We start from the raw sequence: 66,408 nt of genomic DNA on the forward strand, positions 1-66,408 counted from the left end.
GTCAGTGTCACCTTCCAGCATCTTTTTCCTCGTTCTGTACACCGCCATCAGAGAAAGAGAGGGAGTGGTGATGGGAGCAGAGAGTTGTGGTAGAAGTGGTGGTTATAGATTTGTTGGGAGTTGGTGGTATTAGCGGCGATGATGGTTGTGATAGTAGCGGCGGTGATGGTGTTAGCGGTGTTAAACGGTGGCGATTGTAATGGTGGTGGCGCGAGTAGTGGTTGTGTTGGTGGTGATGGCATCGATGGTGGTCGTGGTGATGTTGGCAGTGATGGTGTGAGTGGTGGTGTGAGTGGTGGTAGTGATGGTGGTGGTGTCGGTATTGGTGTGAGTGGTGGTGTGAGTGGTGGTGGTGGTGGCAGTGTCGGTATTGGTGTGAGTGGTGGTGTGAGTGGTGGTGGTGGTGGCAGTGTCGGTATTGGTGTGAGTGGTGGTGTGAGTGGTGGTGGTGGTGGCAGTGTCGGTATTGGTGTGAGTGGTGGTGTGAGTGGTGGTGGTGGTGGCAGTGTCGGTATTGGTGTGAGTGGTGGTGTGAGTGGTGGTGGTGGTGGCAGTGTCGGTATTGGTGTGAGTGGTGGTGTGAGTGGTGGTGGTGGTGGCAGTGTCGGTATTGGTGTGAGTGGTGGTGTGAGTGGTGGTGGTGGTGGCAGTGTCGGTATTGGTGTGAGTGGTGGTGTGAGTGGTGGTGGTGGTGGCAGTGTCGGTATTGGTGTGAGTGGTGGTGGTGTGAGTGGTGGTGGTGGTGGTGGTGGCAGTGTCGGTATTGGTGTGAGTGGTGGTGTGAGTGGTGGCGGTGATGGTGGTGGTGTCGGTATTGGTGTGAGTGGTGGTGTGAGTGGTGGTGGTGGTGGCAGTGTCGGTATTGGTGTGAGTGGTGGTGTGAGTGGTGGTGGTGGTGGCAGTGTCGGTATTGGTGTGAGTGGTGGTGGTGTGAGTGGTGGTGGTGGTGGTGGTGGCAGTGTCGGTATTGGTGTGAGTGGTGGTGTGAGTGGTGGTAGTGATGGTGGTGGTGTCGGTATTGGTGTGAGTGGTGGTGTGAGTGGTGGTGGTGGTGGCAGTGTCGGTATTGGTGTGAGTGGTGGTGTGAGTGGTGATGGTGGTAGCAGTGTCGGTATTGGTGTGAGTGGTGGTGTGAGTGGTGGTAGTGATGGTGGTGGTGTCGGTATTGGTGTGAGTGGTGGTGTGAGTGGTGGTGGTGGTGGCAGTGTCGGTATTGGTGTGAGTGGTGGTGTGAGTGGTGGTGTGAGTGGTGGTAGTGATGGTGGTGGTGTCGGTATTGGTGTGAGTGGTGGTGTGAGTGGTGGTAGTGATGGTGGTGGTGTCGGTATTGGTGTGAGTGGTGGTGTGAGTGGTGGTGGTGGTGGCAGTGTCGGTATTGGTGTGAGTGGTGGTGTGAGTGGTGGTGTGAGTGGTGGTAGTGATGGTGGTGGTGTCGGTATTGGTGTGAGTGGTGGTGTGAGTGGTGGTGGTGGTGGCAGTGTCGGTATTGGTGTGAGTGGTGGTGTGAGTGGTGGTAGTGATGGTGGTGGTGTCGGTATTGGTGTGAGTGGTGGTGTGAGTGGTGGTGGTGGTGGCAGTGTCGGTATTGGTGTGAGTGGTGGTGTGAGTGGTGGTGTGAGTGGTGGTAGTGATGGTGGTGGTGTCGGTATTGGTGTGAGTGGTGGTGTGAGTGGTGATGGTGGTGGCAGTGTCGGTATTGGTGTGAGTGGTGGTGTGAGTGGTGGTGGTGGTGGCAGTGTCGGTATTGGTGTGAGTGGTGGTGTGAGTGGTGGTGGTGGTGGCAGTGTCGGTATTGGTGTGAGTGGTGGTGTGAGTGGTGGTGGTGGTGGCAGTGTCGGTATTGGTGTGAGTGGTGGTGTGAGTGGTAGTGATGGTGGTGGTGTCGGTATTGGTGTGAGTGGTGGTGTGAGTGGTGGTGGTGGCAGTGTCGGTATTGGTGTGAGTGGTGGTGTGAGTGGTGGTGGTGGTGGCAGTGTCGGTATTGGTGTGAGTGGTGGTGTGAGTGGTGGTGGTGGTGGCAGTGTCGGTATTGGTGTGAGTGGTGGTGTGAGTGGTGGTGGTGGTGGCAGTGTCGGTGTTGGTGTGTGTGGTGGTGTGAGTGGTGGTGGTGGTGGCAGTGTCGGTATTGGTGTGAGTGGTGGTGGTGTGAGTGGTGGTGGTGGTGGTGGTGGTGGCAGTGTCGGTATTGGTGTGAGTGGTGGTGTGAGTGGTGGTAGTGATGGTGGTGGTGTCGGTATTGGTGTGAGTGGTGGTGTGAGTGGTGGTGGTGGTGGCAGTGTCGGTATTGGTGTGAGTGGTGGTGTGAGTGGTGGTGGTGGTGGCAGTGTCGGTATTGGTGTGAGTGGTGGTGGTGTGAGTGGTGGTGGTGGTGGTGGTGGCAGTGTCGGTATTGGTGTGAGTGGTGGTGTGAGTGGTGGTAGTGATGGTGGTGGTGTCGGTATTGGTGTGAGTGGTGGTGTGAGTGGTGGTGGTGGTGGCAGTGTCGGTATTGGTGTGAGTGGTGGTGTGAGTGGTGATGGTGGTAGCAGTGTCGGTATTGGTGTGAGTGGTGGTGTGAGTGGTGGTAGTGATGGTGGTGGTGTCGGTATTGGTGTGAGTGGTGGTGTGAGTGGTGGTGGTGGTGGCAGTGTCGGTATTGGTGTGAGTGGTGGTGTGAGTGGTGGTGTGAGTGGTGGTAGTGATGGTGGTGGTGTCGGTATTGGTGTGAGTGGTGGTGTGAGTGGTGGTGGTGGTGGCAGTGTCGGTATTGGTGTGAGTGGTGGTGTGAGTGGTGGTAGTGATGGTGGTGGTGTCGGTATTGGTGTGAGTGGTGGTGTGAGTGGTGGTAGTGATGGTGGTGGTGTCGGTATTGGTGTGAGTGGTGGTGTGAGTGGTGGTGGTGGTGGCAGTGTCGGTATTGGTGTGAGTGGTGGTGTGAGTGGTGGTGTGAGTGGTGGTAGTGATGGTGGTGGTGTCGGTATTGGTGTGAGTGGTGGTGTGAGTGGTGGTGGTGGTGGCAGTGTCGGTATTGGTGTGAGTGGTGGTGTGAGTGGTGGTAGTGATGGTGGTGGTGTCGGTATTGGTGTGAGTGGTGGTGTGAGTGGTGGTGGTGGTGGCAGTGTCGGTGTTGGTGTGAGTGGTGGTGTGAGTGGTGGTGTGGGTGGTGGTAGTGATGGTGGTGGTGTCGGTATTGGTGTGAGTGGTGGTGTGAGTGGTGATGGTGGTGGCAGTGTCGGTATTGGTGTGAGTGGTGGTGTGAGTGGTGGTGGTGGTGGCAGTGTCGGTATTGGTGTGAGTGGTGGTGTGAGTGGTGGTGTGAGTGGTGGTAGTGATGGTGGTGGTGTCGGTATTGGTGTGAGTGGTGGTGTGAGTGGTGGTGGTGGTGGCAGTGTCGGTATTGGTGTGAGTGGTGGTGTGAGTGGTGGTGGTGGTGGTGGTGGTGGTGTGAGTGGTGGTGTGAGTGGTGGTGGTGGTGGTGGTGTGAGTGGTGGTGTGAGTGGTGGTGGTGGTGGCAGTGTCGGTATTGGTGTGAGTGGTGGTGTGAGTGGTGGTGGTGGTGGCAGTGTCGGTATTGGTGTGAGTGGTGGTGTGAGTGGTGGTGGTGGTGGCAGTGTCGGTATTGGTGTGAGTGGTGGTGTGAGTGGTGGTGGTGGTGGTGGTGGTGTCGGTATTGGTGTGAGTGGTGGTGTGAGTGGTGGTGGTGGTGGCAGTGTCGGTATTGGTGTGAGTGGTGGTGTGAGTGGTGGTGGTGGTGGTGGTGTCGGTATTGGTGTGAGTGGTGGTGTGAGTGGTGGTGGTGGTGGCAGTGTCGGTATTGGTGTGAGTGGTGGTGTGAGTGGTGGTGGTGGTGGTGGTGGTGTCGGTATTGGTGTGAGTGGTGGTGTGAGTGGTGGTGGTGGTGGTGGTGGTGTCGGTATTGGTGTGAGTGGTGGTGTGAGTGGTGGTGGTGGTGGCAGTGTCGGTATTGGTGTGAGTGGTGGTGGTGTGAGTGGTGGTGGTGGTGGTGCTGGGGGTTGCACTCAGGGGAGCGGTGGCGCAGTGATTATCGCACTGCGCTAAGAAACCTTGCGGCCCGAGTTCGATTCCGACCATGTGATCGGCTCAACGGGTCTCCCCCCACCTAGGTGAACTCATCCTTAAATGGTCACCTCCCTGCCTGCGTATACATCTGCAGTGGGGACACAAAGGCGGCCGGGCGAGATGCTCTCAACTCCACCCCCATTGCACAGTGCAGGCCTTAATAGGCGCTCGCTAACATCCCTTGCCCCGACAGTCTATGTCCACGTGTGTTGATGGTGGTGGTGTCCGAGCGATCGTGACCACGTTGTGGTGGTGGTTGTTATGGGGGCGATCATGTTGGTGGTGGTGGTAATCGAGGTTGTGGTGAGGGTGCTGATGGTGGGGAGCGGTGGTGTAGCGGTTAGGGCTACAGCTGCGCGAGAAACCCGGTGACCCGAGTTGGATTACCACTCACGGCCGCCAACACCGGTGACGAATATCTGAACCGGTCCTGGGCCTCCCCTAGGTTGACTTAGCCTCAAATGAGTGCCCCGGTGCGGTGTGTAGAAAACATCGCCACTGGGGAGACAAAGGTGGCCGGGCGTGGTGTTGGCCACCCACCCCCTCGTGTGCCGTGCCGGCCTTCGTAGGTGCTCGCTAACAGCACTTACCCCAACAGTCCGTTGAGGCTACACGGGGGATCTTTGTCTTTGTTATTTTCTGCTGAGCGCGGCGATGGTGGGGTCGGTGCCGTCACCTCCTGGTCAGCGAGCCTCCGTCACTTCACGTGGCCTCAACGTGCACCTGGCCTGGCACAGGCGCCGTGGTGCCGTCACCGTCACTTCGTGGAAAGCGGCTGCTGTTGGTATTGGATGGTGGTTGGTGGTGGTGTTCAGGGTGTCGAAGGCGGTCCACTCAATGTGTGTGCGTGTGATTCTTATGATCGCGGTCCGGCTGTTGTTTATTGTGGGATGTGACCGTTGTCCGGATTGTTGGTCTCGGGTGTTTGTTCCACTGTGGGTCCGCTCGTCATCCCGCGTGCCGCTCGGGCTGTCAGCCGGACCATGGCCCCGGCAGTCCTGGGGCTGCACGCGTGCGTGCGTTGGACTTCTCTCGCACCGTACGTAGTCAACAGCGCCTCCATCCATGGCAGCTTGCGCGGCTGCCCTCAGCCAAGGAGGGTTTGCGACTCGGGATGCTGCGGTGGGTGTCGAGCTGCTTGCAGCCGGGGCTGTTGGAGGCTCGCGGCAGCATGGAGGGGGGTGAGAGGGGAGGGGCTGTAGGGGGATTGGGGGGGAGGGGGCGGTGGGAGGACCCCACGTCCTCGCCGCTGCTCACGGCAGCGGCAGCAGGAGGGTCCAGTCGCTGCAGAGGCGAGCGAGGAGTCTCGGGGAAGAGGCGAGTCGGAGACCACCTCGTCTGGCTCCTCTCTTCCTCCCCCCCCCAACAGCCCCTCCCACCTCCGCCCCCCCCCCACCTTTTCCACTCTCATCATCCACCACCCCCCCTATAGCCCCCCCCCCCACAAAGCATTTCATGGAGGGGGGGCAGGACGCGCCCGGGGGGGGCGCTCAGCCACTCGACCGCGTCACCACCTACTTCTTCATCGACAACATCCTCAGGCCAGACTTTGGTCGCAGGAAGGAGGGCGGTGGTGGTGGTGGTGGCGGTGGTGGTGGCGGTGGTGGCCGTGGTTATCCAGAGCTCACAGGTGGTGGTGGTGGTGGTGGTAAGGAGCGAACCGGCGGATCAACGGGGGGCTCCTCCCTGCAGCGGTCATACGAAGTCCACCACAACCACCACAACCACCTGCACCACCTGCACCACCAGCACCTCCAGCACCATCCGCGGCAGCGCAGAGTGACACGGGGGGGTGCAGCAGCAGCAGGAGGAGGAGGTGGAGGAGTTTCGGCAGAGTCCTCGGGTCGCAAGGACGACGGAGATGAAGAGGAACGGGGGGAGGAGGAGGAGGAGGTGGTGGTTGTGGTCGAGGAGGAAGGGGAAGAAGAGGAGAGGTCTGCGCTGAGCCGTTGTCCAGAGCGGGTCACGGCGGGACCCGAGGAGCAGCGAGCCGAGGAGGGGGAGGGAGGGGTGGCCGCGGAGGGCGCGGCCGCCGAGGCCCGCCGGCAGCAGCAGCTGATGTGGCCCGCGTGGGTTTACTGCACGCGGTACTCGGACAGACCGTCTTCGGGTAGGCACGCAGACACACACACACACATATACACACACGGATACACACAGACACATACAGATATACACATACAGATACACACATACACAGAGATACACACAGACACACACACAGACACACAGATACACACATACACACACAGACGCATACACACGCAGACACGCAGACACACACACACAGACACACACAGACACACACATACACACACATATACACAAAGATACAAAGATTCCCCCATATAGCCTTAACAGACTGTAGGGGCAAGTGCTGTTAGCGAGCACCTATGAAGGCCGGAACGGTACACGAGGGGGTGAGTGGTCAGCACCACGCCCGACCGCCTTTGTCTCCCCAGTGGCGATGTTTACACTCCGCACCAGGTCCTCATTTGATTCTGAGTCGACCTAGGGGAGGCCCGGGACCGGTTCACATAATCGTCGCTGGTGTTGGCCGTGAGCTATACACAAAGATATACACAGATACACACAGATATATATACAAAACAAAGAACAAAGATCTCCCGTCTAGCCTGTAACAGACTGCTGGGGCAAGTGCTGTTAGCGAGCACCTATGAAGGCCGGCACGGCACGCGAGGGGGTGGGTGGCAGCACCACGCCCGGCCGCCTTTGTCTCTCCAGATTTTAATACTGCACCAGGTGCTCATTTTGAGGCTGAGTCGACCTAGCGGAGGCACAGGATCGGTTCAGATAATCGTTACTGGTGTTGGCCGTGAACGGGAATCTAACTCGGGTTGTCGGGTTCGTCGCGCAGCACGCTAACCGCTACACTACCGCTCCCCAGATATACACTCACAGATATACACTAAGATACACACAGATACACACACATATACAAAGACATAAACACGCACATACATACACGCAGATATATGTGTGTATCTGTGTATATACACAGATATACACACAGATGCATACACAGATACACACACATATATACCAAGACATAAACACGCACAGACATACACACAGATACACACATATGTATACACAGATGCACTTACAGATACACACAGATGCACTCACAGATACACTCACAGATACACTGATAGATACACACAGATACATTCAGATGGACAGATGTAATACAAGATACCTACAAATATACAACAACACAGACAAATATCCCCTGCATAGCCGTAACCGACTGTTGGGGCAAGGGCTGTTCGCGGGCACCTTTGAAGATATACACAGAAGACGAAGATACACACACGCACAGCCTTACAGCCATGCACGCACACACAGACACACGCAGGGCTTACACACACGACAAAGACAAAGATCCACCGTATAGCCTGACCCGACTGTTGGGGCAAGTGCTGTTAGCGAGCACCTATGAAGGCGGCACGGCACACGAGGCGGTGGGTGGCCCGCACCACGCCCGGCCGCCTCTGTCTCCCCAGTGGCGATGTTTACACACCGCACCAGGTACTCATTTGAGGCTGAGTCGACCTAGGGGAGGCCCAGAACCGGTTCAGATAATCGTTACTGGTGTTGGCCATGAGCGGGAATCGAACTCGGGTCACCGGGTTCGTAGCGTAGCGTAGCGCGAACCACTACACAACCACTTCAACACACACACATATATATACACATATACACACACACATGTATATACACACTGAGCACGTTCGTCAGTGACACTGTGTGTGTGACCTTCAGCGTTTATAATAGGCGACGTTTCGGGCAAAAGGCCCTTCTTCAGACTACAGAGAGAGAGATAGAGAGCTAGAGACACCGTGCACCAATCAGCATCGCAGTCGGAGCGAGCCATCAGCGCTCAACCACCGCGCTCACAGCCCTGCACAGCAACCGCAGTGGAAATTCCACATTCCTAGGACGGGGCGGCGTGTTGATGGACCGTATGGAGCACCACCACCTCGCTCACGCCCGACCACGAATTGACCTCGAGATGCGCGCGCTGGACCCACGCAGCCTCTCCCCTTGAACAAAGGGGGCCCGCTAGCCCAGCCAGCGGAGGCTCCGGTAGCCCCGGGTCGATCCACTGCTGGATGAAGTCAGTGTTTGCCAGCGCCCGGCGCGTCGACCAAGCCGCGCCGCGTGGCGACGCTCGCAACGACGGCGAACTGATTCGCGCGCTGCGTTTTAGAACAAATGTATGCACTGTGAAAATTGCACATATATACACACCACATATATACTGCACATATACATATAACACGTAGTAGGTTATATTATTAGGTCTTTAGGTAAAGTTACGTAGATAGGTTCAAAAATAATAACAAAAAACTACGACGTTTCGATCCCAACACAAGCGTCGTAGTATTTTCGTTATTTTTTGTTGTTTTCTTTGAACCTATCTACGTGATTATACCGAATGACCCAAGAATATTAATTCGTGAAGTCACGAAAGCTTTAAGTCTCAAGACGTAATCGGCTTTCGCGATAAATATTTTCCACAATGAATGTTTTTTGGGTTAGATCGCGTTCTGTTTACGTGACAAACCTTTCTGATTGGCCGTGTCGGGTGGTGGTGGCGGGTTGAACGACGCATTCATTGTGGATATTTATCGCGAAAGCCGACTACGTCTTGAGACTTAAGGCTTTCGTGACTGCACGAATTTATATTCTTGGGTCTCTCTGTAAAGTCACGTAGATTGGTTCAAATAAAATAACAAAAAAATCACGACGGTCGTCTTCCTGAAGACGACCGCTTGTGTTGCGATCGAAACGTCGTCGTTTTCTGTTATTCTCTTTGAACCTATCGACGTGACTTTACCGACAGACCCAAAGAATACGACGCATTTATATTTACGCGATCTAACCCAACAACCGCCTTCTATGATGGATACTCTATATAGTTATGCGTGTGTTTACACGTAAATATGTGTGTGTAAAACACATTTTATACCCATAAATGTGTTTTACACACAAAAAAATTACACATCCCCATCAGCCAGCCACGCGACCTTTGGGAGTGTGGTATTCCAGCAGCATGGCTTTTACCACATTCAACGTCTCGTCAGCAGCACGGCCAGGCTGCTTGAACCCAATGCTGGTGAACCGCCGGATGTCCATTGGCGAGGATTCTTCTCTGTTAGATGCGGAGGCCCAGGTTTGACACTCCACGTGTGTCTCTGTGCAGAATTCCCTTCGCAGCGTGCGGAGCCGGGCGTGCTCATCATACACACCCAATATACACACCCAATATACACACCCAATATACACACCCAATATAAACACCCAATACACACACCCAATATACACACGCAATACATACTATTATCATCGTATTCGCATTGTCAATGGCAATGTTAATGATTTTATATGCGTAAAAAACCAAGACAAAGATCCCCCGTGTAGTCTTAACAGAATGTCGGGGCAAGTGCTGTTAGCGAGTAGCACCTATGAAGGCCGGCACGGCAGATGAGGGGGTGTAGATGGACAGAAACCACGCCCGGCCGCCTTTGTCTCCCCAGTGCTGATGGTCGCATTCCGCACCAGGTACTCATTTAAGGCTGCAAACCTTTTGCAAGGAATCATGCATTGCGTTAACCACGTATACTCGTGGCGAAGATGCGAACAAAAAAATTGTATTTGAAACTGATGGGTCCACACCAGAGACAGCTTTCTTTAGAGCCTCGTCTCAAACAGCGTTAGACCAGAGGACAACGGCAAAAGGCGAACAGCGAAACAGAGAATTTAGAACTTGGGACACTTTGGTTCGTGACGTAGCGTGATAACCATTGCGCCACCGCTCCCCATCATGCAAACAAAGATACCCCGGATAGCCCTAATAGACTGTTGGGGCAAGTGCTGTTAGCGAGCAGCTATGAAGGCCGGCACAGTACACGAGGGGGTGGGTGGCCAACACCACGCCCGACAGCCTTTGTCTCCCCAGTGGGGATGTTTACACACTGCACCATGTATTCATTTGAGGCTGAGTCGACCCCATAATGCACGCACGCACACACACATATGCAGTGCACGTACGGAATCAAACGCCCACGAGACGGAGCTGGCACTTGCACAGCAACTCAGATCACGCCTCATACAACAGATACCCGCGGCACAATCGTGACTGTCAGTCGAATTGCTGCTGGGTTACATCCACTGCTGGATGAAGTCTTTGCCACGCAGAATTTGGTCGGTCGTGCGGGCTGATCCCCCCCCGCCCCTGCCGCCCCCCTCCCACGCGTGATACCCACACACGGGCAGAGGGGACGGGGGGAGGGGAACTTCATCCAGCAGTGGATTGACCGAGGACCACTGGAGCCGCTGCTGAGCGGCCTTTGCGAAGAGGTCGAGAGAGTTCGAGGGAAATCACGAACGGACTCTGGCAACGACGTTTCCCCAGAGACCCACGTCTCACTCGACGTATCCCGGCGGGTTTCGGAATTATGGGCATAAGGCACTGCCACGAGAATGCACGGTGGCCAGACGTTAACTACCTCGCCTGGTATTTTATAGAGGCGGTCGTGGGTTCGATGCGGACCCCGACGCCCGCTGCTGGATGTTTGGGAGCTTTCGGTGTCTTTCTCTCTCCCCGTTAGAGCGTGGATTTGTCTCCGGGTCCTCTGGTTCAATCCCCCCGCCCCCCACATTTAGAATCAACATCACGCGTTCGTCGGTCACACTACGTGTGTGTGACACCTTTAGCGTTGCACATTTCCACGTGAAAAGCCACTTTGTTGAGTTGTCACATGTGATAGCCAGATCGCTTCCAGAAAAAGAGCTTTCGTAGCTCAGTGGGCCTTACCTAGCAACATACAAAATGTTCAGAGTTGTTTTAGTTTATATAATCATGATAATAAGAATAATCCTGCATTGTTCACCTATGTTTGTCATCCTACGGACAGATTTAAACTCGGAGATGGAGAGATAATTCCAGGTACAGCTACTCGGGACTATTCCGAATGAGATTAATCTAATTAAATTACTCTTTGGTTCTTTCGGTAAGGTCACCTAGAAAATCAAATAAAACAATACTAGAATACGACGTTTCGGTTGCAACACAAGCAGCCACCATCAGGTAAGAATGGATGATAAAAACATAGACAAGGAAACAACATAGGCAGACGCACATACAGAGAGACACACACACAAAGACACACCGAGCGAGACACACACCAAGAGAGGACTGGGGAGGCGGGCACACGAGGGGACCAGCGGACAGACGAGGGGACAAGGAAGAGGAGAGAGCAGGGTGGAATTCCGGACCACAGTGGCCGGAGAAGAGACGGGTTCGTAGCGCAGCGCGCTAACCGCTACACAACCACACACACGCGCGCGCGCGCGTTAATATCAATACTCTGTAACAAGCACAAAGATCCCCCCAATAGCCTTAACAAGCTATTAGGGGCAAGTTATGTGAGCACAAGAGGGGGTGGGTGGCCAACATACAGAGACATACACAAATACATACACAATATAAAACACACACACACACGTACATACACACAGCATACACAACACGCAGACATGATGAGTGTGCAGACAGACGGACACAAATACATACATGACGCACCACAATCAGACACACACAGATACATTGAGATAATAGACATACATTACATGCAATTTGTTTTCACATTACTGTGATTATTTGTGAAACATATTTGTGATGTGCTCGTTTATTTTAGTTTTGTATGCATGTGTTTGGGGGGAGCGGTGGCGCAGTGGTTAGCGCGCTATGCTACGAAATCGGCGACACGAGTACCACAGCCTTGGTAGGTGCTCGCTAACAGCACTTGCCCCAACAGTGTGTTAAGGCTATACGGGGGATTTTTGTATTTGGTTGTATATATATAAAATAGAGACGTTACTTGGTGACGTGGTGTATAAGCCCAGACAACAACTCAACACGCTCCGTATCAATAACTACGTGTGACCTTAATTAAATACATGTATACAATAGGCGGCGTGCCCGAAACGTCGCCTGTTTACATATACATTATTTGAAAGCCCCACCGTACCTTCTATATGTATATACATAGCCACAAACTACGCTTTGTTGAACGGAAACCGAAAAAATAAACAGGTAACCGTTTTGCAGAACCGGTTAGCGGCTCGGAAATTCACGACCCGGTAAGCGTTTCCTGGTGGGATTCGCACGTGCGCGCTCTTGAACACACGTGTCACACACGTACAGACACGTGTTACAAAGGGACAGGATGCAAACGGATCTGAAATATGGGCATCATGGTACATCGCAGAGGCGACATTGCGCGGATGTTCTACATTGTAACACCGTGTGTATTTTGTGTGTGTTATACATTGTGACACCGTGTGTACTGTGTGTGTTATACATTGTAACATCGTGTGTATTGTGTGTGTTATACACTGTAACACCGTGTATATTGTGTGTGTGTTATACATTGGAACACCGTGTGTATTGTGTGTGTTATACATTGTAACACCGTGTGTATTGTGTGTGTGTGTTATACATTGGAACACCGTGTGTATTGTGTGTGTGTTATACATTGTAACATCGTGTGTATTGTGTGTGTTATACATTGTGACACCGTGTGTATTGTGTGTGTGTTATACACTGTAACACCGTGTATATTGTGTGTGTGTTATACATTGGAACACCGTGTGTATTGTGTGTGTTATACATTGTAACACCGTGTGTATTGTGTGTGTGTGTTATACATTGGAACACCGTGTGTATTGTGTGTGTGTTATACATTGTAACATCGTGTGTATTGTGTGTGTTATACATTGTGACACCGTGTGTATTGTGTGTGTGTGATACACTGTGACACCGTGTGTATTGTGTGTGTGTGTGATACACTGTGACACCGTGTGTATTGTGTGTGTATGTGTTATACATAGTGACACCGTGTGTATTGTGTGTGTGTGTTATACATTGTGACACCGTGTGTATTGTGTGTGTGTTATACATTGTGACACCGTGTGTATTGTGTGTGTGTTATACATTGTAACACCGTGTGTATTGTGTGTGTGTTATACATTGTGACACCGTGTGTATTGTGTGTGTGTGTTATACATTGTAACACCGTGTGTATTGTGTGTGTGTTATACATTGTGACACCGTGTGTATTGTGTGTGTGTTATACATTGTGACACCGTGTGTATTGTGTGTGTGTTATACATTGTGACACCGTGTGTATTGTGTGTGTGTTATACATTGTGACACCGTGTGTATTGTGTGTGTGTTATACATTGTGACACCGTGTGTATTGTGTGTGTGTTATACATTGTAACACCGTGTGTATTGTGTGTGTTATACATTGTGACACCGTGTGTATTGTGTGTGTGTTATACACTGTGACACCGTGTGTATTGTGTGTGTGTGTGATACACTGTGACACCGTGTGCATTGTGTGTGTGTGTTATACATTGTAACACCGTGTGCATTGTGTGTGTGTGTTATACATTGTGACACCGTGTGTATTGTGTGTGTGTTATACACTGTGACACCGTGTGTATTGTGTGTGTGTGTGATACACTGTGACACCGTGTGTATTGTGTGTGTGTGTTATACATTGTAACACCGTGTGCATTGTGTGTGTGTGTGATACATTGTGACACCGTGTGTATTGTGTGTGTGTTATACATTGTAACACCGTGTGCATTGTGTGTGTGTTATACATTGTGACACCGTGTGTATTGTGTGTGTGTGTTATACATTGTAACACCGTGTGCATTGTGTGTGTGTTATACACTGTGACACCGTGTGTATTGTGTGTGTGTTATACACTGTGACACCGTGTGTATTGTGTGTGTGTGTTATACATTGTAACACCGTGTGCATTGTGTGTGTGTGTTATACATTGTGACACCGTGTGTATTGTGTGTATGTTATACACTGTGACACCGTGTGTATTGTGTGTGTGTGTTATACATTGTAACACCGTGTGCATTGTGTGTGTGTGTTATACATTGTGACTCCGTGTGTATTGTGTGTGTGTTATACACTGTGACACCGTGTGTATTGTGTGTGTGTGATACACTGTGACACCGTGTGTATTGTGTGTGTGTGTTATACATTGTAACACCGTGTGCATTGTGTGTGTGTGTGTTATACATTGTGACACCGTGTGTATTGTGTGTATGTTATACACTGTGACACCGTGTGTATTGTGTGTGTGTGTGATACACTGTGACACCGTGTGTATTGTGTGTGTGTTATACATTGTGACACCGTGTGTACTGTGTGTGTGTGTTATACACTAACGCCGTGTGTATTGTGTGTGTGTTATACACTGTGACATCGTGTGTATTGTGTGTGTGTGTTATACATTGTGGCACTGTGTGTACTGTGTGTGTTATACACTGTAACATCGTGTGTATTGTGTGTGTGTGATACACTGTGACACCGTGTGTACTGTGTGTGTGTTATACATTGTGACACCGTGTGTATTGTGTGTGTGTTATACATTGTGACACCGTGTGCATTGTGTGTATGTTATACATTGTAACACCGTGTGTATTGTGTGTGTGTGATACACTGTGACACCGTGTGCACTGTGTGTGTTATACACTGTGACATCGTGTGTATTGTGTGTGTGTGTTATACATTGTGACAGTGTGTACTGTGTGTGTTATACATCGTGACATCGTGTGCATTGTGTGTGTGTTATACATCGTGACATCGTGTGCATTGTGTGTGTGTTATATATTGTGACATCGTGTGCATTGTGTGTGCGTGTTATAACCCCGTCATACCATTTACCATACCGTATACAGGGTGCTTCAATTTATTTTTACACATATGGTACTATCGTTTTAAAAAGAACAGATACTCTACACTGTAACACGATAACAAATGTACGTGAATAACTTGCACAAGTCAGTCTTCACTTGGTCGCCATCACTGTCAACATATTCCTGAAATCTTATCGAGGTGGTCTCCGGAGCCCGGAGGCACATTTCTCGTGAAATTGTTGCAAATTCTCAGAAATGTAAACATTTTCTTGAAGCACCCTGTACACACATATACATCATTGGTATTTTTGTTATCGCCCTTCATCAATCCACTGCTGGATAATGACAACTGCACGCCGTGTCGGTCATCATGGTGATCAAATGACCATACGTCACCACGCTGGGCGGGGCCGGTTCGTGAAGGGCTCTTTAAAAAAATATTTTTGTTAACAAGCCTTTTATTTAGTTCTTTTACTAATCGGTAATTGGTTAATGTTATATATTATTTCATTTAAATAAACACAAATAATTTACGCACCTCGCGCTCATTTACGGATGAGTCACGTGGGTCACCTTCACCCAGTACACGGACGACGCGACAGAAAACGAATGACGTTGGTTGGCAACGTCAAGCAACGTTTCCCCAACGTTCGGACGTTCACCGGGCAGTGGCCCAAACATTGCCTCGCGTTGCATGAACCGAGCAGAAGACGCGAGGGCTAGCCTCGTTCGAGGTCAAATCGAGGCCCCGGCCCCACGACGTGGAGCCATGTGGCACAGAGACCCGCCCACGTGGTGCGCGGTGATTCACGCATTGCGTCGACGTCGCACGCCTCCTGCTTGCTGCATGGCAGAAGGGCTATTGCCCCCGAAACATCGTCTAATTGATATAGATATATATACAGTAAAACCTTGGATTGCGAGCATAATTCGTTCCGGAAACGTGCTTGTAATCCAAAGCTACTCGTATATCAAGGCACTCGTATATCAGTTGTGATCACGTGACGCTCGGCAGACAAAGCGTATACACGTGCTACTCGTAATGCAAGACCTCGCTCGTTTTTTAAAATTAATATTTATTTAAAAAATGTGCTCGTCTTGCAACACACTCGCAGACCAAGTTACTCGCAATCCAAGGCTTTACTGTATGTAGATATATGTTTCTTTTACGGAACGTGTCGAGAGTTTATTTTTTGAGCGGTCTATTGTTTTTGCGCGTGCACCAAGGCAGAAGAAGCAGCAGCGTCACCCCACCTCCGATGTGAGCACGCTTGGCTGAGTATGGTGCGAAAGAAGTTCAACTTACATACGTTCACGCATACAATTTACAGTTAGTGGACGATTCATGCTATATGTGTGTCCTTTTAAGGCCACGACACACCGTGTCACTGGTTCATACGTTCAATGTGTTTTGTTATTCGGATAACAGAGCGAATTGAGAACCGGACCGACCCAGGTCTGTGCCTCATCACGTCCTGCTCCTGTGCGGAAGAGCAAATGACTATTACACGTGTGTGGGTGTGTGTGTGTGCGTCGATACCGGCCTTCATAGGTGCTCGCTAACAGCACTTGCCCTTACAGTCTGTTACAGGCTATACGGGGAACTTTTTTTGTGTGTGTCTAAACACACACACCATGGAAAAGGGCATCGGCCCTTCTCCATGGCCCATTCGCTAATTTGATTTACGATTGCACAATGTGCTGTGAGGTAGAGGCATTTCCCGAAACGTCGTCTATTAAATATTTCTGAAGTGGGGGGGGTGGTAGGGGGGGGGGCGGTTAAGTTTCACACGAGACACTGGTTTTTGTTGTTGTAGCCACGTTCGGTTAGCGCAGTGCGCTAACCACTGTGCCACCGCTCCCCCCGTGTAATTGCAAATTGTATGCAACAGCATAGTGCGGTCATCGCCCCACGATCACTGTGACGTCTCACTCTCACATCTCACGTCTCACCGTCACGTCTCACTGTCATGCCTCACGCTCACGTCTCAAACTCACGTCTCACTCTAACTTATCCCCGTCACGTGTCACCATCACGTCTCACTCTCAGGTTTCACCCTCACATCTCACCGTCACGTCTCACCACCACATCTCACCATCACGTCTCATCTTCACGTCTCACTGTCTTGTCTCACTCTGACGTCTCACCACCACATCTCACCATCACGTCTCACTCTCACATCTCACTCTCACGTGTCACTGTCACGTCTGACCGCCACGTCTCACCGACAGATCTCCCTCTCATGTCTCACCGTCTTGTTTCACTGTCACATCTCACAACTACTTCTCACGTCACGTCTCACCATCTCGTCTCACTCTCACTTCTCACCGCCACGTTTCACCGTCACGTCTCACTGTCATGCCTCACTCTCACGTCTCAAACTCACGTCTCACTCTAACTTCTGCCCGTCACGTTTCACCGTCACGTCTCACTGTCATGCCTCACTCTCACGTCTCAAACTCACGTCTCACTCTAACTTCTGCCCGTCACGTGTCACCACCACGTGTCACCATCACGTCTCACATCTCACCGTCACGTTTCACCATCACGCCTCACCACCACGTCTCACCGTCTTGTCTCACCATCACATCTCACTCTCACGTCTCACTCTCATCTGTCACTTCTCACCGTCACGTCTCACCGTCTAGTCTCACTGTCACGCCTCACGTCCCTTCGTGACGACGACGATGATGATGATTATTTGTGATCTGCAGACAGCTGCCGAGTCGCGTTGCATGGTGATGGGTGATGCTCGTGACCGAGTTGGGATGCGTGGGGAGGGAATTGCGCTTACGATTGTACACAATATCGGTACACAACAGCGTTACAAAACGTTACGCAAGAGCAATACACCCTGCACAAACATAACACAACAGCATTTCACAGCATTACAAAAGAGCATTACACAGCGTTACACATAGTATACACATAACACAACAGCGTTACACAGTTTTACAAAACAGCGTTACACAGCATTACACATATGTGGTGGCCTCAAGGGGGCCACCACGGTCAGAGACAGTGCCGTGTGTGGGGTGGTACTGTAGGGGCGGAGCACGGATGTTGCCGTGAAGAGGGTCGCACCAGGACGTGACCGGGAGGTGAACCCAAGGGGGCCCCAGTCGGGGGTGAGATGATCACGTAGTGGGGATCCAGAGTTTCCACGAGGGTTCTGGAAGGGAGGCGTGGCCAGGGGCGGAGCCAGCCAGGCCAGGGGAGATATAAGCAGGGTCCCGGGAGGGACCAGGGTTCAGCCCTGGGAATGAAGTCGCCATCCTAAATCCTCGATTCTCGGTCCTTGGTCTCGACGTGTGGAACAGGCAGCCCATTGGCTGTCCGGCTCCGGTCATAGAATAGCCCTGGTGGTCACCACCCTATGTTACAATCCTGTTAAAGAGTTACCCGTTGTGTTAAATAAAAGTGTTGCCTCCAAATACAAGTTTGCATCTAATTTACGCACTACAACTGGCGTCAGAAGTGGTAAAATTTTACTTAGTCACAATCCTAGGGCAGGTGTTATGTATACAAGAAGAATGCTACTTACCAATACTTCTTTGGATGACGAGGACGATGAGGGAATCATCCCCCAGACTGCCCCGACGATGGCTGCTCCGGACAAAGCTGGCGAGATGTCGCAGCTGGCGGAGCAGCAAGGAGAGCACGGCGCCGCAGCTTCGACGCTCTCAGGGAAAGAGTGTTGGATGTGCCGCACACGTCTCGCGGAGCTGTTGCAAAGTGGTGTTGGTCGCCGAGTTGGGGCAGGAGGATTCGCCGGAGGAGGTCGGAGCATCTGGGCGGCAGGGCGATGACTTCATCGCCGCTGGTTCCTGCCTGCAGGGGACTTCGGCCATGCGGTCCGAGGGAGCAGCCGCCATTTTACCACCCGCGGGCGGAGCGGCAAGCGCACAGTCCACGCGTGTGTCCACCATTTTACAACTCGGATGGGATGGAGAGCCCACCACACTCGAAAGCCCACCATCGCCGCTGCTGGAACTTCCATCACGCAAGCATAGGCTGCCATTTTTACTAGAATTTACGGCCATTGGCGGTGACTGGGTGACTTTTCAGTGGCGTTTCATGACCAACTATGCTCTGGCAGGCTGGTCGGAGGCATTGATAGCGCTTCTCATGGTTCTTGATGACGATTCCTTGGTGGCATTCTATGCCATTCCACTGGCTGCAAGGGACAGATTACCGTGAACCTTTGCTGAAATGGCGGCTATTTACGATCCACCTACCACTGTTAAACACAGGTTCATCGCGAGGAAGCAGGGGGAGGCCGAGATGCCCCTCGCTTTCTGCAGTGCCCTACTGTCGCTGGCACAGGCAGCTTACCTCTAGATGGACCATACAGGGGTCGATTCGTTGGTGCTTGAATGGCTGCTTCCGCTAGTGCAGGTGCTGAAAGTCGTCTTGCCGGGGACAGAAGAGGATGATCTGTCATCCTTTCGGATCGCGTGGTGCATCCAGGCGCACCTACACCTTAAACGACGTGCTAGGAGGTTGGCGGACACTCTCCAGGAGGCCAAGCCGGAGGAAGCCTAAGCTTCCTCCGGCTTGGCGTGTGATACAGAGTGAAGTGGGAGGAGAGACCCTTCCCTCGCCCGGAGAGTGGTCTAGTTATCTGCTTCCATTGTGGCCTGCCCGGTCACATCTCTCTCGGATGCCACGCTGCAAGGGGAAGACACGTCGGATTGCCGTCATCATCATCTACCCCTCAGCCGACCTCATCTCCGCAAGGTTCCCAGGCAAGTCGTGGCACAACTCATACCCGGCCCCTGCTGTCAATTCACTCATCACACTCGGGCGTCAGTTCGTGTTTGTCCGATGTTCGCTCTCGTCGGGTCGCTCAGTGGGAGAGTCGAGTGTTGCCAGGTGTTGAATGGCCTCTCCGACCTGTTTAGTGGTCGGAATAGGTCCATTGTGGCCCATTGTTGCTGCAACGGTGGGATCGTCGGCCATGATCGGGACAATTCAAGGGGTAGAGGTGCCGGTGCTAATTGACACGGGTGCATCCGCTACCATCATTTCTGCCACAATTTTGTTTATTTTACCCCTGAAATCTCAAACCCTGTCCCCTGTCAGTGTTCCTTATTTGGCCGCAAATGGCGGCTCATTGGGAATTGTGGGTAAAATTTTGGTGATGGTGGGCACTGGGCATATCCAGTTGACTGGGCCAGTTCTCGCTTTGGAATCCTTGGCCGTTCCCTATCTACTCGGTGTGGATTTTTTGGCTAAGATGCCCCTGAAGATCCTCATTGACCAAGGTTGTATTGAATTTCCTTCTGGCCATCGTATAGCATTTTTATCCTCTCCCACCCGGTTGCATGCGGTACACGCTGCGGTTCAGGCGCTGGTAAGAAGAACGGTTGTTATTCCGCCTGGTGCACACATGTCAGTGCCCCTGCGACTGTGTAAGCAGCTCAATAGGGCAGACACCGCCGTGGGAATTCTGTTAGGCCCCACAAAAACAGCAACCCAGGGTCTAACTTTGCTGTGTGCGCAAACGCTCGTGTCTGACAATCGGGAGCCCTTCATCCAAGTTCTTAATGCGGGGGTAGGTGCGTCCGTGATACAGGTAGGCACTGTCCTGGCCCACGCATTAGCCGCGTGTAGCAACGGGCTCATTGTTGGGGGTGTGGAGGTTGGGTCGACTCCGGGGGAAGGACCCGAGGGTGGGGAGTAGTGGGTCGAGGATCTCTGCTCCGAGAATCCCAATTTGGCCGACATGCAGAGGGCTGAGTTACGTTCTCTCTTGCTAGAAATTTCTGACATTTTCAGTAAAAAAAAACGTGGGCCATACTAACCTTTTGAGCCACCACATTGATACGGGGAATGCGGCCCCAATTCATCAGAACCCTTACAGATTAAGCCCCAATAAAAAGGTACATGTGCGTCAGGCAGTCGACAACATGTTGGCTGCTGACGTCATTGGCCCATTAAATAGCCCCTGGGGCCCTCCCATCATTCTGGTTAAGAAGCATGATGGGAGTTTGCGCTTCTGCGTCGATTTTTGCAGACTTAACAAAATCTCTCTGGCGGACGCATACCCCCTACCACGTATGGATGACTCGTTGGATGCTCTATCGGGTGCGATGTTTTTTTCCACGCTTGATCTCCTCTCGGGTTTTTGACAACTCCCACTAGATGATAGCTCTAGGCCCAAAACTACGTTTCGTATGCCGCTAGGGCTTTTCGAGTTCAACCGGCTTCCGATGGGGGGTCCACTCAGCTCCAGCCACGTTCCAGCGGCTCATGGAGCTGGTTTTGTTGGGGCTTCAGTGGGACTCCTGTTTAATATACTTGGACAATATCATTGTTTTTGGTCGCACGTTTGGAGAACATCTGCAGCAGTTGCGAGCAGTCTTCCTGAGAATGCGAACCGCCAACTTGAAATTTAAACCTCAGAAGTGCCACCTATTCCAAAAGTCGGTGCAATACTTGGGCCACATTGTGAATGAGACAGGATATCTACTGATCCTGAGAACACCGCGTGCATACGGACATGGCCGACCCCAAAATCTGTAGGGGAGGTGCGAAGTTTTGTAGGATTTGTGTCCTACTACCATCGGTTTGTGCCCCAATTCGCTGCCATTGTGAAACCCCTCCACGCTCTCACGGCCAAAGGGCAAACATTTAACTGGGGGGATGAGGAGGAGGCAGCGTTTCTTGCGCTACGAGATGGCTTGGTAAATGCCCCCCCACTTAGATACCCAGATTTTTCACTGCCCTTTCTTCTTGATACAGATGCCAGCTTTCCCGATGGTTGGAGGTCCTGCAGGACTACTCGTTGATGGTTTCCTACCGGAAGGGTGTCTAACACTTGAACGCAGATGCATTGTCACAATTACCGTCGAGTGACGGGTACGCGTGTTTCATGCGATTGGGCTGCTGTAAACCGCCTGCGGAGGTGTCATCTCCCTCTGTTGTGGTGTCGGCGGATGTCCCACCGCCTGACTGTCCAGATGCTCCTGTAGCGTGCGATTCCATGATCGGGTTGTCCCATGCTGAATCGGGGCGCCTCCAGTTGGAGGATGCCTCCCTATTGAAATTGCGACATCGCATCGGGGACGCTAAGGAAGGGGGGGAGCGCCGCGGGGTAACCCCGCTTATTCTAAATGGGGGTCTGTTGATGCGCTGGGATGGCGGATTGCACCGCTATAGTATTGTTGCTTCCACGGAACTGAGGGGTAAATTAATTGTGGTGATGCACGAACGCCTAATGCACGTGGGCGTTTGTAAGACCCTTGCAACTCTCAGGCTCGACTTATTTTGGCCCATAATGTCGGGTGATGTGTATAACATCCTGAAAGGGTGTACGCAGTGCGCTGGGTGGAAACCACTGCCAAAAACGTGCTGCCCACCCTTGCAATCTATTCAGGTTTCCCAGGTTAACGAGCTCATCATGCTCAACGTCCTCGGACCCTTTCCAACCATGCCACGTGGGAACAAATACTTGCTAGTGGGCATTAATTATTTCTCTCATTGGCCGATGGCCTCGCCAATTCCCAATCAGTCAGCGATGGCTATTACGGGGGCGTTCCTCAATGGGGATGTGTTGGATAAGGGGACCCCGGAGCACCTGCTGACTGATCAGGGCAAACATTTTTCTTCTAAATTACTTAAGGAGGTGTGTGATCTATTAGGCACCAGAAAGGTCCGAACATTGCCCTACCACCCCCAGACCGATGGGATGGGTAGAGTGTCTCCACAGGACCCTGACCTCTACGCTGAGTCAGCAGGTCAGCGAGTCCCAGGATGATTGGGATTTACATCTTCCCGGGGTGCTCGCTGCCTACAAAATGGCCCCTCATGCGTCTACTGGGTTCTCGCCATTTTTTCTAATGTACGACAGAGAGCAGAACCGCCCAATTGACGTCCAACTTGAGACGGGGCGATGTAAGTCTACGGTCATCATGTCCGATCAGATGCACCATACCCTTCAGCAGGTGGCGGAGGCCCGCAAGGCTTCCAGACATAACTCTGCCTTACGACAATCGGCCAACGAAAGGTTGAGGGGACTCCACGTGTCGGGCAGGAAATGGGCTCCGGGTGACAAGGCCTGGCTGCACTGTCCTCAAGTGCCAGTTGGTACAGGGCGATAGGCCTCAATGTGTTAAAATTCTGTTTGCTCGGAGGTCCTGGTTTATACACCCGTTGCGACTCAAACCGTTTGTTGCTCCGAGAGTACCCCCTTCATCTCCAAGTCCCAGGGGTGGAGTATCAGATGTGCCCAATGAGCTGGGATGGCGTCTGCTGAGGTGGTACCTCAGGGAATGTCTGTCCCGCCCACAGGACCGAATCATTTGACATCCTCGCCGGCGCCGAAGGAGCCAACTACGGACACTCAGTATGGAGCGGATTGCCTGTCGAACAACCGTTCTCTACTTTACTCTTTGGTTTTTTCGGTAAAGTCACGTAGGTATAAAACAAAATCAATTAAATCACGACGTTTCGATTGCAACACAAGCAATCATCAGGTGGGAAAACCACAGCAAGATATATTTTTGCTGAAGTGGTAGAGAGAGGTTATATAGGTAATAAAGGGGGAGGAGCAAGGGGGGCGAGGGAGGGGTGGGGGTGTGTGGTAGGGGGAGGGCGAACGCTGCGTGGTGTAGTAGTGTAGTCGTGCCGATCGACTCCGGAGTGCGCCAAACCATTCTCTGCCGATGGTGGTGTCTTCTCGGGAGGGGCCGCGTTCGTTAGGTCATGTTCGAATTCCCCCCGGGTATCCCAGGGAGCCCAGGCCAACCTCACCTGGGGGCCCGGCCACACGAACTCGTTCAAGGACTGCCCGATTCAAGTAACCCCCCCTCCACCGTACAGCATCCCCACATCTTTTGCTGCTTGGCACACTCCGGAATCGATCGGGTCATTGGCTGAACCTGTCCCCTTCCGTACTGTGGAGTGCTGTCACACACAGGGCAGGGACGTGCTTTTGGGGTGAGGGGCTGAGCTGAGGTGCTGTACGTTGCCAACGTTTCTTATTGTGTTGTTGTTTTTGTTCTCTCCCTCCTTTATATTTTTTTCTCTCTCTCTGTATATATGGTTTGTATATGTATAGTATTTATTGCTCGGCCGCCGGTTATTTATTGATGTTATATTGTTGTGAGGCACACCTTGCACCGGGATTTCTGACAGCCGAGACGGTTGTGTTTTACAAAGGGGGGGGAGGGGGTGATGTGTTGGCCTCAAGGGGGCCACCACGGTGCAGAGACAGTGCCGTGTGTGGGGTGGTACTGTAGAGGCAAGCACGGGTGTTGCCGTGAAGGGGGTTGCACCAGGACGTGACCGGGAGGTGAACCCGAGGGGACATGTGACCGGACGAGAGGGAGTAGGGGGGCCCCATTCGAGGGTGAGAGGATCACGTGGTGGGGATCCAGAGTCCCCACGAGGGTTCTGGAAGGGAGGCGTGGCCAGGGGCGGGGCCAGCCAGGCCAGGGGAGATATAAGCGGGGTCCCGGGAGGGACCAGGGTTCAGCCCTGGGAATGAAGTCGCCATCCTACATCCTCGAACCTCGGTCCTCGGTCTCGACGTGTGGACCAGGCAGCCCGTTGGCTGTCTGGGTCCGGTTATAGAATAGCCGCAATATTAGTGTAGTGTGCCATGGTGGTCACCACCCTATGTTACAATCCTGTTAAAGAGTTACCCGTTGTGTTAAATAAAAGTGTTGCCTTCAAGTACAAGTCTGCGTCTAATTCACGCACTACACATAGTACACACATAACACATCAGCGTTGCACACTGCACAGACATAACACAACAGCGTTACACAGCATTACACAGCGTTACAAAACAGCGTTACACACAGAAAACACTAGCGGTACACAACAGCAGTATACATTGTACACGATATGCATCTGTGTGAAAAAACCTCAGACGCCCGCACAGACACAAATATAAAGACAAAGATCTCCCATGTAGCCTTAGTAGACTGTTGGGGCAAGTGCTGTTAGCGAGCAGCACCTAAGAAGGCCTGCACAGCACGCGAGGGGGTGAATGGCCAACACCACGCCCAGCCGCCTTTGTCTCCCTCATGGCGATGTTTACACCCCGAAGCAGGTACTAATTTGAGGCTGAGTCGACCGAGGGGAGGCCCAGGACCGGTTTAGATAATTGTCACCGGTGTTTGTGGCCGAACTCGGGTTCGTTGCGCAACGTGCTAACCGCTACACCACCATTTACACACGCCACAACAACAACCGCTATTCGCCACTAAGTGGCTGTGACGTCACCACGACGCTTGTGCCAGGCCACGTGCACCTTGAGGCCACGTGAAGTGTCGAACGCCCGCTGGCAGGAGGTCACGGGGCAGACCCAGGTGCCACGGGTCACATATACACACACATATACACACTGAGCACTTTCGTCAGTCACACTGTGTGTGTGTGCCCTTTAGCGTTTACGATAGGCTACGCTTCGGGCAAAAGGCCCTTCTTCAGACTGCACGCAACACAACACGCACACAGCACACGCGCGCGTGCGTGGTAAACCGCGATTGATGGGACACACAAACCTGCACCAGCGCACCGAATTTTGCCTTAAAAATGAGTACCTGGTGCGTAAATGACGTCAGCACTGGGGAGACAAAGGCAGCCGGGCGTGGTGCTGATCACCCACTCCCCTCGTGTGGCCGTGCCGGCCTTCATACTGCGCTGGCTAATAGCACTCGCCCCGACATTCCGTTGAGGCTACAGGGGGAGTCTTTGTCTTTGTATATGTTACTTATACATATGTAATAAAGGACTCGGACGCTTCTCTCTGACTTCGTGTCCTTTATTGGGTTCTTGTCTTTTCCCTCACGGCACTCTCTTGTAGACACTCTATTTGTAGCCCCCGGCTGCTGTCGCTATTGTAGCCTCCTTCCTCTCCCTGCAGACTCGCTGCTATCGCTATTGTAGCCTCCTTCCTCTCCCTGCAGACTCGCTGCTGACTCCCTGTGCAGATCCCCGCTGCTAACTCTATATGCAGACTCTCTTGGCTGCTAACTCCGTATACAGACCCGCTGCTGACTCCGTATGCAGCCCCGCTGCTGACTGCAGCCTCCTCGCTGCTTCGGGTCGGTCACCGCTGGCCGACGGTGCCGATCCTCGCTCCCCGTGTCCGTGGCGATCTCGCCACCCTCCGCTTTCGCCCTACGTGGCCTCTCTCGTTCCTGGTCTCCCGTCACTCCCTTTCCTCTTCCGGTTCCCCTCCCTCTATAGCTTAACCCCTCTCCCCCACGTGACCTAACTCCTCCCCTCATGACGTCACTTCCGGAGGGCCGTTTACGCCCGCATTACATCACCCTCCCCCGTAGAGAAAATCCAGCCGACCTCGGCTGAAATACAACTTGACAAGCAATGCGGGTGTAAAGGACCAACACGTAAAAAGACACGAAGCATGCAACAACAATATAACAAAACACAACACAAGTTAACGAAACGTGAGGGATTTCGAGCGAGTACGGGTAGCCGGGCCGTCCCGGACGGTCGGCAGCCCACCCGCCGAGCGGGAACGTGGCAGGGTTTTAAGGGCCACAGGAGCAAGTTCATCCGTCGCCATTGGAGGCCCGCCACCGTCCCGGTCGCGTTCAGAGACGTCCCGTAATCGCGTCCGTGGAGGGATAGGAAGAGCTGCAGGTCCCGTAGTCTCTGCGGCTCCGGTCGGCATCCCACGAGCGGAACGTCCTCCCTCCTGCGGCGTCACGGCCGGCTTGTCTGTAAAGGGTACGACAGGCGCTCTTGCAAGGTCAGCAGGCACAGGCAAGGGCGAGTCGGCAGCAACAGACCCCGGCAAGGCAACCTCGGGAGATGATGCATCCGGTCGCGGGGCAATGTAAGGCTTCAACCGGGATGTATGCACGAACCAGCGCCGCGAACCAACCCGAACACGCGCCGACTGTGGGTTGGGAACCTCAATGAGGCGGACCGGTCCTTGCCATGGTTTATGTAATTTAGGAGAGGTACCTGGCCGCACCTGTGGGCAATGAAGCCAGGCCAGGTCCCCCGTTTTCCAGGGGCACTCCCCCTTTGAACGTCGAGCACACCGCTCATTCCTGGCCTGGGCTTTGGCCGTAGCCATGCGGGCTCTTTCCCTCGCCTCAGTGACACGGCGAACGTTGTCCTGAATATACTCAGGAAGAGGCTTAACAGGTCCCCTCGCACCGATTCCCAACTGCTCATTAATCGACGGCACATTTTCACGGCCGTACATAAGAAAGAACGGCGAGTATCCAGTAGCCGCGTGCGGCGTCATGCGATACGCCGAAAGCACCCCAGGGATATGCAAATCCCAATCAGATTGATTTTCCCCAACTGTATGGCACAGCATGGCGGACAGGGTCCGATTTAACCGTTCCACCATACCATCCGTTTGTGGGTGGTAGGGGGATGTCCGTATCTTTTTAGTTCCAAGAGCCGCACACACCTCCCCCAACAATTTGGACGAAAAGTTACGGCCTTGATCTGTAAGGAGCCTCTCCGGCGCCCCCTTGTCCATAACATACCCAAATAGAAAGGCGTCAGTGATAGACGCCGCTGACTGGTCAGGCAAAGGCCAGGCCATCGGCCAGCGGGAGAGGTACTCCACCCCCACCAGTAAATACTTATTTCCCCTAGCGGATGGCGGAAAGGGTCCCAAAATATCTAACGCCACCAGCTCATTAACTCGAGATACTTGAATAGATTGTATCGGCGGAACATATGGATGTTTAGGCGGCTTACGGCAGGCACAATCGGGACACGCGCGAACGTGACCGACGACATCTGTCGTCATGCCGTGCCAATAGTAGTCTCGCTGCAGCGTCAATAGGGTTTTCTGCACCCCCAGATGTAAAAGTGTGTCACAATGCAGAGACCTAATCAATTCGTACCGCAATGACGCCGGTACAACAAGATGCCAGCGTTCCTGTATCCCTTCCCTCCACATCAGCAACCCATCTCGGAGAGCAGTTTCCGGTACACCACCCGCACCGAGTCCCTTACTTGCCTTCTCCGTTTGCTTTCGTAACGTCACCAAGGAATCGTCCAACATTTGCTCCCGAATCCACACAGACCTCGGGAGACGCAAAATCCCATCAGCCGGTCCCCCATCAACCGGTCCCGGTGTAAGCGGAGTTTCAAGCACATCAACCGCCAGCGCGACAGGCTGAGGGGGGAGCTGAATCGGTCCACACCTATGCGTCCCCGACGCACACGCACAAGGGGATTGTTGCGGCAACCTGAAAAGTGCGTCCGCATTAGCGTGACGCACACCCTTCCGATGGTGAATTTGGAAGGAAAATTCTTGCAGCGTGTCCAGCCACCTCGCCAATTGTCCGGATGGCTGGTCCATCTTAAGAGCATACTGCAAGGCCGCATGGTCCGTGCGGACAATAAACGACCGACCGTACAGATACAGTCGAAATTGGCGGAGAAAAAAAACAATGGCCAAAAGTTCCCTGCGAGTGACGCAGAAGCGGGTTTCCGCGGGAGACAAAACCCGACTCCCATACGCCACCACGCGCTCAACTCCACCTTTCGACTGGGACAACACCGCCCCAATACCAGTGTCACTTGCATCCATATCCAGAATGAAAGGATGTTCAAAATCCGGATAATCCAACGTCGGTGCAGTAGCCAATAAATCGCGCAGGCTCCGAAACGCCGCCTCCTCCGGCGGTCCCCAAGCAAATTTGTGTCCCTTCCCCGTAAGGAGATGCAAAGGCCTCGCGATAGTAGCAAAATTCGGAACAAACCTCCGATAATACGAGGCGAACCCCAAAAACCGACGCACATCACCCACCGTGGCCGGGGTTGCCCAATCACGGACACACGCTGTCTTCTCCGGATCCGTGGCCACCCCGTCCGCACTAACAATATGTCCCAAGTATCGAACGGAGTGTTGCAGTAGGTGACATTTCTTTGGCTTGAATTTCAATTTAGCGGAACGCATTCTGGTGAATACAGCCTCCAACCGCAGTAAATGCTCATCAAATGTGCGGCTGAAGACAATAATATCATCTAAATATATCAGACATGTCTCCCACTGCAACCCCGTTAATACCAACTCCATCAACCTCTGAAAAGTGGCAGGGGCCGCATTCAACCCCATCGGAAGACAGTTAAATTGGAATAACCCCTGCGGCGTACGGAAAGCAGTCTTTTCTCGCGAGGGCTCATCAAGGGGGAGCTGCCAGAAGCCTGAAGAGAGATCTAGCATTGAAAAAAACTTGGCCCCTGACAAGGCGTCGAGAGAATCGTCCATACGTGGCAGGGGATACGCATCTGCCACCGACACTTTATTCAACTTACGAAAATCCACACAAAATCGCAATTTGCCATCCTTCTTTTTAACCAACACGACAGGCGCGCCCCACGGGCTATTAGACGGAGATATAATATCCGCTTTCAACATGTCATCCACTGCCCCTCGAACATGCTCACGCTCAGCCGGACTCATCCGACGCGAGTTCAAGCGGATAGGGGCAGCGTCCCCTGTGTCGATATGATGATAAAGCAGCGAGGTGCGTCCCAAGTCCAAATCGTCGGAGCTGAACACATCCGAATAACTCAATAATAATTTATGAATCGCACAACGCTGTTCGCCGGAAAGGGCCGAATTTTCCCCACACAATTCAGCGATCCAACGATCATCCACCGCTCCATCGTGTGAAACACCACCCACCAGCCCTCCGTCTGGCAGATCACTCTGAGCCGTAAACGCCGTAGTGGCATGTGCCACAACGGTACCGGCCGGCACACACACGCTTTCAGTACTCGCATTAAGCACCTGCAAAAACGGCCGCTGATCTGGACGGACAATGGTTTGCGCCCCCACTAGCGCCAATCCGCCCGTAACAGCGGCGGACGGCGACAGCAAAATCCTAAAAGCACCCTGCCGACCCGGCACCGGCTTCCGATATCGTAAGGGAATGAGCATCCGCGAGCCAGGTGGAATATCAACCGAAACTTCCGATAACGCCTGCACCTGGGCGACAGGAGCCGGTCGCCCCTAGGCGGACTGTAAAAATGCCAATTTCCGGCCCCCCGGTAGTTCAATGCAATTTTCATTAATTCGAATTAGAATGGGCATTTTAGCCAAAAAATCAGTACCCAACAGGCAAGGAACCGCAAGGGACCTCGAAATTAACACAATTCCCGAGGCCGAGACTCCCCCGATAGAAATGTTAGCGTCCACCTGGCCCACGATGCCCATACTACCCCCGTTTGCAGTGATGCAGGAAGCGTAAGCCGGCCTCACGGCCCCCGGTGGGATGTTTAAAAGGTGGAATATCACATCCGAAATGATGGTCGCGGACGCACCGGAATCCACCAAAATACGTACGTCCACCCCTTGGATCGACCCAGGTACAGTGGACGAACCGGTAGCGGCCGCGACAACCCGCCGAGCCAGCTTACGCCACTGCGTGATCGAGTGACAAGGCGCAGATACTGGCCCCCCGTATTTAACAACATCCGCGTCGCACAACAACGGCGATGAGTGAGGTGTCAGGCCTTGCCGGGTGTCTGGTGCGCACCGACTTGCCTGTGCTGTAGGATCTTTCTTTGGAGCGTCCGCTGTCGAGGCCTCCTGCTGGGGCGGACCCGGAACGCGGGCCCAGCAGTCCCTGGCATAATGGCCCCGACGCCCGCAGCGGAAGCACTCGACCTCGGTGCGGCGCACAGCGGGCACCCCGTCCCGACGCGGCCGAACCGGCGGCGCAGCCCGCGGCCCCGGCCCGCTTCGGGTTGGCCACGGAGCAGAGGCAGCCGACAGCTCCTTCTGGCTGCTCCCATCCGGCACGTACACAGCCTTTTTAGGGTCCCACCCTACGGCACCCCCTTCGACGACAGGACCACCTGTCCACGCCGTGACCTGTTTCCAGCGGCGAAGGTTAAACTGGGCGTCCAGACACTTGGCCGCGGCCTGGGACGTGAGCTTTTCGTGACCGCACGCCGGCATAGGAATGCCAAGATCTCGGGACAACTCCAACATCTTCCCCAGGATGAGAGGTTCCAGCAGGTCAGGCTCCGTCTCCGGGTAAGCGGCCATAGCAAGTTCCAACAAGGCGCCCCTATACGCCACCGGTGACTCCTCGGGTGCGCGTTGTCGTTGCACGAATCGGCGATGGGCGTCATCCGGCGGCTCGTACGCGTCCGCCATTTCATCGAACACCCCTCGCAGAGTCTTCTTCTTCGCAGCTTTTATGGAGCGAAAAAAACGAACGGACTCATCATCAAGAAGAGTCGGAAGCACCTCCAGTGCCTCAGCGTCCGTCCACCTCGCTGTACGTACCGCCGCCAAAAATCTACAGGCGAACGCACTCCAATCGCCACCGATGGAGAATTCCTTGACAGTTGTTAGGTGACGACTGCGACTCCTTGGCTTGCTTCCTTCAGCCGCTGACTCCTCCGGTGGTAAATTCAACAAGGCGTCGCAACGCGGTGTCGACAAGATGGTGGCTGACCGTCGCGGCGGTCCCAAAATGGCGGCTTCCCGCTTTCCGTGGTGCGCCACGCCCAAGATGGCGTCTTCGTGCCGCGTGGCCGATGGCGGCGCCATCGAAGACGACCCGGGCTCCTGCTGATCACCAACGTCTCCTTCCAACGCCGCCCTTGGCGTGACAAGGTCACACAACTGTGTAATTACGTTTTTAAGAGTTACCAGTTGCTCCGCCATCTGGGTCCATCTTAAATCTGCGTCCTGTGGAGCAGATGGGTCCGCCGACGCGGCGACCTCCTGGACTCCCGGACCCGCACCCGTCCCATCACGGATCTCTTCCTCTGCCAAAGTCAAGCCGACTGCAGGAGGAAGATCGTCGTCGTCGGAAGATGAAGCCGACGCCGGAGATGGAATATTCTTTTTCCTCATTTGTTTCGCCATGCCGTTTCACTTCTGACTCCAGTGTAATAAAGGACTCGGACGCTTCTCTCTGACTTCGTGTCCTTTATTGGGTTCTTGTCTTTTCCCTCACGGCACTCTCTTGTAGACACTCTATTTGTAGCCCCCGGCTGCTGTCGCTATTGTAGCCTCCTTCCTCTCTCTGCAGACTCGCTGCTATCGCTATTGTAGCCTCCTTCCTCTCCCTGCAGACTCGCTGCTGACTCCCTGTGCAGATCCCCGCTGCTAACTCTATATGCAGACTCTCTTGGCTGCTAACTCCGTATGCAGACCCGCTGCTGACTCCGTATGCAGCCCCGCTGCTGACTGCAGCCTCCTCACTGCTTCGGGTCGGTCACCGCTGGCCGACGGTGCCGATCCTCGCTCCCCGTGTCCGTGGCGATCTCGCCACCCTCCGCTTTCGCCCTACGTGGCCTCTCTCGTTCCTGGTCTCCCGTCACTCCCTTTCCTCTTCCGGTTCCCCTCCCTCTATAGCTTAACCCCTCTCCCCCACGTGACCTAACTCCTCCCCTCATGACGTCACTTCCGGAGGGCCGTTTACGCCCGCATTACACATACAACGCACGTTCTGCGTTCCTGCTCACGCCCAACATCAGTGACGGATATGTGAACCACACCCAGGGCCTCTCCTAGGTCGACCCAGCCTTAAAACGAGCACCTGGTGCGGTGTGAACATCGCCACTGGGGAGACAAAGGCGGCCGGGCGTGTCGCTGGCCCACTTGTCCTGTCCACTCGCCCCTACAAATCTATGCGGGCTATGTGGTGCGTCTTTTCCTTTACCTGTAGGCAACTGTTTAGGGGCGTGTGGGTGAGTAGGGGTTGTGTATGGTTATGGCCTCGAATGAGTGCCCGGTGCGGTGTGTAAGCATCGCCATTGGGGAAACAAAGGCGGCCGGGCGTGGTGTTGGCCACCCACCCAATCACGTGCCGTGCTTGCCTTTATAGGTGCTCGCTAACATCACTTGCCTCAACAGTCTGGTCAGGCTATACGGGGGATCTTTGTCTTTGTATGGTCATGTAGCCCCCATTGCCAGCCACCACGTGCCCAAGCAGCTTCTGTTTTGGCCGGATAGTGGGGGGCTAAACGGGCGCGGCAAGGGCTAGGGAAGAGATGGAGCTGATACGGTACGTGGAGCTCATTGGATCTGCCGAACACTGGTACCGGTGGTGTCAAGGATCGACCTCTGTGGAGGAAGATTCGTGAAGGACGCTGCTACTGGGCAGTTGGAGGCAGTCGCCATCCAACAACAGCGGAGGGCAGAGGAGCGACGCTCACAACAACGAGCGGAGCGGCGGGCGATTAAAATAGAGCATGTTGGCAAAGTGGGGAGCACAGGAGGTGACTCTACCAGTCATCTCAGTCAGTCAAGCCATGGCACCTGGGTCTGGCATTTGACGTTTCACCATCAGCGAGTCGTCCTCGCTAACGTGGTATCAAGGTGCACCAAGCCTGGCACAAACGCCGTGGCGACAAGACATCGACTTAGTGTGTGTGTGTACTGCGCTCTGGTCGGTGCCAGGGTGTGGCTGGAGTTCCGGCATGCGCAGCTGACCCACGCCGTGCCGGCCTTCATGGAGCAGTGGGCGCTGGAGGAGGCCGTGTGCTCAGTAGCAGAAGACGGAGAGCTCTGCATGCAGTTATGAGCTACCGTCGGATGCCATATGACTACGAGGAGTGCTGGGTGCAGATGCAGAACTTGTAGTTAAAAAATAAGTAATATTAAAAAAAAACTTTTTTTTAAACACGCTTTAATGAAATGTACCGTACCAGTAATGGAAGAACTCCACGACTCCAGGAAGTGGCCCCGAAGCTTGCCATAACGTAAGAGACCGTCGTGATTTACAGCCAACGTGAGTTGAGCGTGGACAATTAGGCCCAAGCCGAAACATAACATATACAAAATTAAGTTTAAAAATATATCTTTTTTAACTTTTTAATGATAGAATATAATATTGTCATCAGTATGACATAAGTATACAGTACCAAGTTTGCAGTCGATACCACATTGGGAAGTGGGTAAAATTTGAGTTACAAGATTTGAGGATACAACAGACAGAGTGAGTTAATAAAAAGCGTGTAATAATAAATAAATACATATAAAACAGGGGGAACATAGAGAGAGAGAGTAGAGCGATGGGGGAGGGGTAGAGAGAGGGGGTAGAGAGAGGGGGTAGAGAGAGAGGAGGTAGAGAAAGGGGGTAGAGAGAGGGGATAGAGAGAGAGAGGGGGTAGAGTGAGAGGGAATAGGGGTAAGGAGGAGGAGCAGAGCGTGCTTCGTGTTGATGTTTGTGTCGACGAAGATTTTAGCACAGATTGCTTTTGTTGCACAATGGTAAAACACGTAAAATATTTCATTTATAAAGGGGGGGGGGGGGGCACATAAAGCAAAGCAATGGAAAATAACCGAAATGATGAACGAAGCAAAGTGCCGACTAAACCGAGCATCTTCTTGTTTCCTCTGATCGTAAAAAAGAGAGGGGGATAGACAGGGAGAGAGAGAGAGACAGAGAGGTAGAGAGACAGGGAAAGAGACATACAGAGAGACAGACATAGAGACACAGAGAGCTGTGTATACTCGCTCGAGCTGCCAGAATCGAGGGTCGAGACCCCCCGCGTGGCGACTCCTCTCTCTGTTCCCACGACAGAGGTCGCAACCGGGTACCCGATACCCGTACCCTACCCGATACCCAGCTACCCGTACCCGGCCGGGTACGTCCTCTGCATGGCACACAAACAGAGGGGGCGGCAGAGAGACGGAGTGGACGAACGCAGTTGGAGGCTGTACCAATTACACCGTGGTGGTGAACTCATGAGATTCACATTTTCAATATTGTACAGTTTTGCTGGCTGTACACACACAGAGTACACACACAGTATACACAGAGTACACACACAGTATACATACAGTGCACACAGTACACACACAGTACGCATAGTACACACAGTATACACACAGTGCACACAGTACGCATAGGACACACAGTGCAGACAGTACACACACAGTGCACTCACATTACACAGTATACACACAGTACACACAGTGTTGTATTTCTGTGTGTATCTGTGTGTGGAGTGGTGGTGTAGAGGTTAGAGCTCTGAGTCGTCCTCTCTCTCTCTCTGTGCATGCTGGGAAGTGGGTGTGTCCTGCAGGAGCTCCTGCTTTCCGATCTCTGTGCACAGGGGCCTGGGTTTTTCTCCATCCTGATCCTTGCCTGAGAATGAGTTAACTCACCTTTGGTGGTCTTCTCTCGGTTTTCTTCATTTATAAAGTCGGATTGTGTCAAACAACCTTCTCCCCTTAACTGTGAGTATTGTTACTTCACGTGGTGTTCCCTATTTTCTGGTGTTTTTCTTCGTCTCAACAGCACTCACCACCACGCCCCAGGTCTGCTTGGTTTAGCAGCCTGGAGACTCTGCCTACCCCTCTCTCTCTGTTCTACTCCTTCCCTCACATCACTCCTTCTTTCTCTCTTGCTGTCTTATTCATCTTTCTCTCTTCTTATTCTCTCTTGTGAATAATATTCTTTGGCGACTTTTCTTATCACTCGTGTTGTACTGCTGCTGTTCATCATGGCACAGCATGACAAGTTCGAGTCTTTCTCTCGGAGGAACGCAGCCATTTGCTTTCCTCCACCCGAGGTCGCCATCGAGGTCGTCATTGCCGCGGTGGTCGACCGCATCAGGCCTGGCAGGCATCCTCATTGCCCAGCGACAGAACCGCGGCATGGTCGTCTACATGACCGAGGAGAGTTTGGCGGCGCGCCTCGTGGAGACGGGACTTGGCATCAAGGGGGAGCTGTTCGTGCAGTGCACCCCTCTTTCTTCACCCGCCGTCAAAGTGCTGATCTTCAACGTGCCACCCTTCCTCAAAAGCACCGAAATGCAGCGAGGACACGGGACCCAAAGCTGGCACACATCATGTTGCTCCGGCGACAAACATTCATGATCCTGAAGGACACAAACACGGACCTCAACGTGACCTTCAAGTACACTGATTGAGGGCTACGTCTACACCGTGTACGCTTCCACGGCCGTGCCGCGGTGTTTCGGGTGCGGTGGTGCCGGCCACGCCCGGAAAAATTGCCAAGGAAAAGGAAAATGCTGCTCAGCCTGCACCAACACACACAGTGCAGCAGCAGAAGCCGCCGCAGCAGCAGAAGCAGCAGCAGCAGGACCCTGCTGACTCTGCGGCTGACCACGCAAAGTCAGCGACTGACGGCGAGTGGGATGGCTTCACCATCGCAAAAGCGCAAGGCTAAGGGTAGCCCCGCAGCGGGAGGGCGCGTTGGCACCCTTCCTAAGCGCACGGCCACCGCGGATGACAACAACAAGCCGGACGACTTCCCAGACGCTGCAGCAGGGCGTGGCGACGAGCCCGAGCCACGGGACGTGGCGAACGCCGCTGACGAGGCCCACCCAACGGACGATGCCGAGACAGAGGGACGACCACCGGACCCGGCCTCGGCTGAATGACAAGGGGGGCTGCAGACGACCGCTGCACCTTACGGTGCCACGGCACTCGAGGGTGATGGTCGACCCACCTCCTCATCCAACGAGGTGAAGGCTGCAGAGCCCGCAGAGGAGAGCCACCCCGAGCCCGAGGAGACCACGGCTCTGTGTGGCTCGACGGAAGAGGTGGCCGCCGAGCCTCACGCGAGCACGCAGGAAGACTTTGACGATGAGCAGTCGGAGTCTGATGTCGAAGATAACGTGAGCAAGATGAGCTTCTCGCAAGTTAAGGGGGAGCAGGAATATGCACCCAACGAGATCCTCCACTTCCTCCAATCTACCTACAGGACGCGTGGGGTCAGCGTACAGGCATTTTTTCCCGATATGCTGGGCTTCTTGAAAGCCGCACAGAAGATATATTGTGAGCCATAAAAGTTTGCGTTCAGCCTGCAGGAATGCTACCAACTGAAAGCGTTGGTGCAAAAAGTGAAGTGATCCCCTGCAGCCACTGCCAACACCTAATGCCATGGCTTTGGGTGTCAAGATAGCAAGTTTGAACTGCAACAGTGCCCGCAGTGACAAGAGGTGGCACCGCGTCTGTTGTTTTCTCAACGACCAAAAGGCGGACGTAACTTTCCTGAAAGAAATGCACCTTGACGCCAGTCTGCAGTCTCAGCGTCAGCACCTCATAGGCAGCCAGTCCTTCTTCAGCCACGGCGAAGAAAACCTCGCTGGAGTCGCGATCGTGTTTGATCCAAAGTTTATTCCTGAGAGCGTGGTCTTTAAAGAGGTCGTGATAGGACATTTGATCTCCGTGGACTTTGTGTTCAAGAACACGAGGCTGCGGTGCTTCAACTTGTACGCGCTGAGCAGGAGCTGCGAGAGGAAGCTCTTCTTCTCTGGCACGCTGCGGGACGCCCTGGAGGCAGACGATGCGGACAACGTGCTCACGATCGTCGGGGGTGATTTCAACAGCACCTTCGACCTGGCTCTCGACTGCAACAGCGCTGAGCCTCACCCAGAATCTGCACGGGCGTTAGCCGACATAGTGCAGCGACTGGATCTGCTCGACACGTGATGACTGCAACATCCGGCCCAGCGGCAGTACTCTTGGTGCTGCTCTGGCTCTCAAGGGAGGATAAGCCTCGCCAGGTTGGATCGACTCTACATCAACGCTCGCAGTGCGAACCTGCTCGGTGACAGCAAAATTGTCCCATCTGGGTTCTCTGATCACCACCTGGTCTCCGTGCTGCTGCGAGTGCCCAGAGAGAAGCGTCGCAGTGCACGCTGGAAACTTGACGTGCAGCTGCTCGAAGACAAAGGCTTTAAAGAGACATTCAAGGCCTGTTGGGCTCACTGGGTGACCACCAGAATCAGCTTCAGCTCTAGCCAGCGATGGTGGGAAAACACAAGGCACAGATCAGGGCTCTCTGTCTACAGCTTGTGAGCCAGCATGCCACCGCCAAGGAGGAGGCGGTACAACACTTACAGAGCGAGCTGCTGCTACTCGAGGTGGAGCTGAGCTCATCCCAGAACGCGCACAACAACAAGGGTGAGGTGCTGCTAGAGAAGCAGCGGCTCTTCAGGGCTGTCACGGACCAGCAGGCGCATAGCGCATTTGTTTACAAAAAGATGCAGCACCTGTCACACATGGACTCTCCCTCCAAATATTTCTTTAGATTACAAAACAAACAACAACAAAACAAACAACACCATTTTAAGTTTACAAACCCCAAAGGGAGAGACAGCCACAGCTGAGGGTGAAATTGCTAAGATTGCGAGGGAATTTTATTCCAATTTGTTCAAAGCTGAAGGCATACATGACAAGGGCTGTCCAAGAACTGCTAGATGGGGGCCCTACCTTAGGGGACTCTGAGAGCAAGTGTCTGGAAAGCCCCATCACCCTGGAGGAGCTCCACACCGCCATGAAAGGACTCGCAAAGCCCAGGGATTGATGGCCTGCCAGTGGAGTTTTACGCGGCCTTCATGGATGAGCTCGGCCCCCGCCTGCTGTAGTTGATGACAGAGCCTGCAGAAGGGGGAACTTCCGCAGAGCTGCAGGAGAGCGGTAGTCACCATGCTGCCTAAGAGGGGGGACCTGCGCTGCATCGAAAACTAGCAACCTGTGTCCCTCTTGTGCGCTGACTATAAAATATTCGCCAAGTTCTGGCCAGCCGTCTCAAAACGGTGGTGGGTCAGCTCGCCCAACTCGACCAGTCATATTGCATCCCTGGCCGGTGCATTTATGACAACATCAGCATGGTCAGGGATGTAATCTCTCTCGTGGAAAAGCACAACACGGACTTAGGCCTCCTCTTCGTGGACCAGGAAAAGGCGTTCGACAGAGTGAGCCACGCGTACCTGGGGAAACTGCTCGTCTCACTCGGGTTCGGTCAGAATTTCATATCACATGTACAACTCCTGTACACGGGCACATCCAGCTTTATAAAATAAACCAACGTCTTGGCATACCTTTTCCCGTGATGAGGGGGTCAGGCAAGGACGCCTCGCTCCGTAATGTTCTTCAGCGGGCGAGTGCTCATAGGAAATAACCTGGTAGCCTCTGTGTTGTGACATAGGGCCAAAGTCCTCCAGCTCCCAGACTGGCTACTCACGAGGACAAACCGGTCACTCACCCACTTTGTGTGGCACGGCAAGCACTGGCCGAGGCCAGGGGTCCTCTGCCTGCCGGTGGGTGAGGGCGGCCAGGGCCTGGTGGATGTCTCCGCCAGGGTCATGAGCTTCAGGCTTCAGGCCGTGAGGCGTCTGCTGCATGACCAGGAGGAGCTGCCCTGGACGTCTCCGGCCCTCAGCCTGTTGAAAGACGTGGGGGGGGGGGGGGGGTGCCTGGGGAACGGAAGGGAGATTTTCCTGTTGGACCTGGCTCTAGTCGACTACACAAGGCTGCCAGGGTATTATCAAAGCCTCTTAGATGCGTCGCGGAACCTTGAATGGAGCAGGGCGAGCCCGCACTGTGCCCTCAAACATTTCATACACGAACCCCTGTTCTGTAATAGCCTCTTCAAAGGAATAAGGGAAGAGAGAACGCTGGCCCTCCGTTTCACCTCGGCAGGGGTGCGGACGGTCGGCGACCTTGTAAAGAGCCACAACCGTCACCCCAAGTGGAAGACCGTGGCCGAGATCAGCGGCACTGCAGGGCTCCGATCTATGCTCGCCGGAGAGAAGCTGTTACGGGAGGCACTCGCAGAAATGCGGGAGTTGCGGCTGAAGCTGGAAGCAACTGAAGACAGTGGCGCCGCGCGACCTTCCTCCTCCTTCCCGGAGTTGCGCATCTCCTGCACCCAGCTTCCCGGGCACTGTGACTCAGGGAAGCTGCTGAATCTCGCAGCCTACAGAGACGTGGCCCTCAAGAGTGCCCCAAAAAAAACTCTTGTTATGTGTGCTGCGTCAAGGCGCTGCATTGTCGAGACCTGGAAAACCTCCTGGACACGAAATGGAGGGACTTTTTCTCTCCCCTGATCGAGGCCACCCCCCAGTGGAAGCACCTGTACAAGCCCCCCGTAGCAAAACGCTGCGGGGACCTCCAGTGGAGGTTGGCGCACGGACGCTGCCCTTGGCCGTGTGGCTCAGAAAGATCACCCCGGGGTCGTCAGATCTGTGTGTGGCGTTCTGCGGTGCGAAGGAGGATCTGGCCCACCAGTACTTGGGGTGTCCACGGCTGAACCTGATGTTCCGGCTCTTGGGATCCATCTTCAGTAAGCTGGGGGTGCCTTTTTACAAGAGCTTGTTCATATACGGAGTGCCTTCCTGGCAAATAAGCGCCACGATCTTGTTGTTTACAAAACCCGGAAAAAGAAGCTGCAAGGCGACACGGACGATGGTTGCTCAGCGGTGGCGATGTTGAGGGGCCTGCTCAAGGCGCGGCTCCAGCTGGAGCTCGCGTACCACTCCTATGCCGGGGACGTGCCACGCCATGTTCCTTGAACGATGGGGGGCCGGTCAGGCCCTCTGCACCAACACAAACGGTGCACTGAATTTCACGTTTTGACCGGTCGACTTTAAGCGGGCGATGTGCGTGACGATGCGGTGCTTGCATCGCATGTGGCGGTGTGGTGCACGTGCCGCGGTTTTGCGATGTTGCTGTACTCGATGTTGGTGATCCTGTATCAAAAGCGGCTCCAGAGCTATTGCTGCTGATAGCAATAAAATTGGTTTAAAGTATATCTATGAGTCGTCCCTTCTCTCTCTCCAAGTCGTCCTCTCTCTCTGAGTTATCTTTTCTCTCTCTCTCTCTCTGAGTCGTCCTCTCTTTCTCTGAGTCGTCCTCTCTCTCTATTTCAGTCGTCCTCTCTCTCTGAGTCGCCCTATCTTTGAGTCGTCCTCTCTCTCTCCGAGTCATCCTCTCCGAGTCATCCTCTGTCTCTGAGTCGTCCTATCTCTCCCTGAGTTGCCTTATCCCTTCCTGAGTCGTCCTCTCTCTATCTCCGAGTCGTCCTCTCTCTCTCTTAGTCGTGGTGCGTGAGCGGGGTGGTGCGTGAGCGGGGTAGTGCGTGAGCAGGGTAGTGTAATGGGCGAGGTGGTGCGTGAGCCTCTTTAGGGAAACGCCCCCTGTGGTCTGATGGCTTAGCCCAGGGGTCGGCAATCTGCGTCTCCGGAGCCGCGTGCGGCTCTTTAAAGGCTGCTTCGTGACGTCATTTATTAAGGACCCCACCACCGTCTCGTGCTCATCACCACAGTGGCATTGCAGTTCTTGAAATATTGCGAGGGGGTTCACAGAATTCAAATAAAAACGCCTCTTTTTGTTATGTTGGTGACCGAGCCCTGGTCTAACAACACCACTGGACACAGGGCCCCCCTGGTTCGATTCCATCTCCCGGCGCGGCAGTTAAATCCACCCGGGCCCTGTCCAGTCGACAGCAAGAACGGGTTTTCACCACGGTCAGGGTTACGATCATCGGCGGTTCGCACTGCCACCTCTCCCAAGACAACCGGATGAGTGTGGAAGAGTAGGCCGAGAGCGTCCTCTCTGGAAGCGCCCTCTCGTGGAGGCACTGGCGACAGGAGTGGCGCGCGAGAGAGAGGGAGAGAGAGAGGGAGCGACTTTTGACTTTTAAACAACTTTTATTGCCGCCAGCAGCAACAGCACTGATACGAAATACAAAGTCACCAGCAAATAAACAACAAACACTATAAATCCACGCGCCACGCCCAACACAAAAAAGTCACGTGGTGGTGGTCATCGCGCGCCACGGCGACGAGCGAGTGTTTCATAAGGTGAACACCACGAGGGTGCCGTCCACGCTGGTACAGAAAGGGGCTTTTCCGGCCCCCCATTGTTCGAAGAAGACGTGCACATCACCGGCATGTGTGTTGTATGCATGCTCCAGCCGTACTTTGAGCAGGCCCCTGAACACTGGAAGCACAGAGCAGCCATCAGTGTCTCCTTCCAGCATCTTTTTCCTCGTTCTGTACACCGCCATCTTCGCCGATGGCGAGGTCATGGCGCTTGTTAGCCAGGTAAGTCACCCCATATATGAAGCTGCTGTTGTAGAGGGGCACCCCCAGTTTCCTGAAGATGTCCCCCAAAAGGCGGAACATTGGTTTGAGGCGCTGGCAGCGTAAGTACTGGTGGGGCAGATCCTCCCTGGCACCGCAGGAAATGTACAAGTCTGTTACCCCCGGCGAGATTCGGCAAAGCCACACGGTCGATGACAACGTGCAGTGTGTCAATCTCCACTGGAGGTCACCGCAGCGTTTGGCTACGGAAGACTTGTACATTTGTTTCCACTGGGGGGCGGCCGCAATGAGGGGGTAGAAATGGTCTCTCCATTTTGTATCCAGTAGGTCGGCCAGGTCCCGGGCATGCAGCGCCTTGACACAGCACGTGTAGAGCGCTTTTTTCGGGGCGTTCTTCAGGGGCACGTTCCTGCAGCCTCGGAGCTTCAGTAGCTTGCCGGAGTCGCTGTGGCCAGGGGGCTGCGCGCAGGAGAAACAGAGAGAGGGAGATAGAGGGAGAGAGAGCGCACTTGCAGGGCTGCCCCTTTGCCGCTGGTAGTGGGGGTCGCAATGTCCCTCTGCCCTGGGACGCGGGGAGATGAAGGCCATCTCAGCCTCGTCCGGGGGGGATGGAGAGACGAGATGGGTGGGAGGGACAGGAGAGATGGGGGAGACGGGGGGGGTGATGGGGAGGGTGGGGGAGACGGGAGGGATGGGGGAGACGGGGGGCAAGGGGGGGGGGAGATGCGGGAGACGAGAGGTGTGGGAGGGACGGGAGAGATGGGGGAGACGGGGAGACGTTATCTAGATCACAGAGGCTCCCCTGTGTGCGTGTCTCCATGTGTGCGCGATTGTGCGAGTGTTCGTGTGCATGTGTTTGTGTGTTTATGTGTTTGTGTGTTTATGTGTTTGTGTGTTTGTGTGTTTGTGTGTTTATGTGTTTGTGTGTTTATGTGTTTGTGTGTGTCTGTATGGGTGTGTGTTTGTGTGTGTGTATGCATGTCTGTATGGGTGTGTGCATGTGTGTTTATGTGTTTGTGTGTATGCGTGTCTGTATGGGTGTGTGTATGTGTGTTTATTTGTGTGTGTGTGTATGCGTGTCTGTATGGGTGTGTGTTTGTGTGTTTATGTGTTTGTGGGTGTCTGTATGGGTGTGTGTTTGTGTGTGTGTATGCGTGTCTGTATGGGTGTGTGCATGTGTTTGTGTGTTTATGCGTATGGGGAGGAGAAGTGCAGCAGCTAGCGCGCTGCGCTACGATTCTTGCTCACGGCCAGCTCGAATGACAAATATTTGAACTGGACCTGGGTCTCCCCTAGATCGACTCAGCCTCAAATGAGTACCCGCTGCAGTGTTTAAAGATCGCCACTGGGCAGACAAAGGCAGTCGCGCGTGGCGCTGGCCACCGACCCCCTCGTGTGCGTTCCAGCCTTCATAGATGCTCGCTAACAGCACTTGCCCCAGCAGTCTGTGAATGGCTATGGGGGATCTTTGTCTTTGTGAGTCTCACACGCTCCGCCTGTCGCTCTTCGTCTTCATCTCTCTCCTCCTCTCCCCTGCCTCTCAATCCCTCTCACCTGCCATTATCTCACTCCCCTGGACTCTCTCCTCTCACTATCTTATTACTCCTCTCTCCCTCCATCACCGCTCACCCCTCACCCCTCACCACCCCTCACCCTCCACCACCCCTCACCCCTCACCCCTCACCACCCCTCACCACCCCTTACCCTCCACCACCCCTCACCCCTCACCCTCCACCACCCCTCACCCCTCACCACCCCTCACCACCCCTCACCCTTCACCACCCCTCACCACCCCTCACCCTCCACCACCCCTCACCCTCCACCACCCTCCACCAACCCTCACCCTCCACCACCCCTCACCCTCCACCACCCCTCACCACCCCTCACCCTCCACCACCCCTCACCCTCCACCACCCTCCACCACCCCTCACCCCTCACCACCCCTCACCCTCCACCACCCCTCACACCTCACCACCCCTCACCCTCCACCACCCCTCACCCTCCACCACCCCTCACCCTCTCCATTCGCACCCCAGGTCCCCGCACGCGCAAGAGCAAAAAGAAGGGAGGAGGCGGCGGCGGTGGCGGTGGAGGAGGTGGAGCAGCAGCAGCAGCAGGAGTAGGTGGAGCAGGGGGAGGAGGTGGAGGTGGTGGTGGAGGTGGTGGTGGAGGCGACGCTCGTGAGGACAAGAGGCCGCGCACGGCCTTCACGGGCGAGCAGCTGTGCCGCTTGCGCGCCGAGTTCCAGGCGTCGCGCTACCTCACGGAGGAGCGGCGCACGGCGCTGGCGCGCGAGCTGCGGCTGAACGAGGCGCAGATCAAGATCTGGTTCCAGAACAAGCGCGCCAAGATCAAGAAGGCGAGCGGCGTGAAGAACGCCCTCGCACTCTACCTCATGGCGCAGGGCCTCTACAACCACTCCACCGGGGGTGCTGGAGGTGGTGGTGGTGGTGCTGGAGGTGGCGCTGGAGGTGGTGGAGGTGGTGTTGGTGGTGCTGGTGCTGGAGGTGGTGGTGGTACTGGAGGTGATGATGCTGGAGGTGGTAGTGGAGGTGGTTGCGGTGGTGGTGATTCAACCATCTCGCAGCAGCAGCAGCAGCAGCAGCGGCAGGAGAAGCAGCAGCAGCAGCAGGGTGAAGGATGCAGCGGGGAGCTGGGAGAGGAGGGAACCCCGGAGCCGGGAGATGGACGTGAGAGCGCGTGAAGCAGGGGAGAGTTCGGGGAGATGGGGAGAGAGCGGGCGGCTGGCTGCGTGAGTCTGCCACTCGCTGCGCCTCACCCACGTGTCTGTGTGCGTGTCTGTGGTGTGTCTATGGTGTGTCTGTGTGCGTGTGTCTGTGTGCGTGTCTGTGTGTGTGTGCGTGTCTGTCCTCGTGTCCGTGTGTATGCCTGTAGTGTGTGTGTGTCTGTGTGCGTGTCTGTGTGTGTGCCAGTGGTGTGTCTGTGTGTATGCCTGTGGTGTGTCTGTGTGTGTGTTTGTGTGTCTGTGTGCGTGTCTGTCCTCTTGTCCGTGTGTGTGCCTGTGGTGTGTCTGTGGTGTGTTTCTGTGTGTGTGTCTGTGTGCGTGTCTGTGTGTATGCCTGTGGTGTGTCTGTGTGTGTGTTTGTGTAGAGAGTAGAAACTCGCCTTCGTATTCGCCCGCGTGTATTCGTTCGAATGCGTCTGTGCGTGTGTTCTGTGTATGTACGTGTGTATGAGTGTAGGTGTGCGTTAGCCTTGTGTGTGTGTACGCGTGTAGTGGTTAGCGCTACGCCGCGCTACATACCCGGCGGCCCGAGTTTGATTCCCATTCACGGCCAACACCGGTGACGGTTATATGAACCGGTTCCGGGCCTCCTCTAGGTCGACTCAGCATCAAATGAGTACCTGGTGCGGTGTGTAAACATTGCCACTGGGGAGACAAAGGCGGCCGGGTGTGGTGTTGGCCACCCCCTCGTGTGCGGTGCCGACCTTCATAGGAGCTGCTCGCTAACAGCACTTGCCTCTACAGTCTGTTAAGGCTATAAGGGGTATATTTGTCTTTGTAGGTGTGTATGCATGCATGTATGTGCATGTATCTGTGTGTATGTATGTGTGTATTTAGGAATATGTGTATTTAGGTGTGTGTGTGTATGTATGTGTGTGTATGTGTGTTTGTATGTGTATGTGTGTAGGTATGTGTGTTTATGTGTGTGCATGTGTGTGTGTATGTGTGTAGGTATGTGTGTGTATGTGTGTAGGGATGTGTGTGTGTGTGTGTTTGTAAACTAAAACGAGAACCCGACCTCGTGAAGATATCGACACAATGATCACGGGAACGACGCATCCCATTATTCCTCTTCTCCCGAGTTCCACCGCACCCCCCGCCCTCCGCCCCTCCCGTCTCCCACCGAGATTCCTGGGGAATCATTCATCACAATCTCAATTATTGATCTCTGTTTGGGCGATTCTGCCGACACGCTGTACCTGTCTCAACGCACCAGCATCAAAGCGTCCCTCTCCTAACAGGACCACATCGTCTCTACTGAATGCCCTCGAATAGGCGCCCAGTGTTTGGGTGGCGATCAGCGGTCTTAGGGCTTTGCACGGTCGCGCTCAAGGACAAAGAATATATTGGGAGTATCACGGTCATTTTACGTTGAGTTGCCTGGATCAATTTATCCAGAGCGGCGGGACGCTGCTGCTGCTGCTGATGATGATGATGCAGATTCTCACTCCCTCTTCCAAATGTTACCTCGGCTCCACGTTGCCAGGAAGACGAGTCCGATTTTGAGTGAGACAACGGTGCCCGCAGAAGAGGAGCTGACAGAACTACTAGCGGTGCCCCGATTTCAATCGCCTCTTACCCCCACCGAGACGAGGTCCGATGGGGGGTGGGCGGGCGCTCGACTGTGGGGGAGCTCGGCTCAGCGGAAGTTCGACTCGGACACAAAACACCGCGTGCGCTTCACTCGCAGTTCGGATTCATCGGAATTTGTCAACGGGGGATTCCCGATGGCTTCTTGTGCGGTCTGGGCGAGCGGCGCGAGAGAGCACCGAGCACACCGTCCTGGTCACCCACAGGGGCTGTGACACTCGGCCTGGAGCCCAGGCCTCAGCGGCGGGTGGCTCAGCGAACCTGACACGGCCACTGTGAACTCGTGGTGGCCGTGGCAGGTCACGCAACCGAACTAACAAGTAGAGTCATTTTTAAAAATTCTAATTCGGTAAACAACAACAACTCAATATTGCAAGAGCCGCAATGCCACTGTGGTGACGAGGACGAGACGGTGGTGGAGGTCCTGAATAAATGACGTCACAAAGCAGTCTCTCAAGAGCCGCACGCGGCGCCGGAGCCGCCACCCAATGGGCGACGAGCTTCGCCAACTGAAACAGTCGCAACATCATAGCCCTCACTCTCTCAAGAGATCCCTCGCTCTTATCGCCTCTCGCTAGGATCCATCTCCCTCATTACTCCCCTCACTCTCTCCCACGCTCTCCCTCTTCCTCCTGCTTCCTCGTTCCCCCTCCCTCATTCCCTCTTTTTTTACGATCAGAGGAAACAAGAAGATGCTCGGTGTAGTCGGCACTTTGCTTCGTTCATCATTTCGTTTTCTTTAGTTTTATTTTAACGCTTTGCTTCATGTAACCTCCCCCCCCCCCCTTTTTAAATGAAAGATTTCACAAAATATTTCTCGTTCTCTACCCCCTTTCTCCCTACTCCATGTCTATGTTCCCCCTATGTTTTCTATGTAATATTTGTAATATTTTTAATATATCTTTTACGAGAAGTGCTGCATCTGCACCCAGCCCTTCTCGCAGTGCTACGGCCTCTGACGTGTAGCTCATCTCTGCTCTCTCTCCCTCTCTCTCCCTCCCCCTCATTCCCTCCCCTCAATATCTCGCCCTCTCTCTCCCCTCTCCCCGCCTTTCTCTCTCTCTGTAGTAGAATCCAATAATCGATAATGCGCGCGTAACGACGAATAGATCATTCATCGATCCGTTTAAGCTCACCTTGGAACTCTCCTAATATCGTGCGCTCTATCTGAATCTATTCATAGATCCTTCGGGCGTAATCGATTCGCACCCCTCCCCCACTAAATTCCGAGCAATGTGGGGGGGGGGGGTTCAGTGAATCGATAAGTCGATTTAAGTTGCGCCTCAATCGTGATTGCTCGTGGCCTGTTGGCGAGGCAGGCAAAGTGTCAGGTGATCATCTCTGCGCGTGAATCGCGATTCCAATCCCGATTATCTCTCTCTGTGTGTCTATGTGTGGGGTTTGAGTTTCCTTGCTCCGATTTCCTCCGACACGTTCAAATGCACGCACGCACTCATTTATTAGATATATAGAGAGAGAGGATCGCAGAGCTCGGGCAATGGTTGGTGAGCACTGGCTCTTTACTGCCCGGCTGCTGCTGCTGCTGCTGATTCCTCTGCGAGTGTGAAAGAGATGCAATTTGCGTGGATATTTAAAACTGGTGCGTGGATGACGTCACCGCGCACATTTGCGTGATGACGTTAAGCCAGGTGCGTGTATCGCGCTGACGTCATCACGTCCCTTCCCAGTGCCAGTGTGAGGGACACGAAGGCGGAGCACCTGCAAGTGCTGGCGGAAAGCGCCCCTCGCCGACAGAGGGAGCTCCTGGGAGGTCCCTCTGTCCAGAGTTCCCTCTCCTCGACAGAGTTCACTCTCTAGAGTGAGAGAGTTGAACTCTCCTCTAGAGAGTTGAACTCTCCCCTAGAGAGTTCAACTCTCCTCTAGAGAGTTCAACTCTCTCGAGGAGCGTTCAACTCTCCTCTAGAGAGTTCAACTCTCCTCTAGAGAGTTCAACTCTCCTCTAGAGAGTTCAACTCTCTCGAGGTTCAACTCTCCTCTAGAGAGTTCAACTCTCCTCTAGAGAGTTCAACTCTCCTCTAGAGAGTTCAACTCTCCTCTAGAGAGTTCAACTCTCCTCTAGAGTTCAACTCTCCTCTAGAAAGTTCAACTCTCCTCTAGAGAGTTCAACTCTCCCCTAGAGAGTTCAACTCTCCTCTAGAGAGTTCAACTCTCCTCTAGAGAGTTCAACTCTCCCCTAGAGAGTTCAACTCTCCTCTAGAGAGTTCAACTCTCTCGAGGAGAGTTCAACTCTCCTCTAGAGAGTTCAACTCTCCTCTAGAGAGTTCAACTCTCCTCTAGAGAGTTCAACTCTCCTCTAGAGATGTCCCTCCTCCATTTCATGTACTTAGGGACGTGCTGCTGACCTGACTGTTGTTGTTGTTGTTGTCGTTGTTTCGGGGTCGTTGTTGTTGTTGTTGTTGAGATTTTGGTTTATTTTCTGCTGTGCTGGACGCGAGACGATGATGAATCGATTCCATGCGTTGAGTCGCGCGCGGTGCGATCGATTCTTTCCTGATTATGCAAACTGCTCGCGAGTGCGACCTGGGATCTTGCAGAACTAACGAGGCTGAACAAACGATACAGAACAAACGATACAAAACAATACTAACGATACAGAACAAAGGAGATGGAACAAAGGAGACGGAACAATTCAAACGAGACAGAACAATACAAACGAGACAGAACAATACAAACGAGACCAAACAATACTAACGAGACAGAACAATACTAACGATACAGAACAAAGAAAATGGAACAATGGAGACGGAACAATACAAACGAGACAGAACAAAGGAACAATCGAGACAGAACAATACAAACGAGACAGAACAATACAAACGAGACCAAACAATACTAACGAGACAGAACAATACTAACGATACAGAACAAAGAAAATGGAACAATGAAGACGGAACAATACAAACGAGACAGAACAAAGGAACAATCGAGACAGAACAATACAAACGAGACGGAACAAAGGAGATGGACCAAACGGGAGGGATATGTTCTATTCATGGGTCCAATGACGACTTCGTATTGTGAACTTTTACGGTTTGGGTGTGGGGGGAGGCTGGGGAGCGTGGGGGGAGGGATGTGGATGGGGTTGGGGTGTGTGGGGGGAGGGGTGTGGGGGGAGGCTGGGGGGCGTGGGGGGGGAGAGGCTTTCGAATCCCACGAATGATGTCACTATCCTGGATTCTCTCTTGGATCGAATCAGTGGAATGGCGAGACAGATGAGCAGACGCACAGTGCAGGGACCGTGTCCCTTACTCATCCCATCAGCCGAGCTTCCGGGAGTGGAAGGAAACTGTCAGAGCCACTGGCTCAACACGAGCACAACTCTGGACTGGGAATCGACGTTCAGTGTCTCATCAGCAGTGCCACGCGCGCTTCTTTTGAGGCCACTCCGAGGCGAAACCAACCCGCCATGAAGCCAGCGAGACCGCGCCTCGCCGTCTCTTCCTTCCTGCTGCCACATCCCACGCACCGCCTCCTCCTCGTTTTCTTCTGCCCACTGAGATGGGATGGAGGTGGGGGGGCTTGGGTGACGCCCCCCCCACATCCCCCTTCACCATCCACGACATCCAGGACTCGTCGCAATGTGCCTCGCCGCCGAGTCTCAACAATCTTTTTCAGGAGCGTCGTTCCCAGGTTTTGTCGCGGTACGTGGGGGTTGATGCTGCTGCTGAGTCATTAGCGGCGCACTTCGTCCGCATTTGTGGATGTTTGGCCACTACCGGTCCACATTGGGAGTGGCTGTTTGGGTTTCGCTCTGCGAGGAGGAAAGCGGAGAACCCGGAGGAAACCACCCGTGCAGGACGGGGGAGACTGTCCACACTGCACACGGAGAGTCGGGGATCGAACCCAGGTGCTTCTTGCTGTGGGCGCGAGTGTCACCACTGCCGCTCCACTCTCAACCACGCTCACCCCAGGGACCCTGATGTCATCGACCGTATGGCCTCATCGTCTACGGAGTTGACCGAATGACCCACAAGCAAACCCCACCCCACCCCACCCACCCCACTCACTCATAACACCAACCCGACCCCAATCACCCCACCCCACCAACCCCACTCACTCACCCCACCCACCCCACTCACTCCACCCCACTCACCCCACCCACCCCACCCACCCACCCCACTCATCCCACCCACCCCACCTACCCCACCTACCTACCCACCCACAACACCCACCCCACTCAGCCCACCTACTCACCCACCCCACTCATACCACTCACCCACCCACCCCACTCATCCCACCCACCCCACCCCACCCCACCCCACTCATCCCACCAACCCCACCCACTCACCCCACTCATCCCACCCACCCCACCCACCCACTCACCCCACCCCACTCATCTCACCCACCCCACTCACCCCAGCCACCCACCCCACTCCACTCACCCACCCCACCCACCTCACTCACCCACCCCACTCACCCCAGCCACCCACCCCACTCACCCACCCCACCCACCGCACTCATCCTTGAAACCAAAGTGAGGTCGCGACGTGAGCACTCGGGAGTGTCGCCTCGATCGCGGGCGGAGGACGCGAAGTGACGACCACGTCGGTCGTGACGCTATGAGTATTTATGTAAACACCACACACACAACACACATACATACACACATACTACATACACATATACTACATACACACACTACAGACATACTACACACACTACAAATACACACCACACACATGCTACACAAATACAAACACTACACACACACACTGCACACCCTACACGCACACACACTGCACACAATACACACTACACACACTACAAACAGACACTATACACACTACACACACACCCTACACAAACACACTACAAACACTACACACACACTACAAACACACACTACAAACACTACACACACTACACACACTACAAACACACTACAGACACTACACTACACACACTACACACACACTACACACACACTACACACACTACAAACACACACTATACACACTACACACACACTCTACACACACACACTACAAACACTACACACACTACACACATAAATACACACACTAAAACACTACAGACACTACACTACACACACACTATACACACACACACTACAGACACTACACTACACACTACACGCACTACACTACACACACACACTACTTACACATACTACACACACTACTCATACACACTACACACATTACACACACTACACTACACACACTATACACACACATTACACACTACACACACATTACACACTACACACATACACTACACACACACTAAACACACACTAAACACACAAAGACAAAAGTCCCCCCTATAGCCTGGCGGGGCAAGTGCTCTTATCGAGCAGCTCCTATGAAGGCCGGCACGGCACAGGAGGGGGTGGGTGGCCGGCACCACCCCCGGCCGCCTTTGTCTCCCCAGTGACGATGTTTCCTACACATCGCTCCGTGAGCGGGAATCGGCACCGACACATGGACACACGCACTCATACACAGGAGGGTATATGCACGTGGAGGCATGAGAGTACGGGTTGTGTGTGTACGCGTGTGCATGTCTCTGTGTGTGTACGCGTGTGCATGTCTCTGTGTGTGTACGCGTGTGCATGTCTGTGTGTGTGTACGTGTCTCTGTGTACGTGTGTGCTTGTCTCTGTGTGTGTGTACGTGTGTGATTGTGTGTGTGTACGTTGATGTATGTGGGGAGCGATAGTGCAGCGGTTAGCGCGCTGTGCTATGAACCTGGCCACTCGAAGTCGATTCCCACTCATGGCCAACATCAGTGACGATTATCTGAACCGGTCCTGGGCCTCCCCTAGATCGACTCAGCCTCAAATGAGTACCTGGGGCAGTGCGTCAAAACATCGCCACTCGGGAGACAAAGGCGGCCATGCGTGGTGCTGGCCACCCACCTCGTGTGACGTTTCCGGCCTTCATAGGTGCTCGCTAACAGCACTTGCCCCAACAGCTTATTAAGGCTATACGGGGGGTCTTTGTGTGATTGTGAGTGTGTGAGTGTGTGATTGTGTGTCTGCGTGTGAGTAAATGTGTGTGTGAGTGAATGTGTGAGTATCTGCGTGTGTGCGTGAGTATCTGCGTGTGTGTGTGTCTGGGAATCTGCGTGTGTGAGTGCGTGTGTGTGTATCTGCGTGCGTGTGTATCTGCATGTGTGAGTGCGTGTATGAGTATGTGCGTGTGTGTATCTGCATGTGTGAGTGCGTGTGTGAGTGCGCGTGCGAGTATCTGCGTGTGTGAGCATCGCATCCTGTGCGAGTTACTGTCGACGCGGTTGCAAACTCGAGTCGAGTTGCGTCGCGTTGCGCTACCAAACCAATGAACGTCGCTGTGGGTGGGACCAGACCCCGTGTCCCAGTCCCAGCGACAAGTCGCCGCGTGGCCATACAAACCACAACAGCGCCCGAGAGGGCGCCACCAAAGCTTCACGCACCCTGACGACATTGCCGATCATGGCGATGTGTGCCGATGACGATGATGTTGTTTGCCGATGACGATGATGTTGTTTGCTGATGATGATGTTGTTTGCTGAAATACATCGGACTTTACACTCAGCTCTCCTCGCCTCGTCGTTGTGTCTCTATCTGTGTCTCTGTCTGCCTCTGCATGTGCCTCTGTCGGTCTGTCTCTTTCGGTCTCTGTCTCTGTTTGTCTGTCTCTGGATGTGTCTCTGTGTCTCTGTCGATCTCTGTATGTGTCTCGGCCTCGCTGTACGCTGCGTTGCACCACTATCCGAGTAGTTAACCTCGCATTCAAAACACCTTCAGAGGCAGGGTGAACATCTGACTCCCACGTATTTAATGAATGAAACGAGGTAAAACTGATGGATAAACACAACACAAAATACAGCATCTGTTAATACTTGCAATATCAATACAAAAATGAACACTGCAGCATCATAACATTGTCTTAGATAATATGAATCTCAACAATAGGTCATGGATGGACCAGCCACCTACATTAGTAGTGAATAGCTATACCACAAGAAAATAAGCTGTGTTAAATAAGGTCACTTTATGTAATCACCATACTGCAGCCTAAATGTACAGTGCTGCATATAACACTGCTCTCAAGAATGCATTAAAGTTACATGGGGACAAGTCTGGCTCGACTTATCCAACTACATATAACATTCACAATAATGCAAGTGGCAGGCTTCGTTGTTATCTAGGCCCCATATTCATCGTAACAATTTAACAGCATTATAAAGGCATTTACAGCATTATAACGGCAATCCTAACATTATAACAGCATTCCCAGTGTTATAAGAACATATATGAACTTCCAGACAATGCTTCTTAAAGTCCCACAATGAACAGATGCACCCATCTTTACTGAGACGAGAATTGTGCCTCCATTTTGTACTCTGTGTAATGGCTGACAACCCCACCTGGCCTCATGACTTCGAGACCCTTAACTCGTAACTTCCTGGTCACGTGACCAAACTCAATACCATAATATCAGGAAGTTCCTGTGTAAACACACCCCCATATCTGCCGTGGGGCAGAACAGTATGTGTCTCTGTATGTGTCGTTGTGTCTCTGTCTGTGTCTCTGTGTCTGTACGTGTCTCTGTGTCTCTGTTGTTCTGTGTCTCTTTTGGTCTCTGTGTCTCTGTTTGTCTGTCAGTCTCTGGACGTGTCTCTGTGTCCCTTTCGATCTCTGTCGATCTCTGTATGTATCTCTGTCTGTGTCTATACGTGTCGTTGTGTGTCTGTCTCTGTACGTGTCTCTGTCGAACTCTGTCTCTGTCGATCTCTGTACATGTCTCTGTGTGTTTGTCGATCTCTGTCTGTGTCTGTCTCTGTACGTGTCTCTGTGTCTCTTTCGATCTCTGTCACTGTGTGTGTCTGTGTGGCAAGGGAAAGGGTGATGGCAAGAAGGACCTGGGTTCGATTCCCGACATGGGCACCTGCTCTGGGTTTGTTGACAGTGTTGCTGTGTGTTGCGTGCTTGAGTGGGGAGCGGTCGTGTAGCGGTTGGCGCACTGTGCTATGAACACGATGAGTTTGATTCTCGCGCACGGCCAACGCCGGTGACGATTATATAAACTGGTCCCGAGCCTCCCCTAGATCGACTTGGCCTCAAATGAGTACCCGGTGCGGCGTATGAACATCGCCACTGGGGGGACACAGGCGGTATGGTGTACCATGGTCTCAACTTCATGTGCCTTGCCAGCCTTCAATAGATGCTCGCTAACAGCCTTTGCCCACAACAGTCTGTTAAGGCTACACGGGGGATTGTTGTCTTTCTGAGAGTGTGTGCATATCTGTCCCTGTGTCTCTCTGTGCAAGTTTTGTAAGAGGGATCTTATCTTATCTCTATAAAGCGCCTTATCCAAAGGCGCTTTACAATAATTATAAGATTGTACGTAAGATGATAGTGGTTGAATAAAGGGTCGGGTTGTGATTAAAAGTGGTGGTGTATTTAAGAGAACAAGCGACAGAGGTTAAGGAGGAGTTGGGGTCTTGATAGGGGTAGTGATAGGGGTAATAATAGGGGTTGGGATAGTGATAGGGGTAGTGATAGGGGAAGTGATGGTTGGTAGTGATAGGGGTAGTTACAGGGGTTGGAGTAGTGATAGCGATAGGGGTAGAGATAGGGTAGTGATAGGGGTCGTGGTGGGGGTCGTGATAGGGGTAGTGACAGGGTTACTAATGGGGGTAGTGATGGGGTTAGTTGTAGGGGTAGTGATTGGGGTTGGGTAGTGATAGGGGTAGTGATAGGGGTAGTGATGTTTGGTAGTGATATGGGTAGTGACTGGGGTAGTGATAGTTCTAAGGGTTGGGGCACTAGAAGTGTCGAGCGAGGGGTGTTTTTTCGATTAGAAGGGGGTGATGATGATGAAGAAGACCGACACAACACCAAAGTTGAGGGAAAAATTGGAGAGGGAGACGAGGGGTAGGGAAGGATAAGGGGGGAGGAGTGGAGGTAAAGGGAAGTAAGGTTGGGTTACAAGGATGCGGAGGTAGCGTGGGCTTTGGATAGGATGGAGCGGGATTCAGATGATGATGCGGGAGAGACTTTTGACTTTCAAACCACTTTTATTGCCGCCAGCAGCAACAGCACTGGAGGCGATTCCGATATGAAATACACAAAGTCACCAGCAAACAAATGAAAATAAACGCTATAAATCCACACGCTGTGGCGCTAAATGCACCGAGCACAACAGGAAACAAAGTCACGTGGTGGTGGTCATCGCGGACGCCACGGTGACGAGCGAGCGCTTCAGAAAGTGAACACGAGGGTGCTGTTCACGCTGGTACAGAGGGCTTTTCCGGCCCCCCAGTGTTCGAAGAAGACGATTAGGAGAGAGAGCCACGTGCTCGAGTTGCTAGACACGTTTGGTCGTATCGCGATGTCTGTAACGTGAAGGATTAATATTCGGCCGAATAAATTCATAAACAAATACACAAACTGTAATTTAAAATGATTTTACATATCTTGTTTATAACAGTCACGCACCCTGGTCAATCAGAGCAGAGCATGTGCAGGGTCATGCTGTGAGTGGTGCAGTTGGCACGCACGATTCAGAATCGATGTTTGGGTGAGGCCATGTGTATCTCTCTAAGCGAGCTCAAGCCTTCTGCAAATCATGTGACTTCCGTGTGGCCACTCCCACTCTGAATCACTGCCCGCTGTGGAACACAGACGCCACTCCGTGCAGTGCACTTACATCTCTCTCCCTCTATTCCCTCTCATCTTGAGCTGTGTCCTTCTCTTTGTCCGCCTTGGGGTCTTCCGTCCCCGCCACCCCTTCCCTGGTCACCTCGCCCCCCCCCCCCCCCCCACTCGTGTGCCCAACATGCGACTGACTCTGCTTCCCTACTCGTGTTGTGGTGCTGCGGTACACCGCTCTGTGACGTCAGCTTGTGACTCACTGCACCAGCGTTCTCCACTCATTTTCAGAGGGGGGCCACTTTCGCCAATAGGACATCATCATTGTGAGGGCCACAACACCGACCTGCATGGAAGTGTCTTTACATGTCCTGTATTGTCTGGGGGTGCCGCACATCAGGGCTGCACTAAAGGCCACCAGGGTTCGCCAGTGGCCCGCGGGGCCTTGCAATGAACCACACGGTGCTCGTTCACTCGTGGAGAGAACGAGAGAGAGAAAGAGGACGACTCAGGGGTGCCCTGGAGGAGCAAGAGGAACCACGTGATCTGGCCATGTGTGCATTGCAAGCCCTTTCTCCATTAGTTCTCGCACAACACACGAGAATGCGTCAAAAGCACTCAGTCGATTGTGCATCCTGCAAAATAAACCGTTAGGAGCTCCTGAAGAACATTATCGTGCTCTTCTTGTTATAGGTCACCATGAAATAATTTGAGCGAATGTGACCGACTCAGAGGAAAGAAAAAAAGAAACATCAGCAGTTCCTTCTTCAGGATTGATGATGGCGTTTTCATAACGTGCAAAGGCTGAGCGTTGTGTGCACCTGTTTCCGTGATGTTGTTTGGAACTTATGAGGGGAGGGTGGTTTCTGTCCGGCCGGCACTGAGTTGTCACGGCGATAACATTTTCTCGCCATTAATCATATTTTATTGAAGTCCCTCCACCACGTGACATGGCCAACCAAATCGAATTGTCACGTCGTGCACGAGCGTTCAACGCGCCCGACTATCGTCGTTTCAACTCACTCAGCGGTGAGTTGACGATGCAACACACTGGTCAGTAACACTAGAAAAATGGTCCTTATTGTGCTGTGAAGAAGGGGAATTACCCGAAACGTCGTATATTATATTCGTTTTCCTATTCATGGCCACAGTGTTATTGACGATTTGCTTAGCAGCAGCAACATCGCCAAAGAAAAGCAATGGAGCAATTGGATCCACAGTGCAACAATCACTGGCTGTGAAATCCTCCTGCCACGTGTCGAGAGTGCGCACGTGATTTGCACGTAGCGTGACGTCATGTGCGCGTCACAACGCCGCCATTAGCACGTGCTCCGAGACCAGGGACGTGAAGGGGGGAGAGAGAGAGAGGGAGGCGAGGGGACGTGCAAGAGAGGGCAGTGAGGTTGGTGAAGGAGCGGTCTGCATTAGGAAAGGGAATGCGTGGGACTAGGACTGGACTCCACTCAGGTTCCGGAATTAACATTGTTTATGCCAAATAGGGCCCTTAATCAATCATAAGATATATATTGCCTCTGGCAATACTAATAGTATATGAGCTCTCGGGGTCCTAATGGGGTTGGGTGGGTGTGCAGGAGAAAGGGGGGTGATCACCCCCATTTTGGGGGCAAAAATTTTGCGATATCTGGGAGACAGCTTGATAGCACGGTTGCACAAATAAACCTGTATGAATGTATTTATACATGTGTAGTGGCGTAACGTGCGGGGTTTGCAAACAGCGGGTGCATTTGAGGGCAAGCAGGTGCAAGCGTGAAGACATGGAGTAGCTGCCAGAGAGGCACCAGCAATTAGGGGGAGAAGCAGTAATTAACTGGGTGCATTTGGGGACAGGCAGGTGCGAACGTGGGAACACGGAGTAGATGCTGGAGAGGCAGGAGATGATAAGAGAGAGAGAGCACGTGCAGGAGGCGCCGCTGAGGCGCCAGCTTAATGGGGGGTAACTGAGGACCCTTAATGAGGAGGGGGATATAAGGATGTGTGCGGAGCAAAATGGAGTTGTTGGTTGGAGCTGAAGGAACGAAGAGAACAAAAGCCGGAGAGAAGAAGCCTGGGACCTCTCCCTCTACACCTCGTCCTCCCCAGCGGTGTTGGCGTATCCCCCGCTGGGGGCAAGGACGAGGTGGAGGTGTGAGAAAAGAGTGACAGGCTAGTAGAATATTAAGTGACAGACGAACAGAGTATGAAATGACAGGCTCGTGGAGTATAGAGTGACAGGCTAGCGAAGTATAGAGTGACAGGCAAGCAAAATATAGAGAGAGGGAGTTGGAGCAAGGGTGCGTTGTATTAATGTGAGGAGCATCCAGACGGGATGCGAAGTAATACAGTTACACAGGAGAAAAGCTAAAAGTGTCCGTGTGAATACACCACTACATTTGGTGTCAAAGTGGTCAAAAACCTACGTTGCCGTCATGTCAAGGAAGGCAGCTAAGAAAAGGGACTTACCCGTCGACTTCTCCGATGACGAAAACGACGGAGGCATCGTTCTCGCCACAGCCCCTGATGCTGCGGATTAGCTGGCGGGCCCAGAGGACCTGCTGCCGTCGGCGCAAAAGGGAAAGGGTGGTGCGAGCCCGGTCCGCCTGCCACCGAAGGGTTGGCGGGACGTCACTGCCCATCTGGAGAGGACGCTGTCGGTGGTTACTTACCTGTTCAACATACTGACGACGGCAACCCAGGCGACGACTTCAGCGGTGACACTGGCAGATACGCCGATTCTTCCCGCCACTTCAACAATGGCGATCGCGCAGGAAGCTGCCGCAATTCCGCGAGTGGAAGCGGTTCCCGCCATTTCAGTGACCACGCCAGATTCGCCGATTGCATTTGGTCCATACTTTTTCCACAGCTGGGTGCAACTGGACGGCGTTCCGCCATCGCTTCGAGGCGGCATATCATTCGGTGGACTGGTCTGCAGACGAAGCATTACGGGCCTTGCCGACAGCCCTCATTGGCCACCTTCTACTCCATCCCCTTGGCCGATCGTTCTTCATTCACCAACGCCTGCTCCACGATGGCAGCGATCTTCGACCCACCATCGAACATCCATAGAAGATTCCTGCTCAGAAAACGTGGGGGGGGGGGACACGGAGAAGGCCCTGGCGTTCCACAGCGCTTTCTTGGCCCTCGGACAAGCGGCTTACTCCTCCATGGATCGAGCAGTCCTTGACTCATTCGCTCTGGAGTGGCTCTTGACACTGGCAAGGGAGCTGGGTGTTGTCCTCGCCATCACCGACGATGATGACCTCACGTCCCTCCAAATTTCTCGAAATATACAAGTTCACCTGAGCCTCAGAGGCAGGCCTGAAGCAATGGCATGCACTGATGATTCCAACGACAGCAGTTCAGCGTACGCATCCTGGTCTCAAGATTGATGGCACAAAGAAATGCGAGGAGGCCGGCCGCCGGTCGAGTAGACACTGAGGAGTGGGCCGCCGACTGGGCCCTCTTCGAGGGCATGCTTTAACTGTGGTCAGACGAGACACATCGCCAGAAATTGTCATCTGCGCTTTGGTGGTTCACCCAGGCCCCCTTCGATCTCCAGCGCCAGCACCTCGTCCCAAGGACCACAGGCGAGTTGCGACGCACCATACGCACGGCCGTTTCCCTCCCATCACTCATCCACAGTGCACCTCGCCTTCGCTCACCCGGTTACTGTTCATCCCGTCGCATCGGAAGCTCGACGTATTGGTTAGTTGGCTATGGGTCCGCGAGACAGCAATAGGTGTGCGTTGGTCTATCGAGTGGTCAGTGCTGCGTCGGATGTAATGGGCCTTATCCAGGGGGTGCAGGTCTGGGTGTTGATCGATACAGATGCCTCAGCCACCCTCGGCGAATTTGGGTAGTTTGGGGATAGTCTGTCGCATGATAGCAATGGTGCAATTGGAGAAGTGGTAATGGACAAGGCTGTGTTGATTTCTAAAACTCTGGTAGTGCCCTGCTTGTTGGGCCCAGATTTCTTATGCAGGATGCCCCTCAAAATAATTGTAGACCAAGGGTGTATTGAGATGTCATCGGGGCAGTGCCTGCATTTTTTGAAATTCCCCACAACATAAACATCAGTTAATGCGGTTGTGCAGGCTATGGTTAGCCAGACAGTGCACGTCCCGCCAGCCACGCAGATGCTTGTGCCATTGCGGTTGCATAAGAGCGTGGCCCTGCTAAATCTGGAGGGGATCCTCTTGACCCCCTCTAACGTGGTACCACGAACACCCTCCTTGGTGGGGGCACTGACTGTCATGCCAGCAAACTGCGATCCCTTCCTCCAAGTGGTTAATGCGGGCCATACACCGGTAGTTATCCAAGCAGGCACTGTGTTGGCACACGCGACGGCGGCCCCATGCACGGAGCAAATGGCATGCATGTCTGGGGTTGTGGGGACTATCTCGCCTGCTAGCGACGTCGAACCCGCGTGGATGCAGAGGTTGTGTCGGGAAAACAAGGATTTATCGACAGAGCAGCGAGCGTCAATTTGGCAACTTTGGCACGAATTCCTGGACGTTTTAGCAATGGTAAATACGACATAGGCCAGACCACCCTGTTGCAGCACCATATTGATATGGGGAACTTGCCTAATCATTCAATTACATTCTCACAGAATGAGCCCCCACGAAAAGGAATGTATTCGTCAGACTGTGGAGGAGATGTTGGCTGCAGACATTGTGTCTCCCTCCACCTACCCATGGGGGGCGCCTATTGTATTGGTTAAAAAATGTGACGGCTCCTTGCGATTTTGCGTTGACTTCCGAAAACTCAACAAAATTTATGTAGCGGACGCATACCCGCTTCCTCGCATGGACGATTCCTTAGATGCTCTGTCTGGTGCACACTTCTTTTCAACCTTCGATTTGCTGTCACGATTTTAGCAACTGCCCTTAGACGCAGAATATAAACTTATAACGACTTTCCGAACACCACAGGGATTGTTCCATTTAGATTGTCTCCCGATGAGACTTCACTCCATGCTGGCACCTTTCAGCGCCTCATGGAATTGGTTCTATCTGGTTTGCAATGGGAATCGTGCCTTATTTATCTAGATGACATCATTGTCTTCGGTCGCACTTTCGACGAGCACTTGAAGCGGGCTGCACTCTGTTTTCTCTCAAGTGCGTGATGCAAACTTGAAATTTAGGCCATAAAAATGCCATTTGTTGCAAACTTCGGTCAAATAATTGGGCCATGTTGTCAGCGCGTCAGGGGTCACTACCGACCCGGATAAGACGGCCTGCGTGCGCACGTGGCCGACCCATAAATTGGTGACGGAGGTCCGCAGCTTTGTGGGGTTCGCCTCGTACTATCGCAGGTTTGTAAAAGATTTTGCGGCAATTGCAAACCATTCCATGCTCTAACAGCCAAGGGACAGAGATTTAATTGGGACAAGGTGGAAAATAATTATTTTGCAGCGCTTCGGGACGCTCTGGCCAGTGTGCCACCACTCAATTATCGATATTTCACCAAACCTTTTATCCTGGACACTAACACCAGTGATACGGGCATAGGCGCTGTCTTGTCCCAGGTCGTCGACGGACTAGAGAGAATCGTGGCATACGGCAGCCGCATTTTGTCTCCCGCTGAGCAGTGGTATTGTATCACACGCAGGGAGCTGCTTGCCATGGTCCATTTCATACCGTTGTACCTCCCTTACTTGTACCGACCACGCAGCACTCCAATATTCCCTGCGTGTGGAACAACCCTCCGGCCAAATGGTCCATTGGATTGAAATCCTCCAGGGATTCTCCTTTACAGTACTGCATAGGAAAGGGTCGCGCCATGTGAATGCGGATACGCTGTCCCGGCTGCCGTACGTGATGGGCTCAGCTCGCTGTGGACTGCTGCTGCAAAAATCACCCGAGATGGTCGCTACAAGCACCGGCCGACCGCATATTAGGCCTGAACCACAGCGAGTGGGGACGGCTCCAGGTTGAGGATGCCTCCCTGCTGAATTTGAGGCGCCGAGCCTCCCGACAACTGAGTGCTGCAGGGCACCCTTTTCTGCAGCTCAGTGAGGGGCTCCTCCTACGATGGGATGTAGAGCTTCACCGGTTTTGTCTAGTGGTGCCCACGAGCCTACGAGGCAGACTTACGCACGCGGTGCACGAAAAATTGATACATTTGCGTGTCAAGAAAACACTGTCGACCTTAAAGATGGATTTATATTGGCCAGAGATGGACAACGATGTGAAGTCGCAACCGCACAGGGTGCCGCTGCAATCCCTAACAGTGTCTTGTGTAAATGAATTGGTGCCATTGGACATTTTTGGACCATTTCCCAAAATGTCCAATATTTGTGACCTCTCTATAATCCAAAGAGGTCACAAATATTTGCTAGTCGAAGTTGAGTATTTCACCCCATTGGCCAGTGGCGTGGCCTTTGTCTAACCAATCGGCAGCATCCATAACTGAGGCCTTTCTGCAGGGGTATGTGTTTGATAAAGGTGCCCCAGAAATCTGCTCACTGATGAGGGTAAAAAATGTTCCTTCAAGCTAGTGAAGGAGGTGTGTGACTCCCTAGGCACTAAAAGGATTCGGACTTCCCCCTACCACGCACAAACGGATGGAATGCTTGAGCGATTACACTGGACCTTGACATCCATGTTGCACATCCCGGACGTCCTTGCTGTCTAAAGACTGCCCCCCACGCCTTGACAAGGTTTTCACCCTTTTAATCAATGTATGGTAGGGAACCCGAAACCCCCACGTTGGTACAATTGAGCGTGCGTCCACTGGGCAAGGCATTCACTGTGCCGGTTCCCATGCAGGTGACCCTCGGTCGGTTGAGGGAGGCTCTAGAGGCCGCCATAAATAACTCGGCCCAGCGGCAGACGGCCAACGAACGGCCGCGAGGTACACAACCGCCACGTGACCCATGGCGGGTAGGAGACAGGCCATGGCTTCAGGTGCCCGTGGGCATGTCGCCCAAGCTGCATCGCCCGTGCCAAGGTCCCGTTGAGGCCGTAGACGTCCGACGACCCCAGCGTGTGATCGCGTTCAAGTCGGGTGACGTCATTGGTTCTTACACCCATCGCGCCTCAAAAGATTTGTACCACCACATCTCGATGCGTCATCTCCCATCCCGAAATGGCCTGTGTTGGATGCGTCTGGCGAGCTGGTCACACCGCCCCAAGCGGATGCGCGTCGGGAGTATTGTCCCCTTCCGCCCACAAGATCTCAACGACTGACGCCCCAGGACAAGCCAAACGGGCCACCGCCTGAGTCCGGGCCGGGGGACCCACCGCGAGCACGTCGCTCATCATTCAAAGGACGTGCACAGGTAGGGGCCGGCCATGGGAACCCGCTCCCAGAGGGTTACTTTCCACCTGAGAGTTACGACAGTTATGTTGCCACGTGACTCGCCGTCAGTACACCGTTCGTCATGGAAGGGACATCGCTCCTCGTCCAATTCTGGCCCTTCTCCTCCTCCGGCCGTGCTGGATCTGGTTTGCGGGGACGGGCCGGCTGCAGGAACCTGCTCCCGGAGAATTACGTTCCGTTGAAGAATGTGGGATCGATGGCGCCACGGACCGCTGCGCCATTCTATTCTTGGTTTTTTATATGTTGTTTTTTCTCTTCTCATGATTCTTGTTGTTACCTGTGTCACTGAGTCGCGCGTTCCTTGTGTTGTATATAAGGTCAGCCGGGACGGCTGGGTTTTTCATCACGGGGAGGGGGGGGTGATGTAGTAACGCAAGGGGTTTGCAAACAGTGGGTGCATTTGAGGGCAAGCAGGTGCAAGCGTTAAGACATGGAGTAGCCGCCAGATAGGTGCCAGCGATTAGGGGTAGAAGCTGTAATTAACCGGGTGCATTTGGGGACAAGTAGGTGCGAGCGTGGGAACACGGATTAGACGCCGTAGAGGTGGGAGATGGAGATGATGAGAGAGAGCATGAGGAGCCGCCGCTGAGGCACCAGATTAATGTGGGGTAACTGAGGACTCTTAATGAGGGGGATATAAGGGTGTGTGCGGAGCAACACGGGGTTGTTGGTTAGAGCTAAAGGAACGAAGAGGACAAGAGCCAGGGAGAAGAAGCCTGGGATCTCGCCCTCTAAACCTCATCCTCACCAGCGGTGTTGGCTGATCCCCTGCTGGGGGCAAGGACGAGGTGGAGGTGTGAGAAAACTGACAGGCTAGTGGAGTATTAAGTGACAGGCTAGCGGAGTATAGAGAGAGTTCGGAGCAAGGGTGCGTTGTGTTAAGGTGATGAGCATACATAAATGATGCGAAGTAATAAAGTGACACAGGAGAAAATCGAAAAAGTGTCCATGGGAATACACCACTACACATTTATTTCGCGATGGAGAGATGTCGCTATGGAAAGATGTTGCGATGTCGTGATGGAGAAATGTCGCGATAGAGAGATGTTAAAATGGAAAGATGCCATGATAGAGAGATGTAGCAATGGAAAGATGTCGCTATGGAGAGATGTCATGATGGAGAGATTTCGCTATGGAGTGATGTGGATATTGAGAGATGTCATGTTGGAGAGATATCGCCTTGGAAAGATGTCATGATGGAGACATGTCACTATGGAAATATGTCGCTATTGGGGGGATGTCCTGATGGAGAAATGTCACGATTGAGATATGTTATGAAGGAGCAATGTCATGATGGAGATATGTCACGATGGAGAGCTCTCATAATGGACATATTTCATGATGGAGAGATGTCGCTATGGAGCGATGTGGTTATGGAGAGATATGATGATGGAGAGTTGTCGCGATGGAGAGATGTCATGATGGAGAGATATCGCAATGGAGAGATGTCATTATGGATAGATGTCGCAATGGATTGATGTCATAATGGAAAGGTATCATGATGGAGAGATGTCGTTATAGAAAAATGTCACTATGGAGAGATGTCATGATGGAGAGATTTTGTGATGGAGAGATGTCGCAATGGAGATGTGTCATGATGGAGAGGTATCATGATGGAGAGATGTAATGATGAAGAGATGTCGCGATGGAGAGATGTCTCGGCATAGATGAGGCAGCAGCATCATGACCATGTGAGTTCGCGCGAGGAATGTCGAATCACAACCCACGTGGCAGCGACTCTCAATCACCGTCGTGAATCTGCCATCCGCTGTAAATCCTCGTCCTTTATAAGCGAAGCACACGCGGCTCTCATAAACACACACGCACACTTACAAGACACACGCACGGACGCACACCCGCCAGACTTACACATGACTCCCTCTGTCTCTCTCATAGAAACGCTCATACACAACAGAGGCCAGCACGCACACACATACACACGTACATACACACAAGAGTCACACATACACACGTAATCACACGCATATAGACAGACACATGCACACACACATACATAAGTACAACCAGAGAAAAAAAACGACTCGCATACAAATGTACATACACACAACTCGCATACGTATATACACTTCAAAGACAACGTGGTTCAATATCGCCTTCAACAGACTGTTGATGCAACTGCTCTAAGCGAGCATATATGAAGGCCGGCACGGCACATCAGCGGGTGGGTGGCAAGCACCACGCCCGGCCGTGTTTGTCTCCCCAGGGGCGATGTTTACGCAGCACACCACACATACTTAAACAAACACAGCCAAGTGAGCACAATTCACTCGGAGGCACGGATCTCAGACACATCTTACAGACGCTCGACACGTGTGTTAGCACACAAAGCCACGTGCTCACTCATCATAGACACGTGGAGACAAGTGCTGCACACACACACACTCACACACAAAGACAAATATCCCCCCTATAGCCTTAACAGGCTGTTGAGACAAGTGCTGTGAGCGAGCACCTATGAAGGCCGGCACGGCACGCGAGGTGATGGGTGCCTAGCACCACGTCCGACCGCCTTTGTATCCCCCGGGGCGATGTTTACACACCGCACCAGCTTTTCAATCGAGGGGGTGACCCACAACCGGTTTAGATAATTATCGTCATTGGTGTTGGCCGTGAGCGGGAATCGAACTCAGGTCGTTGGATTCGTAGTGCAGGATGCTTACCACTGCGCCACCAATTCCAACACACACATATGAACACAAAACAACCGCGATTCGCCACTAAGTGGCGGTGCCATTACCACTGCGCTTGTGCCAGGCCAGGTGCACTCTGAAGCCACGTGAAGTATCGAAGGCTCGCTGGCAGGAATTCACGGAACCGACCCATCCGCTGTGCCCCTTACTGTGCTGGATTTTAGTCGCCCGGCGCTCCGCTCGTTGCCCTGCTCAGCAGCGTCCTTGACAGCTCCACATCCTCCTGTACCACATCAAACCAACTCTTTTACAGCCCGTGCCGTGCCCGTTTAGCCCCCTCGATCCGACAAACAGAAGCTGTTTGAGCACGCGGTGGTTGGGAAATGCGGGCTACATAACCCAGCAATGCAGCCCTGCCCACTGAATGGAGTCACTGATCGGACTGTATCCAGATATTTCAAGGATTTGTGAGCTCCTCACACAAACCAGTCTCGTTAAACCTAGGATGGATCGTAGGCAGGTCCACGTTTCGCAAGCATGAAGCAAATAAGGCATGACGCTTACCAAGAACCCGAAGCTTTGTGTTGAGCGACAGACCAGGTAGCTTCCACGCAGCGTTATGCAGCCAATGAAAATATGCCGCCCGACTGATTCGGAGTGAAACCTCTGCGCAAAATACCCAGGCAGGTGCTTAGTTTTGTTCGGGCTGATGGGAAGGCCCAACCTCTTATTGGCACCGCTCCAGGTTCAGCAGCAGCGCCTCCAACTCCTTCTCTAAGTGAGCAGCAATTACCAGATCATCAGCATACATAACATGGTTGACCATTAGGGAGCCATCCCTCGACCGCATCTGGTCATCGATCAGC

General features: G+C 53.3%; 1 protein-coding gene across 1 annotated transcript; it reads left to right on the forward strand.

Moving 5' to 3' along the window:
- The first annotated feature begins 5,514 nt into the window (after positions 1-5,514).
- LOC133349859 (homeobox protein engrailed-1a-like) lies at positions 5,515-45,045 on the forward strand. The gene is made up of 3 exons (XM_061563663.1): positions 5,515-5,629; positions 5,858-6,169; positions 43,648-45,045. The coding sequence occupies exons 1-3, from the start codon at positions 5,515-5,517 to the stop codon at positions 44,313-44,315; spliced, it is 1,095 nt and encodes a 364-aa protein (XP_061419647.1). The 3' UTR covers positions 44,316-45,045.
- Positions 45,046-66,408: the final 21,363 nt, after the last annotated feature.

This window comes from Lethenteron reissneri, chromosome 31 (assembly GCF_015708825.2).
Source record: "Lethenteron reissneri isolate LAM-NWPU_2019-01 chromosome 31, ASM1570882v1, whole genome shotgun sequence".
NCBI classification, from domain to species: Eukaryota; Metazoa; Chordata; class Hyperoartia; order Petromyzontiformes; family Petromyzontidae; genus Lethenteron; species Lethenteron reissneri.

Excerpts from the sequence above, each read along its gene's own strand:
- LOC133349859 (XM_061563663.1), top strand. The coding sequence starts at position 5,515 with ATGGAGGGGGGGCAGGACGCGCCCGGGGGGGGCGCTCAGCCACTCGAC. Across the intron at positions 5,630-5,857 it reads TGGTCGCAGGAAGGAGGGCG|CAGCAGCAGGAGGAGGAGGT; the intron begins GTGGTGGTGGTG and ends GGGGGGGTGCAG. Across the intron at positions 6,170-43,647 it reads CTCGGACAGACCGTCTTCGG|GTCCCCGCACGCGCAAGAGC; the intron begins GTAGGCACGCAG and ends TTCGCACCCCAG.